A 57,082-nucleotide genomic window follows, 5' to 3' on the forward strand; every position below is an offset into this window, starting at 1 on the left:
TCCCTCAGCTCTTCAGCTCAAGGCGAGCGCTCTACCACTTGAGCTACAGCGCCACTTCCGGTTTTCTGGTGGTGTATTGGAGATAGGAGTCTCACGGTCTCTCCTGCCCGGGCTGGCTTTGAACCACGATCCTCAGATCTCAGCCTCCTGAGTAGCTAGGATTACAGGCGTGAGCCACCAGCGCCCGGCTGCTAATTTTTTTGTTGTTATTATTTTCTAGTTTCAGAGAAGCAAAACTCAAAACAGAAGACAATATGATATGGGTAGCTATACCCTGCCAATTTCATTTGTAAGGGAGGCTGCCTGGATCAGACAGCCCAAAGGGCAACTTCTCAGCCTGGGCTTTAGGGGCGCTGATACTCAGGCCTGTTTCTAGGGCAGCCAGGAGCCCAAATAGGGATGGTGGCTATTGTGTGGATCACTTAGATTCTGTCTTAGAGAGTATGAGCTGGTAAGTATGCCAAGAAGGAAACACTAAATAATGGAGCAGAAGTTAAAAGCCATGAGGGTTCCAAGAAGAAAGGCATATAAAGGACTAGGGAAAAGGTTCCAAGGTACTAAGAGGCATGGACATAAGGAGCCAAGGGGGTGTGGGACTGAGGGAGAGGGCGTTGAGGTCCTGAGCACAGGATAGACGACGAGGGGTCTGGGGAGGACCGCGGGAGGAACTGAGGCTTGGGGCTTTGAAGCAGCCTATGTGGGGTAGACAGAATCCAGCTGTAGCCTTCTGCTCAAAGGGCAGCTGCATAACCTTACCTGCCCAGGCCAGAAAGCCTGCTATACTCGGATCTCCTTCATGCATCAACGGGCTCTGTCCTAAGAGTAATTACAGAAGTGTTTGACCCTTTTACTGCTTGGGCCACCATCATCTCTCAGTGGACACTGACCAGAGTCTGGCCTGGCTGGCTGCGGTCTGTTCTTGCACAGGAAGTCAGATCACTCTGCATGGTCCAGAGCACGGCACGACTACCTGGTGCTCCTAGAATAGAAACCTAGATTCCTTAACATAGTTTCGCCCACCGTGCAGCCCTCCCTGCACCTCACCCCACCCCCATGTTCTGTTCTGTTCTGCAGCTACCCTGGCCTTGGCCCTCAGGAAGCCTCCACACCAACCCTAGCACTGTGTGCAGCAGCATGCTGCCCTCCTCTGCTTCTCTATCACCCCACGCGCTGGAACCAACTAAAGTTAAAAACATGTCAAGATACTTGTGACATACAATACAAAGAGTTAGTGATAGGTTACCAACAGGAAAAGGAGCAAAGGACACAAACAGGCAATTCATAGAGAAAAAGAACTGCTTTAAACTAGGTCTTCTGCTCCCTCTGCAGCAGATGACCATTCTGCACCTGCAGGGTTCAGGAGTTCAGTGTGGCGGGTCTGGCCTCAGGGATCAGGCATCTGCAGTATCTGCCGGAGCTGGAGCACTGACTCACAGTCTGGCCTTCCACGTCTGCTCTGGAGAAGGGCTCTCACTCCCCTTGACAGTAGATGGAGAATGGGTGTTGCCCAGCCCTGTACAGTTCTGGGAATCAGAGCTGACACCTACACAGAAATGTGGATTGGCCCTCAGGTCTGTCTTTGTGCCAATACCAAGATGGTTTTTGTCACTATAGCTCTGTAGTAAAGTTTGAAATCTGGTACTTCCAGCTTTGCTTTTTTTTTTTTTTTTTTGCCCAGAATTGCTTTGCCTATTCGGGGCCTTTTGTTACCTCTGTGATTGAATGGCTACACATTGTGTATGTGTATGAAATGATCACATCATAACCCATTTGAAGGAAGGGATAGAACTGACCTTACCTTGAATGGGGGTTTAGCCCTAAGGATTTCTGGCTCCTAAAACCTGCTTTCTGCTTTTAGCTTGTGACCTCATACCATCCTCCAGTGACTGGAAGCTTAATCATTCTCTTGGGAAGTGTTCTGTTTCCTCAGTGTGAGTGGACCAGGGGTCTTAAGTGCTTCTGTTCTAAGCAGAGGCAGAGAGGGAAATCCCAGCAGCCTCAGGGTTGCTTGGGTGAGTGTGAGGGGGTCAGAGCCACCTGGAGCTCCTTTGACTCCCTGTGGGCGGCTCCTTGGAGGAGGCTGTTGGCATGCTGGACGGTGCTTGAGCTTGACTTCAGGAACTGGGTGGTGGCGGGGACTGCCAGTGAGGGTGACGCTTCTCAGGACTGCAGGCTGATTGGCCAGGGTGTGGTTGGCCATTCAGGAAGTAGTGCTGGCTGTCTGAGTTGTCCTAGTTAGCTAAGCTCTCCTTCCTCGGGCACAGCACAGCAGGCCTTTCCTGCCCCCTGGAAGGCAGCAAGATGGTCCTGAACGAAGAGAAGGATGGTGAGTCCCACCCCAGGCCAGAAGAGGACAAACTGGGATGTTTAGAGTGGAGGCCAAGGGTGTCTTGATCCACTTGTGAACTCTTGAGAGAACAGCCCATTTGGGAATAGTAAGGGCCAACCGAGACTGGTTTTACCTTGCTCCTTTAAAGGAAAAGACTGCAGAGCCTGAGTGAGGAGATGACTTTCATTTTGTGTGTGTGTGTGTGTGTGTGTGTGTGTGTGTGTGTCTGTCTGTCTGTGTTTGAGGGGTAGAGACCAAAGAATGAGGAGATTCTATGTGTGTGTAAACCAAGGTCTCCTCCCTCCTTTGCCTTCCCAGATGTTACTTGGTAGTGGAACACCTCCTGCTTGGTAATCACCTTTCTTCCTGTATCTGGGGGCATCTAGTCAGAGCTCTGAAACCTCCTCACATCCAGAGTGATCCTGAGCTAAAAAATAAAGACATTGGGTTGAAAGCACCAGAGAGATTTGGGATGAGTACCGCTCACTTTCTGAAGGAAGAATAGCCGAGGGAGAAGACAGGTCATCCCTTTCGGTGTGAGGTGAAGACTGAGGGTAGGATTCCGCACCACCCCACACCCCCAGTGAGAACAGTAGCCCTGTGAGTCAGGAGAAGACAGCCTGCGACTACTAAAGCCGTCTCAAGGCTCCTGCCCGGGCCCCTGCCTCTGCGCGCCTGCCGCACATGGTAGCGCATAGAGCTGAAGACAAGACAGCAATAAGACATGAAGATTGGCTCCTCTGGGGCTGGGAAGGCGGTTGAGTGGTAGAGCGCTTGCCTCGCATGCATGAGGCCCTGGGTTCGATTCCTCAGCACCACATAAACAGAAAAAAACGGAAGTGGTGGTGTGGCTCAAGCGGTAGAGCGCTAGCCTTGAACTGAAGAGCTGAGGGACAGCGCCCAGGCCCAGAGTTCAGGCCCCATGACCAACTAAAAAAAAATGAAAAGGAAGGAAGGGAGGGAGAGAGGGAACAAGTGGAGTGTTCCCCAGCAGAGCCCCAAGAGCCTGAGGAGAAGAGAAAACAAGCATGGGTATCATACTGCTCACGGAGGCTTCCACCAGATCCCCGCCCCAGAGCACAACCTACAGAGGGTGAGGGTTGATGAAAATGTCCTAGAGAAGTCAGCGCTCCCCGGGCTGCCTCCTGCCTCCATGCTTACCTGGCACTGGCACTGTTCGTTCACTCCAGCCCTGTCTGCATGTGTGTTTGCGTCAGTGGGAATGAACCAGTGTGGTTGAGCCATGAGTTAACTGTCATTCGTTGGATTGTTAGTTAATCTTTGTAATGTTTAGCCTCCCTTCAGGAACCCTCCCTTCAGGACCAAATCCACACTCTCTGGTGTGGGCCCCAAGGCATTTTACTCTCAGAGCTAATCTCTTTCCCATCCAGCTGGTCCGCTGTTCCCTGTGCCTTGACCCACTTGTAACCACTGTCCCCAGTTTGTATGCGTTGCTTGGCATTTGCCATCCCACTGCTTCTCCATTTGGAAATCCAGTTGTGCTTGGAGTCCCAGCTCAGACTCTGACGGACCCTCTGCAGCCTCTCCTTGTGTCCTAGTGTTTTCTGCTTCTTGATATGCATGGCCACTGCCCTCAGGCTTCTGTACCTCTGCTTGCTTTCTGGGCAGAGACTGTGGCTATTTAATTCTCAGCTCCAAACACAGGCAGAGCCTGTGGCAGATGCTGAGGAAATGTTGGCTGAGTGTAGATTGCAGGAGGAATAAAGATCTGAGGCCCAGCCGGGAACCAGCAGTGAGAACCACTTTGGTGATTACCGACACTCAAGCAGGCATGGGCTTTATCTAGGAGCATTGTAGGAACTCTGCAGTCCATAGCTGAGCTTTAGTGTCAGGGTTGGAAAAATGGATGTGGACAAACACTTGGAGCCATGTGCTAATGCTGCGTGGGTGGCAGGGGAGTAGGGACCCTGGGGCCCTCGGACCATATTACCATGGCCCTCAGCTCAGCTGCCTGTACTGATAATTTTGTACAGCCTATAATTAATACAGATAGATATCCAAATGATCCTTGGCAGAAGAAAGATTCCCCAGCTCTGGGAAATAATGCTATTTTAGGAAAATATGTCCCTCCAATATGACATTGGGCTTCCAGTTGCATTTAAAATGCTCACTTAGCCCATTGCACAATTCTCTCTCAGTTCCTGGTGGCCCTGAATGTGGTTTCAGACAAGCTGCTTGTCTTGGGTCTATCAGGAAGACCTAAGGTGCTACAGGTATAGTGAACATCCTACAGATATTTCTCCTTCCTTCCTTATGGATTGGGTTTGCATTTGGAGGATCAAAAGTGGTTGCATTTTATTTTTAAGCAGGAACATGGCTGGCTTTGTACAAAGCACATATCAGAGCAAGAAACCTGTATCGCCATCTGCTGTGACAGTTTTGAGGGGCCTCGCTCTGGTTTGAATTTTATAGGCTTCCCCATTGAGCTTATCAGCAGCCAATATGTATGATGCTATATGGAGGACTGGAGATGCCTTTCTTCTCCATGAAGAAGAACCAAACAGCTGGGTGCCACTGGCTCACACTTGTAATCCTAGCTACTCAGGAGGCTGAGATCTGAGGATCATGGTTCAAAGCCAGCCCAGGCAGGAAAGTCCTGAGACTCCTATCTCTAGTAAACCACCAGAAAACCGGAAGTGGTACTGTGGCTCAAGTGGTAGAGTGCTAGCCTTGAGTTGAAGAGCTGAGGGACAGCGCCCAGGCCCAGAGTTCAAGCCCCATGACCCGCTTCCCCCCCCCCAAAAAAAAGCAGCAAACAGAAACAGGGCATCGATTTGTGCCTGTGAAAACAGTTGACCTTTGTCCATTGCCTTTCAAGTTTGTTCTTTCATTATAGAACATAAAAGCACATCAGGTGGTCAGGTCCCCCAGTTCCCTTGGACCCAGAGGCTGATGGGAGGCAGCAGGTAGGATTTCCTAAGAGGGAGATACAGGTGGAAAGAAAAGCAGGTGGTGTCCTGTTTTATAGGCTGAGGTCTGGGTGTGGAGAGCCCTCCTTTGGCCTGAAGAGTAGTCAGCTGAGGTGAGGACAAACTCAAACTGCAGGCTCAGGTGGGGTCAGGGAGCGGTGGCCTGGGAGCAGGCCGCTCCAGTTTTTAGGCCACTCTGCTGTAGCTCAGAAAGGTTTGTTGGGATGTGTATGTTGCTGGGGCTGGCAGAACTTGCATGCAGTTTGCTGCCGACTGTGTCAGGATGATAGGGCTAGGCTTTCTGAAAAGCTCCATTTCATTTTCCCTGTGGACTGTGGACTCTGACAATTCTCCCGAAGTAACATCACTGAATATACCCTCTTCTCATGTCTGTCTTCCACTCAGTTGAGATTTCCTTGTCGAAAGCATGACCACATCACTGAGGTGTACAGGAGGTCTCCTGTGTCCACCCCGCTGGAGTGTGGGGAAGGGAGCTGTGTCTGTCTAACTGGGGCATGGAGTGGACCTCTTGTGTCCACAACACTGGGGAACTGGGGCTTACCCGTGTCTATATCGTGAGTGTGAGGTGGTGCCATGTCCACACCTCCACAAATGGGGGCCTTTTCATGTCTGCATTGTGGAGTTCAGGGACGGCCAGGGCACCCGCACTTGGCACTCAACAATGCTTGTGTGACCAGACATTTGATTTCTGCTAGACTCACAGGAAATCATATGCTGTCCATGCTTCATTTTGCACACTTGAATATTTAGTGAATCTGATCATGTGTTCATGTTTGTACACTTGGGTTTCTTCCTGTAATCTGCATGTGTGTATGTGTGTACGTGCACATGTGCATGCATGCGTGGGTATGCTTATAGTGAGACTTGAACTCAGGGCCCACACTTCTTCTACTCATAGCTAGTACACTACCACTTGAGCCATGCTTCCAGTCTGGCATTTTTAATAGTTAATTGGAGATAAGAGTCTCTCAGATTTGTCTGCCGGGGCTAACTTTGGACCACAATAATCAGATCTTAGCCTCCTTAATATCTAGGGCTCTAGGATGTTAGGATCCAGAAATGCCTGACTGCAGCTGGTCTTTTGCAATCATACGTTGGATCACAAAGGCACAAGGCTTTGCCGCCCTCTACCTCTTCCTCATTGGTCCTTTTGGGCCTCCCCAATATAATAGGGCTCTTGCTCAATGGTGTCCCATCTGCATAGGACAGGAAATAGGACAGCTCAAGAGCAGCGTCACACTGGCACTTGGGATAGCACCCTGAGTGCCACCTGCAGGAGGCTAAGACTTCATACTTGTTCTAGCACTGGGTTGCTGTTGAGTGGCTGTGGCTGTAGTGGGCCAGCGGCCTAAGCCCACCCAGGTGTCGGGCTGGGACTCCACTCAGTGCCTCCAGAATCTCCTTCTCTCTCAAATTTGAACACTGTACCTAGGCCCATGGCAGCCATGCTAATGGTTGATGTCCTGCTCTGGGTGCTGGTTGCTTCTGCTTTGGGGTAAGGATGCGGACAGCTTCCCTCTTGAGACCTTCAGGCCCTTCTTGGGCCAATTGGTTGTTTTATTAAAAACAAAAACTCTGTTATGCCTCTACATTTACCACGAAATAATTTTAAGTAGAAGGAAGAGAGCAGAATGCCAATACCTCAGTGAAGGGAGACGGAGAATCTCAGCTGGCCCCAAACTCTGTAATCCGTGCTGGGGCCTTGGCCCAGTTAAGTGAACCCAGTGCCTCACACCTCCTGCATAGAGACAGCCCTGTGGGCTTCGTGCGACTGTGGACAAGGAGAAAGTTATCCCTGCCTGTCCACCTTCCTCCTCAGAAGTACTGAAGAAATTAGGTGACCAGTACACATCCACTTGCACAAGTGTCACAGGCCACCACCTGTTCCAGCCAGCCTTGTTCAGAGAATGTTGAGAAGGTGAGAGTGGGCGTTAGTGTTCGGGAAGGATGTGGTAGAAGCCGAAGCCCTAGAAGGGGACGAAACACTTTTTCTTCATTAACACCTCAGAAGTTTTGATCACATGTGGCAAATCCCTGCACCCTGGTCCTGCACCCTGCACCTTTGCATCCTGGCCCTTTTCTCTCTGGATGCCTCCTGCTGCTGTCTGTTCTCCTAGAGTTCTTTCTGTCTCACCCCAGCTCAGCAGCTACACAGCCAACAGTTGGTGTCAAATTCAAAGGCACCAGCCCAACTCCAACTTGTCTGCCAGACTGCCCACGTGACCTGCCCTTCACCTCTGCTGTCTCCCAGCCTGGATGCCCTCTCCTTCCTGGTGTACCCTGAGGCTGAGCGCCATTCTCAGTAAACTAATGTGGGCCATGCTCATCTCTGTCCCCTGATGCGTGTCACCTTGTGGCACTTAGGAGTTGGCTGAGCCTTCTTCTTACAAGTGGAACAGTGACATTTCCTCAAGACGAAACCATGGATGGTCAGGCTTGTGACTTTCCGGGTACCTCCTTTATATGTGCGGCTAACTTCTTTTTTTTTTTGATCCGATCATGGGGTCTGAACTCTGGGCCTGGGCGCTGTCCCTCAGCTCTTCAGCTCAAGGCTAGCGCTGTACCACGTGAGCCACAGTGCCACGTCCGGCTTTTTTCTTTTTGCTTATGTGGTGCTGAGGAATCGAACCCAGGACCTCATGCATGCAAGGCAAGCGCTCTACCACTGAGCCACCTTCCCAGCCCCATAAATTTTTGGTTAACTTCTTTAGAAAATGGTTGAACTTTTAAGTCTGAGAAAGTAATGTTTAGCTTTGATGTTCTGTGTTGGAATTTGTGTTCTGGGAAGAGTTTTTCTTTGATTTTTTTTGTAAACATGGTCATTTCATACACTTAATTGTGCAGTAATTTATTTTGGCATCTCTCTCCTTTAGAAATGAAGGAGGGCCACATTGCAAACCTTCTGCTAGCAGCTGTTTCCTCTACCTTGTCTCTTGCTCCCTTGTATCATACCGTTAGTGCCGATAATTAGGCCAGGCAGGCTTTTGCCTAAGTTCACTGCCCAGGTTCATGTGCTGTGAGTAAACCCTGGCTGTGGACCTATTCTGTGTAGATCTATACTAGAGCATAGGGCAAGCTTCACTTATTATGGCTGAATTGTGAGTAGGAAGGGATAAGCTGATGTTTACTGCTAGGGCCTTCCAGCCTCTGGAGTGTGTTGTGTTTGTTTTGGTATAAAAGTTAGTGACGTCAACTCAAAAGAAGGGACATATGGCCAAGCACTGGTGGCTTGCACCCGTAATACTGGACACTGAGGAAGATGAGTCCTGGAGGATTGCAGTTTGAAGCCAGTCTGGGCAGGAAAGCCTAGAAGACTGTATCCCTAGTTAACCAGCAAAAAAAAAAAAAAAAGAAGATGTGGCTCAGGTGACAGAGTGAAAGGCATAGGCAGCACACAAGTCCAGGCACTGATTTCAAACCCAGTATTAGCCAGATAGACCCTGGGACTGTGTGAAGTGCTACGAGAAGATTCATAGTATAAGATGTCACTGAAATGCAAGAACTTAATTTCATGTACATATGTGATCCCTGGGGAGCAGAGTGGTATGTAACCAGATGGTCAGGCTTGGTAGAAACAAATCCTGACAAGGTGGTGTGAATAGAGATGCTCTTTGGGTGATAGTTATCCATGTGAGCTCAGCAGGCAGAGGCGCGAAGGAATGTGAAGGAAAATGCTGGCCCTTTGTGAGAGCTAGCCTCCACACGGGAAAGGAGAGACTATGTTCTGCCTTGGTGCGAGGAGATGTGGTATTGCTCTCTAGAGAGAGGGAAGAACGGGGCTGGGAAGGTGGCTCAGTGGTAGAGCGCTTGCCTTGCATTCATGAGGCCCTGGGTTCGATTCCTCAGCACCACAGAAGCAGAAAAAAACAGAAGTGGCGCTGTAGGGCTCAAGTGGTAGAGCACTAGCCTTGAGCTGAAGAGCTGAGGGACAGCGCCCAGGCCCAGAGTTCAAGCGCCATGACTGACAAAGGGGAGCGGGAGGGGAGGAAAAGTCAGGGGCTCCTTGATGTGTGCAGGTAGAACTCTGAGCCCACATTTCTATTGAAAACTTGAAGTCTTTTGTAGCTTTATGGCAAAAAAAATCCATAAGTAGTTTGTTTTTTTTATAGACTTAGAAGTATTTTTTAAGCAAGTGCTACTGTTTAGACACTAAATTATTCATGTTAGGGCTGCCTCCTAAAAAGCATGGATTGGGTTGGACGCCAGTGGCTCACGTCTGTAATCCTAACTACTCAGGAAGCTGAGGTCTGAAGATTTCAGTTCAGAGCCAGCTGGGGTAGAAAAGTTCATGAGATTCTTATCTCCAGTTAACCACCAAAAAGCCAGAAGTAGAGTTGTAGCTCAAGTGGTAGAGTGCTATCCTTGAGCACAAAAGCTCAGGGACAGCACCCAGTCCCTGAGTTCAAGCCCCAGGACCAGCACCCAAAAAAAAAAAATTGGAATGCAGACCAGAGAGTATATAGGTCAGGTCTGTTGACACTACCATGGTGATAGAGCATCTGTCCACATTCTCCAGCTGAGCTGAGCTGAGCCCCAGAGAGATCATGGAAGGCAGGAGATCCTTTAGGATTAGGTTGCCCTTACTGAGTAGCAATTTGTAACCAAAGCAGGATTGGCCTCAGGGGACATTCAGCAATGTCTAGAAGCCTTTGCAATAGTCACACCTGGAGAGGTGCTGCTGGTTCTAGTCATTGGGCCACATGTGCAACTAGGCATCCTATAGTATGAAGGAATCCCCCCCCCCCCCCAAGTGGCCTTCCTGATAGAAGACCCTTAGTGAAGCTCACTGTTTGTTCTTTGTTTCCTCTCCTTGCTGTTTGGTGTCTCTTCCTTTCTTAGTCTCAGATAGCACCTCTGTGTGTGTGCAGTCACCAGCATCCCCTTTATCTTGGGCTGGGCCTATGGATTGTGTGTCTTGGAGCTGGGGGCTCCAGTCCATGTGTTTGACAGGTACCCTTGCTGACTCTCAAACCCTCTGAAGTCCAGGAGCTACTGCATCACCCTCTTTCTTGTCACTAGCCATCTTACATCGCCATATCAAGATCAACTTGCCAGAGTTTCTAACCTGGGGTGCCTAGCACTGAGCGCTGGCCCTCTGTTGAAGGAGGGGCATAGTTGCCAGCACGCACCACTACCCTGTAGATAAAGGGCCGAAGGACCCAAGTGGAGCAGAGGGCTTGGGCCCATGGAGAACCGCAAGGGGATAGTCTGGTCGGTGCTGTTCTGCCTGCTTGCCAATAGCTGTCCTCGTATATGTCCCTGTCAGTGACGGCGTCTTAAGGAAGGGTTAACATCCTCCCTGAGAGCAGCTCAGGCTTTGCTTGGGCAGGGGAGAAGAAAGCTAGCGCAGCCTATGAGCAAAGGCTGGCGGTGCCTCCCCTCCCCCAGGAGGCCGGGAAGAGGGTAGTAGGAGGGGCCTGGCTGTGTGATTGCATTCATGGAAATGAGCCTGGAGGAGCACCCCGGCGCACACTGAGTGTCAGCAAGGCTGCAGCTCCAGCTCCCATCCCAGGCCTGCGCCAGCCTGCCACCAGGCTCTGCTCACCCCCGCGCACGCACGCCAGCCTGCCTGCCTGCCTGCCTGCCTGCCTGCCTGCCTGCCTGCCTGACTGCCTGACTGCCTGACTGCCTGACTGCGTGGCTTGGCCACTCGGCTTTTGTCTCCTCTGGACCCTCCTCCCCTGCCCTTGTGTGCTGGCACACACGTGCTGTCCTTGCTCCAGCTTTCCCTGCACCCAGGGCTGGGAGAGCTCCGGGGAACCTAGGCCTGTGGGATCGCTGTACAGAGCCACCATGGCCTCTGAGGTGGAGAGCTGCGAGCGGCAGAGGCTTTGATGTTGCTGCCCAGGGCTGGCCAGGACACTGGGGCTGCAGGACAGGGGACTCACCGCTGGTAAGCGTGGATGGCACATGGAGTGGGTCTGCTGCTCCCATGTTAGGTGTTGCTGTGGCCTCTCCCTACCGCTGCACGCAGCCAGAGCTGACGTGTGCAGCCGACTGCTTGTCTGTCCTTGGGCTCCATCCTCCGTCCTCCCCTCCTAGGGATTTTCCACAGTGCTTTTGACAGATGCCCAAGCATTCCATGCAGTTTCTCCTTGGCCTGAGAGTTAAGAACAAGTCAGCAACCGATTCCTGGGGCCCAGATTTGGTGAGGTTAGAAATAGGGTGGATAGGAAGCAGAAGAACAAACTCAGGGTGTCTCTCCCCTCCAGGCCTGCCCATCGCCCAGGGTTTCTGTTCACCCATTGAGTGCTGTGGAGCCTGTTCTGGGCGCGAGCGCACAGATAGGAGTGGAGTTGTCCACCTGATTTGGTCCTAGAAATCCACCCAGTTGTGAGACAAAGGTATCGTTTAAATGTATAGAAAATCCAGGGTTGTATAAAGGGCCAACACACAAACAGATTTTAGGATGGGGGGGGAGAGAGAGAGAGAGAGAAATGACCTCTGTTTGGGATGCAGAATGGCGGTAGCTCAGCTGCGCCGTGTGACTGAGGAGCTGGCAGGTACTGGACAGTGCTTCACCCAGACACAGAGCCTCTCCCCAGAGGAGGGAGCAGGGGGAGCAACCAGGTACCCAAAGAGCTAAGGACCAAATGCTGTCTCCTCAGGCTGGTACAGGAAATCCCCCCTCCCTGCCCAGCTTATCCCAACACTTTGCCCAGTCGTGGACCACCCCCCCCCCGCAGGCTTGAAGTCTAGTATTAGAGAGATGCTGGGGACCCATGTTCCTGCAAGCTGTCAGGAAAGGGGGGAAATCTAGACTATCTCCTGGCTTTTAATGGTTAACTAAAAACAGACGATAAATGTTGTTTTCATAAGTCACACTTTTAGGAAAAAATTCAATGACTTAGTTCATTACTACCTTGAAATTTGACCTCATTTCTCCTGGATTAGATGATTAAATCAAACATGTAAATTCAATCTTGAGTTCTAGGATTTATTAGATAAATTATGTTATTCTCTTCTCTAGAAAAAATACATTCCTTTTATAAACCATTTATGGAACTTTAAAAATACTTTCTTTTTTTTTTTTGTTGGTTGTAGGGCTTGAAGGAACTTAAAAATATGTATTCTTTCCTTAAGAAGGGCTGGGATGGTAGCTTCCTGTTCTATGGGAAGAAACTGGAAAGGGCAGAGATCATGTTTTACCCAAGGTCATGGAGGTCACTGTGACCCTGAATTGGTACCTGGTCTCTCACTCCCTCCTAACTGGGCATTGTTAGCGGATGGGTCTCGGAACTGTCTTCCTTAAAAGTGCAGAATGTCATAGTAAATTATCTACTAGACACACTTCTATGCTGGAGACCGGGTCGGTATTGCCTAGAAAGACTTTAAGTGAGAATTGTCTATCTGTGCTGACAATGGGCTGGAAGGCACCTCTTCATGTTGAATATCATTTATGTTAGCTGCATAAGTTAACTCTTTTTGGTTCTTGTTGCATTTGTAAATCCTTTTTTAAAAACAAAACAAAAAAAAACCCTCTTAGGCTACAAGTTGGTGGTGAGACAGTGCTCTTCATAAAAGTCATCATCATAGTTTCTTAGAAAAGGTTATAATGAGCAGGATTTTGAAGTTCAAATATTGCTATTAAATTGTTGCCTATTGTCACACATTACTTACAATAAAAGGGATCATTTATAAAAAAAATAAATTGTTGCCTATTTTTAGCTGTGGTAATATCCATATAACATAAAATAGGCTATCCTGACTTTTTTTTGTGTGCGCCAGTCCTGGGGTTTGAACTCAGGGCCTAGGTGCTGTCTCTTTTTGCTCCTTTTACTCGAGGCTAGCACTCTACCACTTGAGCCACATCTCCACTTACGGCTTTTTAAAATTATTTTAGGAGTTTATTGGAGATAAGAGTCTCATGGACTTTCCTGCCTGGGCTGGCTTTGAAAAGCAATTCTCAGATCTCAGCCTGTTGAGTAGCTGAGATTACAGGCTTAAACCACTGGCACCTAGCTTCATCCTGACTCTTGTAAGTGTTCAGTTCCCTGCCAAATACATTTACAGGGTTGTGCATCCACCCCCAGAATCGTTTAACCCTACAACTCTGCCCCTCATCAAACAGCTCTCTTACCACTTCAGTTCCTTGCAACTCTTCATTCTGTCTCAGTGAGTATAACTACTCTGTGAACACAACTGGGCCAAAACAGACTTCTACATGTAGCATTTGTCATTTTGTAACAGGCTTTTCCACTGAAGTTCACCCAGGCTGTAGCATGTCAGAATTTCCTCCCTCCTCTCTTTCTCCCGTTTCTTTCTTTTTTGAGACAAGGTCTCACTACATAGCTTAGGCTGGCCTTGAGCCTGTTACATTACCAGGGCCTTCTGTCCCAGCCTCTGGAGGACCGGTGTGCAACCCCACGTCCTCCTCCTTCCTTTTTCAAGGACCGGATGATGTGGTGTTAGACTTTGAAAGAGTCGCTAAGGTTTTAACACAGTAGGAAGGAAGCACAAGCAGTGCTCCGCAGCTGACAGAGGTGTGCTGCGGACTCTATGCCAGCACCTGCCCGCAGTGAGCCGTGGCTTTTATCACGCTGTCCTGGGTCCCCATCTCCTCATCCTCCCATCTTGAGGACTCTAAGTGAGGCTTTCCACAAAATCCTGAACTGTCACTGCTTTGTGGTTCACCTCTCTCTTGTGTTGCCTTTTAACTGGCAGTGCTGGGAGTTTGGGTTGCTTCCTTCCCCATCTTAAAGCTGTGACCCAGAGCATTTGCAATGCCAGCATGGGAAGTTGGAAACCACTGTTCTCCATGAGGGAAAAAGAACAGTGGCCCCTGAGAACTTGGTCATCCCTTCAAGGTGTCTCTCACCTGCTGTTCCCAGGGGGCCTTGTGGCACTGGCCCTTTATTCTCTAGTTTCTGGGTCACCAGATGTCTTGTCACATTGCTCATAGTTGTTGGTGTATGTAAAAGCCACACAAAGGCCGTGCCTTCAAGGAAGCGGCCTGTTATCCTCCTGTTCACTGAGAGGCCTGCAGAGGTTGCTCAGCCGGTCAGTCAGTTGTGCACAGGTAGCTTGGCAGCACCCAGCCAGTCCCATAGGTTGGTGTAGCCCTAATCACCACACACTGCTGAAACTGCCCATGTGCTTATAGACATTGCCTGGCCCTGCCACTCCTGCAGGAGGGGACAGGGCTGCTGTCCAGTGGTGAGGCAGCCGTAAAAGTAGGTCGTGTGAGCAGCAGGGGCCTAGCGGGGAGCAGTGAGAGGAGGGCAAAGTTGATTGCTGACCAAAGAGACTGTCTCTTGCTGAGTCTCTTCTTGTGCCAGCTCCGTGTTTTTCCTTGGCTTGCATTTGGCCATCACACCTGCACCAGCAGTGAACAGAAGTGGTTTCATTTACAGATGGGCCAGACAGGCTCACAGGGAGGAGGAGCTATTGAGCAGTGGTCTGGCTTCAAAGCCCCAGTTCTTTCCAGCACTTCAAAGTTTTCCAAATGGCAGATCAAGGAAATTTCAGGAGATGAGGTGACTCAGGTCCAGGCTTCTGCTGTTGGGGTCATGCTGGCAGGGTACATAGGAGTGGGTATGCAGAGGCCAATGGAGGGGACTGCCGGCCTTGGGGTTCCTCACTCAGGCCCTAGGGTGGTACATCCTAGGAGGCAGGAGACCCCCCACACACACACACCTTTCTTCTTTGATACTTACCTGTATCTGCCTCTTGGATATAGTTGTGAACAGCCTCTTGTCCCCTCAGCATGGAACCAGTATTCTGTGGAGGGTGTAAGAAGCTAGAGCTTTATTTCTCCACCATTGCCTATGTTTTAGGCAACTTTAGTTTGGGTTTCTAAGGGTGCATATACGTGTGTATGTGTGTATATGTGTATGAGTGTTTAAGGAACTCCAGGTCTGTGAAAGGAAAGAAAAGCGTTTCTGGAGGGCTCTGTGACGGCAGGCTGTCAGAGGACTCCTCAGCCCCAGTGGTGGGCCCGCTGCTTAATTCTCTCCTAAACATTCCTGTGCTATGCTGGTTCAAGTCTGGACCCATTGTAGCAACTGAGAGCGGGACTATCAGATGCTGGTTAATACAATGATGGAAAAAATAAGGCAAGTGGTGTATGCTCGAACCAGGCAGAGGGATGACCTCAAGAAGGAAGCTCTCGGTCCCAAAGCAAGCCTGGGACCCCGGGCTTTTGCAGCACCCCTGGATGGGCTCAGGGTAGCGCCCCCCCCCCCCCACGTGAGCAGAGGCTACCAGCTCTACTGAGCACCTCCTGCTGTCAGTCACGGGAATGGTGCCTGCAGTGGAATCTCATTTGGTACTGCTGGGCAGCTGCGGTGAGCAGGGATTGCAGGTTTTAGACCAGTGCCTTCCTGGTGCTCATCTTTCCTCTCTTGGCTTAGAAAGGGAGTACCGTCCCTTTAAGACAGTCCTCCTTTGTATGCGTTGGCTGGAGCCTGGCTATGCTCTGGGTTTCTGCCGACAGTTAAAATCTGCGCAGCAACATTTAAATAAATAAACAAATGAAAGCTTCCCTTGTGTGGCATTTCTATTCACCGCCTGGCACAATAACTGCTTGTTGTTTGGTCACTTTGATCCCCTTCATTAAATCAGAACCTTGGGAGGGAATGGTAGGGGCCAGGCTGCACATGCTGAACCATGGCCCTGCCTGCCAGCCAGCCAGACACTTTGCAGATTAACCTTGGGACTGGGTGAGGGGCTTCCTCTTTGACCTCCTCTGTTGTGATGTAGAGACAACCTGCTGCCATTCTTTTAGAGAAAAGGGCTTAGCCTCCTCCCTGGCACAGAAGCGTGGTTGCAGCACGTGGAGTTGGGGGAGGGAGGAGTTGTTTGTCGCCTGCCATCTGGCCTATCCCAGCTAGCTAGCACTCTTGTGCAGTTTAACCCTCCTGGTCTGCAGGGCACGGCATGGAGAGCTTTCCAGGTGTGTGGCCCCAGAATGCCTGCTTACCTCCCCCCTCCCATCTCTAACACACTAGCATGGGACCTGAGAGCCCAGAGGCCCACAGCAACCCCAGCAGTAGTGCTGGTTCTTTAACGGAACATTTTCTCCTTTGTTTGTTTTGCATAAAAAGAAGGCTTAAATTCAAGATTTCATGTTATAGTGATACATTTATGCATGCAAAGGGAAGTACTTGTTAGGCTTTACCTCATCTCAGAAAAATTCCACTACAGAAGGAACTTGGCTTTTTTTCCTTTAAGTTCAGATTAGTTGTTGAAGCAGGAGGGAAGCGGTGTTGTGACTGAAGTTTACTAAGTATTAGAGTAACGTGAGAAAGTATGCACGCTTACTGTCAGGAGACTGGATCAAAATAAGTGAGAGTAAATGTCTTGTTTATTCTACCTGCTCACTGGCTTCAAGGACAGCAAGACCTGTATTTCTAGCGTGCCTGGGTTGATGTCTTTTCACTTCAAGCTGCCACAGTGCCTGACGTGTGTATTTATTTATTTTATTTTGTCGGTTGTGGGGCCTGAACTCTGGGCCTGGGCACTGTCCCTCAGCTCTTCCACTCAAAGCGAGTGCTCTACCACTTGAGCCACAGCACCACTTCCGTCTTTTTCTGTTTATGTGGCACTGAGGAATCAAACCCAGGGCCTCATTCATGCAAGACAAGCACTCTACCACTGAGCCACCTTCCCACCCCGCGTGTGTATTTATTTTATAACAAGTGTTCAGAGGCTCAGATGCCCCATCATTTCATTCCCAGGCTTGTTCTGCTTCCCAAAACAGCCCAGAAAACAAACGTTTTCTAGTTCCAGATCTTCTGCTTCATGAGGCAGATGATTTTGTCAAAGTATCTCCTGATTTCCTTCTGTAATGGATGAGGACACAGCTCATGTCATTGTTTCACATTCACGTTCAGTGGTTTGTCTCAGTGTGGTAATTTGTCTCTCCTTGGAAACTTCCATGTACACATTTGTACCTGCACCTCCCACTCCGTTGTCTTCGCCAGGCTTCCGCCGCCCGTCTGTGCCCTGCTTAGTAAGAGGGAGCTATGGGGACCCTGTGGGGACCCTGCTTCCTCCCAGAGCCTTCTGTTATCGTCAACCTTGGTGACAGTTTTTGCTCTTTAACCAGGTTGATTCTGACAGCACCCAGCAAACAACACTGTGATGACAATGCCTCCAAACATGCCACAGGCGTTTGCATTCGGAGCTGTCCCTCGCAGGCCTGCTCCATGCCCCTGCCTCATCCCTCCAGGATTCCCTTTGCTTTGTTCGTCTTGTTTCCAAATACTTTTCATTTTGTTAAGAGAATACTAATTGACTCTCACTCACTTTGCCAATATTTCCTAGCTGCTTTCTTGTTTGTTCATTGTGACAATCTTTGTGCTGCCCTTGGGTTTCTCTTGTGGTCTGGTCTGGTCTTTCTTGTTTGTTCATTGTGACGATCTTTGTGCAGCCCTTGGATTTCTCGTCTGGTCTGGTGTCTCTGGCTGTCTTAGATGAGCAATTTGGTACTCTCCCTCTTACCATAGTTTCATCCTGGTGAAAAAAGGGGCACAGGCCCTGGGTTTCTTGCTGTCTGAAATGGCTTCTTTTTGCCCTTCTCCTTGATGGAGAACCTAAGGGTGAGATCGTTTCCATTTAGAATTCTGAAGGCCACCACCCTCCCATCTTCATGGTCCTATGTCATTGCCCTGTCAGCTTGGTCCTTTGTGGGTGCTCTGATGAACCATTTTTCCAACTCCCTTTGAGATTTAAGCCCTTTGCTCTTGCACTGCCCAGTTTTTAAATGTGAATATTTCTCTGTGCCACTTTGAGGTATGTGTGCGTGTGTACCTGTGTGCATACAAGTGTGTGTATGTGTGTGTGTGTGTGTGTGTGTGTGTATATCTATCTCCTAGGGCTTGAACTCAGACTGGGCATGTATTTGTGAGCTTTTTTTTTTTTTTTTTCTATAGTGGGGCTTGAACTCTGGGCCTGGGCGCCATCCCTCAGCTCTTCAGCTCAAGGCTAGTGCTCTACCACTTGAGCCACAGTGCCACTTCCGGTTTTCTGAGTGGTTTATTGGAGATAAAGAGTCTCTCAGACTTTCCTACCCAGGCTGGCCTTGAACTGATCCTCAGATCTTTCCTTTTGAGTAGCTAGGATTATAGGCGTGAGCCACTGGCACAGGCTATGTGACCTTTTTTGCTCGAGGCCATTACTCTACCACTTGAGCCTTAGCTCCACTTCTGACTTTTTGGTGGTTAATTGGAGATACACAGATCCCAGCCCCCTGATTAGCTAGAATTACAAGCATGAGGCACCAGCACCCAGGTTGGTACTATGTTTTTTTAAGGGGTTTTCTCTCCAGCTAGAGCTAACTTGCAGTTAGCTAGCTTCCCTTTGAAGTAATCATGGAGGTAAATTGCCCTTGACTTCCCCAGGTTGCAGCTGGGTTTGGGTGGTCTGCAGAACTGAGGCAGAGGAACCTTTCCAAACCACAGTGCTCAGTGCTGTCACATGGTGAGGTGTGCCTTGCATGTGTATGCTGAGATGAAGCCATGGTAGAGCATGCATTCCTCGGGTAGATCTTGGTTGAGAAGAGAAGGGTGGGAGCACTGGGTAAAAAGGAAACGGCTGTGCCTGTGAAGCTGCTTCCCTAGGCTTTACTATCTCTTTACTTCTCCCTTCTGTTGTCCTAAGTGATCTTCAGGGGATATCCGGGGAGGACTTGCTATCCCAACATGGCAAAGGATGCCTGTGCCCAGATAGAGTATGAGTCCAGCCATGTTCCTGAAGGGAGACACCATCCCAACTCTGTGCTGTGCCGCAGAGATGTACGCCAGCACAAATGCAGTTTTCCATGCAGTAATAGCCGCCAACACTTGATTACTCACTAAGCCCAGACAGGGCCCAAGGCACTTTATACTGTCCTGCGTGCCCCTTGTCTGCCGCTTCAGTTCCCCAGTCATGTTCAGCCCCAAGTATTAAATGAAAAGTTTATAAACCTTCAGTGTGCCGTTCTGAGCGTCATGATCCTTTGCCCTCTGCTCCATTCCACCTATCTTTGACTCTTCTGTGATATTGTAGAGAAAGAGAAAGGAAGCTCATGCTGGTTTTGCTGCCATACTTCCAAATGCAAAAATGTGTGTCCACAGGGTGCAGTAGTGCTCTGTGTGTGTTTGTGTGTGTGTGTGTGAGAGAGACAGAGAGAGAGAGACAGAGAGAGAAAGAGAGAGAACGAGAACACACTTAGCACATAAGGGATTTAGTGCTATCTGGCTCAGGCATCTGTCACAGGTTGTGGAGCCTTCCCCCTATGGGTAAAGGACATTTCTGTGCTGTGTTTATTTTATCCTGACTCGATCCTGTGACATGAGTGCTGGAATGTCCACCTTACTTATTCATTCATTCATTTGGTTGGTTGGTTGTGGGGCCTGAACTCTGGGCCTGGGTCCTGTCCTTTAGCTCTTCAGCTCAAGGCGAGCGCTCTACCAATTGAGCCACAGCACCACTTCCTGCTTTTTCTGCTGATGTGATGTTGAGGAATTGAACCCAGGGCCTCATGCATGTAAGGCAAGCACTGAGCCACCTTCCCAGCCCCTGAAATGTCCACTTTATGAGTGATAAAACATGGCCTACATAGATAAGTGACTTGTCCAAAGTGATGGGGGTCACGGCTTGGTTCTGATGCTTGCTCCTCCACGTGGCCACCTGGCTTGCAAGCACACCCAAAGGCTCACTTTGGGGGTGCCTCTCACAGCACCTCTGTGTGTGGGCCAAGACTGCAGAAGTACTACACAGTGAGCACTGTAGCGCTGGAACTAAATACCTGCTCTGGATGGGAGCAGTGTCACTCAGGCTGTGCTGAGCAGACAGGTATGGAGCAGGAAGAGAAAGTCCCATAGTCCCAGAGTTGAGTGTTATTTTCAGTTTGCTGGATGGCTCTCTAGATCTCTCCCTGTGTAACACAGGACTCTTCACACACCCTTCCCCCACGCAGCACAAAGCCATTTATGTTGCTTTGCAGCTGGCCTCCTGCTTCCACTCAGGGGAAGAGAGAGCTTTGCAGTTCCGTTCTTGACCATAGAGGAGCTGAGGCCCAGACAGACTGACAGCATCCTGGGGTCTCCTGCAGGAGGGGCAAGAATGGCCAGGCCCCTGGTTTACACACCATGCCCAACTTCATGGTCCATAGCCAGCCTGATTTACACTGCTCTTCCTGCCATGCAGACCTTCCTTGCATGCTAAACCTGCCAGGAACTGGAGTCAGAATGAAATCCTAGAAGTCGATTGTCTCTTAAACTTGCCTCTGGCATTTTTCAGTGTGTTTGTGGATTTTTCATCATTTTGAGTGAGATGCATGTCTTTCCTTTTCGCAGTTCCCAGTGACCTGACCGCAGAGGAGCGGCAAGAACTGGAGAACATCCGACGGAGGAAGCGGGAGCTGCTAGCCGACATTCAGGTAGGGACCAGCAGGGATGCACTGTGCCGTGTGCATCCTGGACACAGCATCCTGGGCACGCTGGCCTAACGTGCAGTGTAGGGATGGTGATCGCCTTTGTCTCCCACTTCTCTACAGTCGTGTGTTGGCACGACCCCAGGGCAGAGTCTTGCTGCCCCTTTTCCCAGCTTTGCAGAGAGGGGGAGGCTGGGGAGCGGAACTCAGGTCCACGTGCAGGCCCTGGCTCTGCCACACGCACTGAGACACTTTACAAAAGCCTTGATTTCTTCCTCAGTCATAGGAAGAAAAAGAAAACACCTTCGCAAGTTGTAAGCATTGAATAGCGGATGCTAGTTTCTGGTCCCTAGAGGTCCGTGGTTGGTGAAAGCACTTCTACTGTTTTCCAAGTTCCTTGTTATAACTGCCAGGCTTTGTCGGTAACAAGCTGTAGAAGCCACAAAGTGCATTGTTTAAGCCTCAAACAGTTGAAGTTATCCTTCTAGAATTCTTTGTAAAAAATCAGCGGTGGGAAGAAGGAGAACCCCAGGAGTAAGAGGCAACTCAGTCCGAGTGGGCTGGGAGTGGTCTGTTAGTCTGTCCAGGTTCTGTAGTAGATGCCAAGAAAACAGACCGCCGACCCTGCCTCTGTCCCGACCAGGCTTGATGGAAGGGGAGCCAGTGGGTGTGCTGAGGCTTCGTTCAGGAGGAGAAAGGACAGAACATGTAGTCAACCACGGGTCAGTGTGAACCCAGCTCCACCTCTGCCGGCCCAGCCGCCAGGCATGTGGGTCCCTGTGTGTTGGTACCAGTCACACTAGTGCTTGGGGAGCTGCAGACTTGTTCTAGAAGATTGTGCTGAGGTGGCCATCTGTCAGTGAACCTACGTTTTTGACACAAAATAACATATTTAAGAACTTCTTTCCCAACCCATGGATTCCAAGGCCAAGAGTTGCCCTTGGGCTTCTATAGCCCTAGAGCCCAGTGAGTATTTGTTGAGTAAGTGAGCTATCCTAGTTCCTTGTTTGGGATTTCTTTTTTTATGGCGTTGGAGTGGAAGGAGTTACCAAAGGCTTTGGAAGTGACACTGCTGTGCGTCTCCCCTCCTGGTGACTCCCTGTCCCTTTGCAGAGGCTGAAGGACGAGATAGCAGAGGTCGCTAATGAAATTGAAAGCCTGGGATCCACAGAGGAGAGGTGAGTCTTCTGGCCTCGTCCCTGGGGGCCTTGGGAAGGAAAGCATTTCTCAGTGTTCCCAGACTCAGCCCTCACTCCAGAGATCTCAGTATAGGAGTTTTTTATGTTTGTAAGACTAAACTTAGAAAGCTATCATCTGCTCTTTTTTGTATGTATGTATGTATGTATGTATCTTCCTTCTATTCTCTGCTGTGTTTTGGGTGTTTTAAAATTTCTACTTTTTGCTAATACAATTTCAAAACCTGATATGCCCAATTGTATTTTTATATTTTCAAGCTTATTGGCACAGCCTTAGTGCTTAAAGTATGAGAATATAGAAATGAAATTGCAGTGTAAGATGATAAGGATGGTTTGGTTGTTTTTTTTTTTCTTTTAATGACATGAAATGCTCATGACTTTTGAGAATTTAATTTTGAATAGAGTTTCCAGACCATTTTCTAACTGCTTAATGAAATAAACAGGCTGTTTCCAGCTCACTCCACCTCTGTATTTTTCTAAGCCCAAACCTAAGCCTGCCTGTCTGGTTTCCTAAGGCCAGCTGATTTGTTATTTTAATTCCATGTGGGTGAGGCCCTTAGACATGGGTGGGGCTGAAGGTGCCACAGAAAGCAGCCAGCTCATCACTTTCAGCCTCTGGCTTGTCTCTCTGCTTTGGTGTGTGTACCTTTCTATTATCCATTTAAAAATGGAGCTCAAGCCGGGTGCCTAGCTACTTAGGAGGCTAAGATATGTTTAAATACAGCCTGGGCAGGAAAGTTCTTGAAACCCTTACCTCTGATAAACTATCAAAAAAGCTAGAAGCGGCACTGTGGCTCAAGTGGTAGAATGCTAACCTTGTGCAAAAGAAGCTTAGGGACAGCACCCAGACTCTGAGTTCAAGCTCTGTAAGACCAGCACAAAAACAAAACAAAAAACAAATGTGAGCCAGGCATCAGTGGCTCACACCTGTAATCCTAGTTACTCAGGAGGCTGAGGAAGTGGCGCTGTGGCTCAAGTGGTAGAGTGCTCACATTGAGCTGAAGAGCGCAGGGACAGTGCCCAAGCCCAGAGTTCAAGCCCCACGACTGACCAAAAAAAAAAAAAAAAAAAAGGATCTCATAGACTCAGGAGGCTGAGATCTGAGGATCACAGTTCAAAGCCAGCCCTGGCAGGAAAGTCCATGAGACTCTGATCTCCAATGAACCACCAGAAAACCAGAAGTGGTTCTGTGGCTCAAGTGGTAGAACATTCACCTTGAGCTGAAGAGCATAGGGACAGAGCCCAAACCCAGAGTTCAAGCCCCATGTCTGATACACAAACAAACAAAAAACCCCAAATGTGCCATTTTAACCACTAGTAAGGATCTCGAGAGAAGTCACTAAGTACCCTCACACTTCTGCAGCATCCGTCTCCAGGAGCTGACACCTTCCCAAGCAGAAACTCCATCCCTGCACACACTAACTCCCATCTTGTCCTCTCCCAGCCCCTTGCATCCCCCATTTTACTTTCTGTCCATTCTAGGGATCTCCTCGAAATGAATGCTATAGTATTTGTATCCAAACAGGTACGTCAGAATGCATACCATTTAGTAAGGAAAAGACAGCCCATAGACAAGGTGGACAGAAAGTATATGGTAATGGACACATGAAAATGCTGACGCCATTGGTCCTGAGCGTTTGAAGCGCAGGGCTCCTGTGAGGGGCAGCTTCATGCCCACCCAGAGAGCTGAAGTTGAAAGGACAGCTGGTAGCTGGAACTGGCCAGTGTTGGGAAGCAGCTTGTCAGTTTCTTATGAGCACACACCCAAGCTAAGACCCAGAAACTTACTACCAGGTGTTTACAAAGAGACCTGGAAAGGATATTCATTAAATTCTTATTTAAAATATCCCCAAAGCCTACCAACAGGTGACTGGATAAACAGCACAGATGAACCTGGGGTTACGGTATAGCTCAGCAGTAGAGTGTTTACCTGGTACACAGATGGTTCAGTTCCTGGCACTGCAAAAAGAAAACATCATGCTAAGTGAGAGAAGCCAGACACACCAGTCCAGACGTTATGGTTCTCTTCATATGAAATGTCCGGCATAGGCAAATCTGTGGAGACAAATTAGACTGATAGCTGCATGGAGACCCCAGTAGGAATAAAGATTAACTGGAAATGGGTGTGAGGAATTTTGTTGGGTCCATAAAATGTTCTAAGCTGGATCACAATAATGGATGCAGAATGTAGTAAGCTTGCTTGAAACCACTCATGCATACATTTAAAATGAGTTTTATGATAAGTAAATTATGCCTTGGTAAAGTTCTAAAGTAGATCAGAGAAGAATATTATAGATCTGGGGTAGAAGGAGCAGATGCACGTGGGGCCTGGGCCCGCTTCTTAGTTCTGACTTTTCCTGTCACTTGCTTTCCCATGGCAGTCTTTGAGAAACCCCTGCATGTCGGTGGCTGCATGCGGGACAGCCTCAGCCTCCCAGAACTCCCATGGCCAGGGCACTAATGGCTGTGGTTGTTGTCTTTCAGGAAAAACATGCAGAGGAACAAACAGGTAGCTATGGGCAGGAAGAAATTTAACATGGACCCTAAAAAGGTGAGTGAAAAGGGACAGCTGAAGCCCATTACCTTTAAGATGTCTGTAAGATGGGCGTTTTCTGAGTGACTCTACATGAGTAGAGTCTACTCATGTAGAGTCACTCAGAACACTCCTAAGTTGCAGCACCCCAGCACTCCATGGCAGCACCTGTTGCTGCCTCTGAGCCCTTTCCAGCCATTCCAGACCACGTCACTGCTCGTTGTGGTCTCTCTCCAGGGGATCCAGTTCTTAATAGAGAACGACCTACTCAAGAACACGTGTGAAGACATCGCCCAGTTCTTGTACAAAGGGGAGGGCCTCAACAAAACAGCCATAGGGGACTACCTGGGAGAGAGGTAAGACCCAAGGACAAATGTCTGCTAGCAGGTGGCTGGAATGAGCTTCCAAACGCCCTAGGTTCCCAGAGATGGTGACCCCGAGTACGCGACCGCTGCTGTGGAGCAGAAGTGCTCCAGGGGATAGCAACGGTCAGAGCTGGCAGCAGAGTCTCATTTTGCTTCCTCCTTGTCTCGTCTGTTTTTGACAGAGATGAGTTTAACATCCAGGTCCTGCATGCATTTGTGGAGCTACATGAGTTCACTGATCTGAACCTTGTCCAGGCCTTGAGGTGAGTATTCACAACGGTGAGGTTGGCTTCTGATCCTGTGTCCAACCTGTGTGCTATCTGACGGGGGTTGTGTCTGTGGGGGTTGTCAGCACGTCTCAGGCTGTGAGCAGGAGAAGCAGCCTGCCGCCTCTGACTGGTCAGGGAGTCATGTGGTAATGGCCCCTGAACAGACACAGCAGAGCTCTTCCTCAGCTAGAGGAGCTGATGAGTACTCATGGTTGAACTCTTTACTACTCTACACTTTAGAAAACCTGTAGTTTATTTTCTTGCCTTAGAATAGTTGCACATTTTATTTCCTGTTAGAAGGGCGGGGGGAGGTAAACTTTAGTATTTACCATATTGTTTTGTGTTTTTGAGAATTGTCCTGTATTTTGACAGCTGTAGGTATAAATAATAGATCATCTTTTATGATATCATTTAGGTAGAAGAAAGAATGCAAATTAGACCTGCTGGCTGCAGGTCTCTATGACATAAAGGGATATTGAATGCTTTGACCTGTCACCCTTCTTGGAGTGAGTTAACAGCTCACAGGCACATGCACTATATCCACAAGTTCTGAACCTGCGCCTGTCTTCTCCTCAGGCAGTTCCTGTGGAGCTTCCGGCTCCCTGGAGAGGCCCAGAAGATAGACCGGATGATGGAGGCCTTTGCTCAGCGGTACTGTCAGTGCAACAATGGGGTGTTCCAGTCCACAGGTGAGTGAGGAGGCACCCCACACACACCGTGGTTCTGGATGATTTCCAAAATGAGTGCTGAGATTTATGCCTACATTTTTTTTTTTTTTGGTTGGTCGTAGGGCTTGAACTCAAGGCCTGCGCACTGTCCCTGAACTCTATCACTCAAGGCTAGCGCTCTACCACTTTAAATCACAGCTTCACTTCCAGTTTTCTGGTGGTTACTTGGAGATAAGAGTCTCACAGGGACTTTTCAGCCCAGGCTGGCTTCAAAATGTGATCCTCAGCTGTCAGCCTCTTGATAGCTAGGATTACAGGTGTGAGTCACCTGCACCTGGCTTTGCCTACATTTATTTAATACTTTTCATCATAGTAAAAGGTTGAAAGTAATCCAGAAATCCAACATTAAGGCACTAGGAAGGATTGGGAAAGTAGCTCAGTGACAGAGCACTTGCCTAGCAAGGCCCTGAGTCCCATCCCCAGCACAATTGAAAATCAAATTCGTTCTAGGAATATAAATTACTGTACCTCTAAACTGTGACATATGTAACTATTAAAAATCATTTTCTGGGCTTGAGCATAGCCCAAGTTTGGCTAGCAAGCCAGAGGCCCTAGGTTCATCCCTAGTACCTTATTAAAAAATGTCTTAGAAGTTGGGCACAGTGGCCTGTGTCTCTGATTCCAGTTATTATTGAGGAGGGAAGGCTGAAAGAGGAGAATCTCAAGTTCAAGGCCAGCCTGAGCTACATAGGAGACTCTTTGTCTCAAATAAAACAAAACAGAAACAACCACAAAAAACAGACTGTTGACTCTCTGTACCCCTTTTAAGATAAAAAGGGACCAAAGTCATTTAGCGGGAAATTGATACAAGAGGGAAGACAGGGGAATTAAAGTTAATAATTATTGAAAGGGTCAGACTCAGACATTAAAATTAGGAAATAAAAACTGAAAAAATAAGCAGCTAACTTCCTCCCACCACACCTACTTTTAGACGAATAACAGACTTAAAAGGACTGTCTACATCTGCCTTCTCCTTGAGATATTACAAAGCTATAAGCTCTTCACTGTAGGACAGAGAGACAGAACTGGAAGATGTGTTTCACCAAGGCAAGCTCTAAAATCACCCTTTGTCTCTGTGTTTTGAGTGGACCTAGACTAGGAGCCCATCCAGAAGCACTGTGTAGGGATTAGGGCGCATCCCCCAGCTCACAAAGTGCAAGGAGTCCTTCCTCGCCTTTCTGCATGAGGGACACAAAACGTTTCTCCCTTATTTCTCTCCATTTCTCCCTGTTTCATCCTGTTATACTAAAATAAATTGTTGCTAAAACTTGAAAAAATCAGGTTTTTGATAAGGGAAAATAATAAGGTTAGAAAAAAACATGCTTGGAAAGCATATTGTCTGTGAGATGCATTTGTGATGTAGTACCAGTCGGCATATTTGTGCAGAAGAAATAAAGCAAAATTCATTATTGCTCATAGTAAGGTTGTAGGTACTTTGTATCTTTTTTTTTTAATCTTTTGTGTTGTTTTTCAGATTTTCCTTTAACCTATATGTTCTCAATCTAAACATACAGAGACCTTGAGTACTTGTGTGCTTTGTATGCCTTCCCCTTTGGGATGGGGAGCATGTAAGAGCGTGTCCAGTGTCAGGTCATCCTGCTCTTCTGGGGAACATAACGTCTGTCCGTTCCTGGTTTCAACGAGCGTGTGCATCCTGCCCTGCTGGTGGGCTGTTTCTCATCAACCCTCTGCTTTTCTCTTTTCTAGACACTTGCTACGTCCTCTCCTTTGCCATTATAATGTTGAACACCAGCCTGCATAACCCCAATGTCAAAGACAAGCCTACTGTGGAGAGGTTCATCGCTATGAATCGTGGCATCAATGATGGAGGAGACCTGCCCGAGGAGCTGCTGCGGGTGAGCGGGGCTGGAGGGGCTCCATTTCTGTGGAGAAAGGGTTCCCGTGGAACAGGATCATTTTTGTGGAAGAGAAAGAGAACTTACCAATTGCTGGCTCTATTAATTCATTTAATTATGCAAGTTGTGCTAAGAAGTTGGTAATGAGACCCAGCTAAGTCCGGAAGGGAAACATGGTTTGTACCTCTGAAACCCAAGGCTGGAGTTGGAAGTCAAGCTGCTTACTTTTCTCCTTGATTACCCACAAGGCATCTCACCTGTTTTGTTCCTGTGAGCTGCTGAAGTACAGAGACGGCCATGTCTTCCTCTAGTCTCTGCTCCATGCTGGCACATGGTGGATGCTTCTGGAATGAGTGGGAGAGAAAGGGTGGAAGAAAAGATTACTGTAGAGTCAGACATGCAATGTCATCTTTTATCCCAGAATCTATATGAGAGCATAAAAAATGAGCCCTTTAAGATCCCAGAAGATGATGGAAATGACCTCACCCACACTTTCTTCAATCCAGACCGAGAGGGCTGGCTGCTGAAGCTTGGTAAGTCACACCCTGGGCTGGGGCTCCTGCAGCAGAGACTCGGGTAGGGTAGAAAGGCTTTGTGTGTGTGTGTGTGTGTGTGAGAGAGAGAGAGAGAGAGAGAGAGATCAGGCTCGTGGTGTGGGAAAGTGGAAGGTTACAGTTGCCCTGGAGAAACTCCTCATGGGTTCTGTACTGATGGAGGTCCACATCCAGAAAGGAAGCAACTCACACACCAGTGCCCCACAAGGACTCCTGGGGACAGACTTTGCCCTTACAGACATATGTCCACATGTGTCTGGACCTGATGTGTCCACTCTTAAATCAGTGGCCAGGTTCTCTTAGGGATCCCCCTAAGACCTCTGCCCCCTTTCCCTGGGGAGCGAGACCAGCCATGTCCATCTTTCTACTTCCCATCCCAGATTTGTCCCTGGCACTCCGCCCCAGTGCATCATCACCTCCTCTGCATCTGGCTCCCACGGGCAGTGTGCATGGCAACCCTAGAGCCTTTGGCTGCAGCGCGACCCACAGCACTCTCACTCATCCTTGGCACCAGCCCCACCCTTTGCAACCCCAATCAGCCACATTTATGGCTTTGTCATTCAGAAGAGCTAAACATGCATCCTCTTCCCTCTGCCAAAAGTGAGCTTACATTGCTGAGATTTACAGCCATGCCTCACCGTGCAGGCGATGGAGCAATCAAACGGGAAAAAATAGTGGGATTTCCGTGCACATTCATGTCCACATACGACTATTTTACTGATAGGTCCTGTACATCGAATGGTCCCTAGACTGGTTGTAATGATGTTCATTTTGGGGAGCCAAAATGAATGTTTTCCTCTGCTTTGACCTCTGATGAGTTAGGTTCCCACCTTAGCAGGGGCTGCCGTTACAGCCCCCCTCTCTAATCTTGGTAACGTGCCCCACCAATTGGCAGTCTTTGCTTTCCTGGCAAGTTCTGGCACATTCAAGAACTGTCATCTTTTATTGCTGACTGTTGCAGATGACATAGGGTTTATTATATTTCCTATAGAAAATCCAGGTCCTTGGATTTATTCATCAATGACTTATGACTTAATTCATAATTTCCCTTAAAGCATTACTTTGTGGATTTGAGCCTTATCTCTTGAATTGGCCATCATTTTACAGATCTTTAAACCAATAGAATCTTTGAAGTTAGAATTCTAAAATTATTGGCCTCACAGGCTGATATAGTTAAAAGGAATGTACTGGAAATTTTAAAAGGGTATCCAAGTTTCGATTTACTTCCCCCTCCAGGGAAATTTGTTTAAATGAGAATGCGAAGTGTTAGCTTTGACAGCTCAGATACTAAAATTAGAACAAAGATTATCTTGGTTCTCGCACCAGGATGACATGCAAATTCATGAAGTATCCTGTATTTTTAAAAACAAAAAAATTTAAACCAGGCACAGGGTTTGCTCCTGTGGTCCCAGCTACTCAGGAGGCTGAGGCAGGAGGATCCCTTAGCCCCGAAGCCTCAGGCCAGCCTGGGTGACACAGTGAGACTCCCCCCCTTCAGGATATTTGTAAACTAAAGATGAGACTCATTTTTGGCCATCGCATTACTTTTCCTAAGCCTCAGCAAGCGCTTCCGAACCCTTAGATTATTCTCACCCTGGTGCACTCCTGCCTGTGCACAGCCGAAGACAGGACTTCCAGCTGTCTGTGGTTGTATGTATATGTTCCTGTATGCATAGTCACGAGTGTGTATTCCTGTGCACACACACATTACATGTATAGTCATGGTGTACATGTATGCTTTTTTTGCACATACTTTAAAAGTGACAGCCTTCTAAAAGAAACATTTAATTTTCCCTGAAGTCCTTTTGATAAGCTAATTAACACTGGCCATCAGAGAACAGATCTGTGGCATCACTGGGGTGAGGTTTAGGAGGTATCTCCAGTCTTGCCTCTGCCAGGTGGGCTAAGATGGCCCCGCCGCAGAGCAGTGGGATGTAGCTTGCTTTCAGGCTCAGCGCCCTCCCCAGACAGACATGAATGTGACTGATACATGCACTTTAAGATGAAAGGAATCGGGTTTAATTTCTTTGTTTTAATTTTCTTTTCTCCCTCATTTGTATGTTTCCATGATTTTGGCTCTCCTTTTCCTTACCCCAAACTCCAGGAGGTATGTAACCCCGCACCCTGCTCGCTCACCCTGCCTAGGCCACTGTCATTGCTGCAGTGTTTTCTTATTTTGTTATTATTATTTTGGTTTTTAAAAAATTGCTGGTGGTAGTGTTAATGCTGCTTCTAACTTACTGTACAGTCCCTAGGGAACTGGCTAGGATCGGGGGTTTGGGACAGCGTTGGTATTTTCCGTTGGTAGAGAAGACTAGTACAGCAGACAGCAAGGTACAATGATGCAGAATAACTGGACCAAGACAGGACCAAGTGCAGTGGTGCAGAAGCTTACCCAGGGTACACTGTAAATGCAGAGAAGCATTTGGCTGCATGCTCCAGTGGTGGCTGGCCAGACACATGCACTGTTTGTTTAATTCCCCTTGACACCCATGAATCAGCCTTCATGAATCAACGTCCGTGAACTCTGAGTATTGATAGCAGTTTCTAGTGAGGAAGAGGAGACCTCAGTGTCAACTCCCTAAGCCATGTGCCCAACACCAGGACTGACAGAGAATAAATTAGATGACTTTGCATGGTAAAGGGAACAGCAACCCCAAGCCATGCTGAGGGGAGTGGTGCTGAGTGGAGGGGACCCCCCTCCCCCACAAAGCCCAAAACACCACCTGCAGGCTTTGGCTTCCATTTCCTGGGCTTCGGGGAAGGAAGGACTGTGCAGCCCCATGTTTTGTTTGTTTGGGATTTGTTTTTAAGCTTTTCACCCTCCCCTTTTTCATAGAGTCACCTGAAAACCCAAATTCGGCCTCTCAGTTATGTGGCTGGTGCCTCCTCTCCATTTCCAACCTAGGGGAGACATTGAGGACAGTCAGAGAACTCGCCCCGTGTTCACCTGAGCAGGACCGGAGCAGAGCTACACTGGAAGAACCACACTTGTTGCCCCCACTTTAGGGACCAGTTAGGCTGCTGGACCGGTTAGGAAGGCAACACCTGGCCCTGGGCGGGGTGGAAGGGGCACAGGAGGGCGTGAGGAGCTTCAGGGAGAGCGTCCTGTGAGTTCCACAGGGACTGTCCTAGGCGCACATCAATCTGTCTGCTTGCTCCATGTCTGCTTTTCTTTCCACGTGGAAGTGTTCCCCGTGGGTCCGCAGCCATGCTGGTGCTTCATGGGATTGGGCTGGTGACTCAGCTAATTGTGCAGGGGAGACAATCAAGCCTTCCTAATCAGGCAGAAAGCTTTCTCTAGCTTTGCTTTTTTTCTCCTTGATTTCCTGCCATCTTGTTCCTTTTGGCATCTGACATGCGTTGTTCATCATACCCTACACTTCCATGTCAGCCAGGGTGGTGTCCTGTGACAGCGTGCATGGGAGGTCTGCATGGGCTGCTCATCCTCGGGAGCCCAGCCCTGGTGAGGAAGTGCCCACCGGAGAGGCTGGAAGACCTGAGCTTTAACTCTGAAATGGGGTTGGGGCTCCAATTACGATGGTTTCCTTGTCTTCTTTTCTCCTCCTCCTTTGCTTTAATTCTTTCCTGCTTTTTTGTTGTCCATATGCATGTCATGTTATCCATTTATGGGTTTTCTTATTCATGCCACGGTACCCTTTGGAGCGCCTGCAGAAACTTACAAGTCATGGCAAGGAGAGAACCTCATAAGGAGCTTGTGGCACCCTCCCACAAGGGTCTGTGTCCTTTGGAATCTTACAGTTAATGGTTGTTACTTAAACTCCATTGCTGGACTTCAGGCACCCAACCAGAGTGACAAAGAGGTCCTAAGAGCCAGGTCTTTAGACTCCTCTCTGGCCTTCCCTCCCTCCCTCCCTCCCTCCACCCACAGCTCTGCTTAGGTTTCTCTGGTGACTCTGCAGGCAGGCCCAGGCAGTGGGAAATAGTCCCTGATCACCTGTAGTGAGGAGGACAAGACAGCAGACATGTCAGGGCCCCCCTCCCTTACCTTCCCGGCCTGCCCTCCACGGAGTCTGGAGAAGCCATGCTCTCTGTAGGCTGGGTCTAGCAAGTGCTAAGGAGCAGGACTCGGGGTGTGTTTGTGGAATGCCATGCACATCTCAACATGGGAAGGCCGAGGGCTCCTTGTGGATGGTTCACATCAAGAGTCTTTCTCTTGACCCGAGGTAAGTGAGGGGAAACGGGATCAGGCCGTGGTGGGAGGGAGGGTTGTAGCTCCACTGAGGTTGAGCACCGTTAAAACACATCTTTCCTTAGTATCTGACTCAGTATAAGTTCACAGCCTGTACATTTGGCTTAGTAAACCATAAAAATATTAAATAGGGCTAAGGGAGGCCATCCCCAGCTCTTACTGGACACTACCATCGGCGCTCTTATATCTGCTGCCTTAACTCCCTTCACGGGAAGTGTCAGCGCGAGTCTGGAAACAGACTCCTGAGCTGACTTCCCAGACGAAAAGTTCTGCTTTGACTCATATCGAGCCAGAAATTCAGAGATTTTTATTTCCAGGATACTAGCTCAGAGGACCGAAGTCAGTGTAGAAATTCCCCTGCAGTCAGGAGGGTGGGGTAGAGATAAAAGTGCAGGAATCCGCTCCCAAGTTCCCGAGGAAGTGGGTTTGGATGGGAAGGGACCAATGCCTTCTCCCGAGTCCTCCCTCCTGGCACCTCCCTGCAACTTTCTGAGGCTCCTGGCTGACTGTCAGCAGCTGCACAGCCTGCACCTCCCACCCTACACCCGGCTGCTGCCTCCACCCCTTCTCCTCTCCTTGCCTGTCTCCACCACATAGACTTCGGCTGGCTTCTCTGTCCTGAAGCTCCTTGCATCGCGTGTCACCATGGCCCCGGGATTTCCTCCCCACCCATGCTCTCATCTTGCGTCAGATTTCATCTCGGGTCACCTGGACACGCTCGCTCTGCTCATACTGCAGACCTTTCACTGTGAAAGATGCTTCTGTCTCGGCTGTGTCTTGTCACTGATGTAAATTTTGCCATGGTCTGAGTGTTCTTCCTGAGGAGAGAGCTCTGTGCACTGGGCCGGCTCTGGCCCAGTGGCTCTGTCCAAGTGCATCTCCTTTTGCTCTGCAGGTGGCAGGGTGAAGACCTGGAAGAGACGCTGGTTCATCCTGACCGACAACTGCCTGTACTACTTTGAATACACCACGGTGAGCACCTGCTGCTCGGCCTTCTGGCTGGACAGGACAGTTGGTCTTGTTTCTAAGCCACCAACCAACCAATTTGGAGGAGTCCTGGGGAGACAGTCAGATTTGTCCATCTCTTTTCTGGGGGATTGGGAAAGTAAAGCCAAATGGAGGAACTAAGGTGGATTTCAGAAAGAGCAGCCCTAACCAGGGCTGGGGCGCCTTGCCTAAACCCTGCCTCCAACCCGCACAGACAGAGGTGAAAGGCCAGGGAAAAGCAAGAGACAACTTCACACGCAATGTTCTGGAGCAAGTTTGAAGCTGGGCTTAGATCAGTTGCCAAGAAAGAGTTGCGGCCCTGTTGACGGTAACAAGAAATGAGGAGATTTAGAGAATCGGGGTTTTTTGGGGTGATAGAACCGCAGAAGGATTTGACTCAGAAGAAGCAGACCAGGGGTGATATATAAAATGGAGGGAAAGGAAGATCGGGGAGAAAGTGAACTGGAGATTGTCCAGAGCGTAAGAAACAGGTGTCCTTAACTCAGGGCTGTCCCTCAGTTTGTTCTTATTCAGTGAGAGGGGATTTAAGAAAACATGTCCCTGTGGTAACAGTAGTTGGTGAGAGTAGACTTAGCACAACTCTGCAGAGCCCCTGGGGCAGGCACCCGGAGAGCAGGTGGGTAGGGTGGTGCTCAGACCAGGGCTCACCATGCAGCTGACTTGGAATGCTCTCGCTTTTCCACACGTGTTCTGCTGTACTAGATTACCAAGTCTCTCGCTGGGTGTCCACTGATAAACCTCACACTACAATAAATGCGGATCAGAACAGTGCTGTGCTTAGCCCACTGTCCTGCCCCGGCAGTCTGCTGCCCACCAGAGCGCAGGCGGCCTCTGTGTTGCACTTGGTGCTGTTCTTGTCCCTGTGGATGTGACACCAATGTGGCCGTCACGTAGGCGTGATAGGCCACATGTCACAGTCGCTTGTCCTGAGGGAGGCTCTTTTCGTGGGTGGAAACCACTCCCAAGGTCCCTGAGCAGGTTTCCGTGCAGCAGGGCACCCTCACCCACGCAAGTGCTGCACCTGCCTGGCCTTACGTATTGAAAACCTTTTCCAGGCTGGGAAGGTGGCTTAGTGATAGAGTGCTTGCCTAGCATGCATGAAGCCCTGGGTTCGATTCCTCAGTACCAAATACACAGAAAAAGCTGTGGCTCAAGTGGTAGAGTGCTAGCCTTGAGCAAAAGAAGCTCAGGGACAGTGCCCAGCCCCTGAGTTCAAGCCCCATGACTGGCAAAACAAAAAACAAAACAACCTTTTCCATGGTAGAGTGATAGAGAAAGAAAGTAGTAACAAGGAAGCCTCTCTGTTTCACCCAAAGTGCCACTACCAGCAAACAACTCAAGAATGGCTCTTCATTCTGTCCATCCTCTCAAATCTTCCTATTATTATATGTCAGTTAAAAGTAAGTTTTCTCTAAAAATCTGGATTTGAGCTGGTTGTGCAGTGGAGGAGAGTTTGAGGACCTTGAGCTGCCCCGCAGTCCTTGCCCTCCTGCCTTTTGTGCCAGAGTGCACACCGTGATAGCTTGTGTGAACCAACTTGTTTTTCCAAAAATTATGATCAGATATGAGTTGCACAAAGGAGTGTCATCATGATCATTACAACAAGCTCATCCTGTGTGTCCCTCACGCCAACCCCATCTATAGCATCTTGTTGTTGTTGTTGTTGTTAGTCATTGGGCTTGAACTCTGGGCCTGGGCACTGTCCCTCAGCTCTTCAGCTCAAGGTTAGCGCTCTACCACTTGACCCACAGCACCACTTCTGGTTTTCTGGTGGTTAATTGAAGATAAGAGCCTCAAACTCTTTGCTGCCTGGGCTGGCTTTGAATCTCGATCCTCCGATCTCAGCCTCCTGAGTAGCTAGGATTACAGGAGTGAGCCACCGGCACCCAGCTATAGCATCTTGATCCTCCTTTCTCCCCTCTATTTTTAACGATGGTGAATTTTTTTTAAATGCCTTACCTCCATATTGTACATTTATTCTTGAAGATATCTACACTAGTGACAGCTTTTTTCCCCCCACTGTTCTCTGGGAGGAAATGAAACACAGGCATCTAAGCCATGCCCAGCGAAGTTCTGGGTACCCTAGTACTCCTGTGGGACTCCGGGACTGACAGTCCTTCATGACACAGCCTGTGGTGGTCACCTTAATTCAGACCAGCGTGATCAGCTCAGCACAGGGCAGCATGTACCCAGCCATGGGGCTGCAGAGAAGAGTCAAGGACCAGCAGAGCTAAGATGGCAGATCAGGACTTCACAAACTACCTGACAAAGACAAAAACCTAATAGAAATAGCAAGTGAGCTACACTAGTAAAGAGTAGAAGACTAATGTCTACTGAAGACGCAGCACTGTCCTACGGGGACAGACGGAGCCAGCTCCAGAGATGGCGTGTAAAAAGAACAGTTCATAAAACAGATCAGAGAAGAGTTCAGGTGGGAGACAGTGGAGGAGGGCTTGGTACTGGGCCTGGGGTGCAGACTGCTGAATGTGGAGCCCAGTCTGGGTCCTGGCCTGCCCCCTGGGGAGAGCACATTAGCTCCATGGCTCTCATGCCCAAGGTTTTAGTAGAGAAAAGAACAAGCCAGGAGCCTTTGTCCAGCTCCACTGCCATATAAGCAGTAAGAGGAAGGTGTGTACCCTGAACATTTCTCCACAACCACTGTCTAGTGTTAAAAACCAATCAGAGTGATCACCCCAGGCACCAGTGGCTAATGCCTGTAATCCTGAGTACTCAGGAGGCCAACAATCGAGGTTCAAAGACAGCCCGGGCAGACAAATCTTTAAGACTCATTTCCAATTAACTAGTAAAAAGCTAGAGATGAAGGCATGGCTCAATTGGTGGAGAGCCCAGCCTTGAGCAAAAAAAAAAAAAAAAAAAATCCAAGTGAGAGCATGCGGCCCTGAATTCAAATCCCAGTACTAACATTTTTAAGAAAAAGACCTTGAATAATCAGAAGAAAAGCCCTATCCCGGATGAGGTGAGGCGCACCTGTGATCCCAGCATTCAGGAGGCCTCTGAGGCAGCTGGGTAATGTAGCATGGGTAATGTAATGGGGCCCTGTCAACAGAAAGAAAAGAAAGGCCCCGGGAAGTAGAAGACTAGGAGTGCGCATTGAATTCATTTAGTTCAGTCTATAACTCTTACCACAGTGTGCCAGATGGTGTGTGGCTGGAATGTACTGAAATGAAAAACTAGTACCACATACATTGATACAGAAACCCAACACCAAACAGTCTTGAACGGATGCTAAAACATTGAGATACAGAACTTTACCGAAATACACTCAGAGGTAGAACTAAAACACATGCCTAAATGTAGATCCGGTACTTCAGATTCAGCAGGTACCAGGGAATGGAATGGAGTCAAACACACAACAGAGGCGAAGAAACTGGGAATTGTGGCTTATGGAAGACTGGGTGTTACAAACCTGGACAGTGCAAAGTTCACACCAATGAAAATCAAGAAGTAGGAAGAAGCGTGTGCAGGACCTTGAGGATGTTCCTTATCTTTCAAAACAAGGAATTAGCAGTACTGTTCAAATCGGAACACACTTAGAAAATGGCTAGAAGCTAAGATTATTTTAGGAATTATTACTGGGCAAAGAAACTTTGAAGTTCAGTACTTTTGGTTTCTTCAAGTTTTTTTTCTTCTATCAAATTCTGTATAATTAAAATAGGATTTTTTAAAAAATGAAGATACCATACAAAATAGCGCATTTCCACCAAACCAGTTTATCTCCCCCTCTGTACACACACCTGTCAGCAGTGGTAATTTATTAGTGGTTGGACTGACAATGCTGTCAAGCATTTCTACTTTGTTATTTTCTACAATATTTTAAGTGCTTTACATTGAGCAAATGTTATTTTTACAAAAACAGAGTCATTGCTCTAAGAAAAATCAGATACGCTGGGCACTGGTGGCTCATTCCTGTAATTCTAGCTACTCAGGAGGCAGAGATCTGAGGATCACAGTTCAAAGCCAGCCTGGGCAGGAAAGTCCTTGAGACTCTTATCTCCAATAAACACCATGAAACCAGAAGTGATTCTGTGGCTCAAGTGGTAGAATGCTAGCCTTGAGCTGAAGAGCTTAGAGACAGTGTCCAGGTCCAGAGTTCAGGCCCCATGATGTGAGAGAGAGAGAGAGGAAAAGGAGGAAAGAAGGAGAGAAAGAGAAAGACCAGATAAGCCAAGGATGTTAGCACTGGTTAATTTTGTCCTCGTGAGGACATGGGCAGTTCCTGGGCACATGTGAGCCATCGTGAGGAGTGCCATGCTCTGTTCCACCACTTGGCATATGACTGTTGACTTTTTTTTTCTTCAAGGCTAGCGCTCTACCACTTGAGCCACAGCACCACTTCTGGCTATTTCTGCTTATGTGGTGCTGAGGAATGGAACCCAGGGCCTCATGCATGCCCACTGACCACCCCAATTTCTGGCAATCCAGATAAACTTACAGAGGAGACCCCTTCAATATGTAGGACTTTACATTTTTGTCCAGGAGCCTAACAGTCACTTTGGCTCAGGGAGTCTCTGTCTCCCCTCCTGCTCCCGCAGGGTGGGGAAGAGAAAGTTAACACAGCTCTCCGGGCAGCTAGAAGGGTCTCCTGTGAGCCGGTCCCTTCTCCAGGTCAGAAGACCACTTGGAAACTCCTAGTTTACAGCCATCTTATGTCCAGGACATGCATCATACACCACAGGAATGTAGCCTGATGTTTCAGGTCCCAACAGTCAACTGTAGATGAAGTCACATCCGTAGTAGGGCGCTCGGCCCGCCCGCCTCTCACCTGCTGATGATTCAACACAGCTGAACAGCAGATTTCACCAATTCTGGTGAGAGCGGAGAAGGTGTGGCTAGGGAACCAGCTAGACACTTGAGGCGGCAGTGCCACTGTCTCTTCTGCCAAATCTGGGCGTACCTCCCACCCCCTCTCAGTCTGAGGGCTCGTTCTTGGGAGAGGGTAACACCACTGCCCATGACCGAGAGACACTTAGTACTGCTGAGGGTGTGGACATTAGTGCACATAAGAGGACCGGGCAAGCTCGGGTGTGTGCGTGCACACATGCACAGCCTGGTCTCCAGCTGAAATAAAATAGTGCCTCCCACAAAACCATCAATTTCGGTTTGAAGGTGAAAAGCTTTTCGGTGAGGTGCAGGTGGGGCCTCAGCGAGGCCCGTGCTGCCGAGCGGGGCGGTGCCTGAGTACCCGGTGCCGTGCAGTGGAGGCAGGTGTGGCTTTTCCAGATCTGAGCTCAGGCTCCCAGTGGATCCAGGGGGAGCTGATAGGAGGTGGGGTCTCCCTGTGGTGAGCAGGCAGGGCAGTGATGAGTGCTCGTTTGTGTAGAGAGAGCTCCCAGCACCGGTGCAGGGCAGGGGTGTCAGGGTGTCCAGGCCACCGGAGTGGCCAAGGCTGAGAGGAGAGGAGAGCAACGCCTTTGCCAGAGAAAGGTGCTGGCACTGCCCCCGCTAGGGACTCGTGTGTGACTTGCTGGGTGTGCTTTGATAGCACCTGCTGCATCTCCCAGCCTTCTTGCGAAGTGTGAAATACTCCCAGTTACGGTGGATAGAAGCTGATATTGGGCTTTATGCTTAGGAGAAGGTGGAGAGGTGGGAAGGGTAGGGAGGGTCTTAGCGGAATATGTCCTCAACTGAGTGTGCCCCTGTCCCCAGGACAAGGAGCCCCGTGGGATCATCCCCCTGGAGAACCTGAGCATCCGGGAGGTAGAGGACTCCAAGAAGCCAGTGAGTATTTCCGGCAGGATACTTTGGGGGAAGGAAGAGAGTAAGCAAAATAGTGCTTTTAAAAAGGAATGAAGCCAGGTGCCGCCTGTCATACTAGCTACTCAGGAGGCTGAGATCTGAGGATCCAGGTTCAAAGCCAGCCCAGGCAAGGAAAGTCTGTGAGACTCTTATCTCCAATGAATCACCAGAAAACCGGAAGTGGCGCTGTGGCTCAAATATTAGAACACTAGCCTTGAGCTGAAGAGCTGAGGGGCAGCGCCCAGGCTCAGAGTTCAAGCCCCATGACTGACCGAAAAGGGAGGAAGTGGTACTGTGGCTCAAGCAGTAGAGTGCTCACCTTGAGCTGAAGAGCATATGGACAGCGCCCAAGCCTAGGGTTCAAGCTCCACGACCCCCCCCCACACACACACACAACAAAAAAGGGAATGAGACCTCAAAAGTCTCAGGACTGCATAAAACCTCACCAAGTCCTGTCGTGCCTTAATTTAGCCTTACATTATTATAGCCCATGCCAAGCTGAGACACCAGAGACCTTAACCCCATCTCGCTGGCAATCACTGTCCCTCCAGGTCCAGAAGTAGTCCCTCCTCACATGGCAACAGCTAGTAACAGGACTGGCTGCTTATCCTGTCACCTTGTCCCCTCTTCTTTGTTCTGGAATGATCTAAGGTCACTGGGTTGGCTTCAGGAAGGCTTGGTCACCTGCCCCTGTGCATGGAATAGAGCTAGCATACAGCAGCCAGCATCTGTGCCAAGAGACCTCTGTGTGCACAGCTGATAGCCTTAGCTTTTATATACTTCCATTCTTCTAAACTTTTTCCATAGGAAAACATACTGACCTGTATCCTTGGAGAGTCAGCATAAACAGCCTTTTAGGAAATGAATTCAGATGTTCCTTGGTGAGCAGCTTTTTGAGGTCTTTCTCTCTCTTCATTTTAATCTCAGAACTGCTTTGAGCTTTATATCCCTGACAATAAAGACCAAGTCATTAAAGCCTGTAAGACGGAGGCCGACGGGCGAGTGGTGGAAGGGAACCACACTGTGTACCGGATTTCGGCTCCCACCCCCGAGGAGAAGGAGGAATGGATCAAGTGCATCAAGTAAGTGCTCATACCTGCAGGAGAGCTGGGTTCTGATGATGGTGTGTTCTTCTCCAGGGCTGGGCTGGGCTGGGCTGGGCTGGGCTGGGCTGGGCTGGGCTTTCCCGGGCTCCTCACAGGCCTTGAGGGAGCGTCCCCAGACCCAGAGCAGGAAGGAGAAGCCAGGCACAGGCATGGCTGGCCAGGCTTTTCCTGTCAGGGGCTCCTCGCATGCTGGTGCCCGCAGTGCAGTAGAGAGCACTCATGCACTGTAGTCTTTCATCCAGACATCCAGATGAGGAAACGGAGGCCCCTGTAGGACACAGCAACAACGCAAGGTCAGGAAGCAGAGCCAATACCATTCATTGCTGGGCTGTAGAAGGGCTGAGGCCCGGGCTCTGCCTTTAGGTTCCCAGTTCTGCTCCACCAGCAGCCACCACGTGCAGTTCATGACATGACGGAGGTCCGATGTGGCACGCACGAGACATGCGGCCTTCCTTCCAGCGCTGTCAGCCTCTCTTCCTTAGCACCCTCCCTGGACCCTTACAGAGCCTGCTCTCAATACCGCCTGCCCTCAGGGACTGGCACTGGGCATCCTGACTCCCCCTCAGCAGTCCTCTTTTCCAAGAGTGTGCCCTTGATCTTCCCCTGGTCCTGCGGCCCTCTGGGGCCCGCATAGGTGTTGTCCTTGGAAAGCTTTTCCTGTTATCTGGACCTTGGTGACTTTCCCAGGAAAACGGGGAGCATGCACCTGCCAGGCGACCCGAGCCCCGGTGTCCTCCAGCGCACTGGCTGCCTCCCACCCAGCACAGCCTTCAAAGGACCTGAGCAGTCTCTGCCCTGTGTTGCTTTGTCAGGGGGCATTTCTGCTCACATCAGTACAGTGTTCTGGCCAGGGTTAAATACTGAGGGAGCAGCTGGTGATGTGGTGAGGGGGAGAGGCCATGGTTTATTCCTACAATGGTGATCTTTGAAAACCCCTGCACTACCAAGACAGGAAGCCGACAGCGAGACAGCGGGTGGGGTCAGATCACCCAGAGTGGAGTCCCCTCTGTCTCTGGTCACAGGGCCTACCCCTTCTCCATGAGATGATTCCCAAGACCTTGAGGAGCCCTGCCAGCACACTCCAGGCCATGTGACCTGCTCTCTGCTGAGCAGCCCCGTTGGCTGGAGGAGGCCATGTGCTCTGCACAGCAGCCCAGGGCCAGAGGATAGATGCCACTGCAGACCCTATACCCTCTCGCCATGGGTTCTAGAAACAGCTCCCTAGTTCCTGGTTAGCAAGTGGACTTAACCTCGAGGTGGTGACTCTGTGGTCTCCTCAGTGAGCAGCTGAGTGTCGTGACACTGCATCTGTCCCCCACTGATTCCACCCCACATGCTCTCCCCCGTCTGCACCACGTGCCTGTGGCGACCCCTGTGGGTTCCTGTCAGCACACTGCTTGTGCGGTGCTTTGGCCGAGACTGCGTCAGTACACTTCCGAAATGCCTGCCCCGTTTTCGTACATTTTTGCCTTTCCTAGAAGCTTTTGCCTCTGTAGCCAGAAACACAAAGCATGCATTAAAGTCCCCCTCGGTTCTCAGCCTTCCAAGTGGATGTGGAACTACCTGGCAGAGCTCCGAGCTCTGGGCCCTCGCACCTGCTGTCGCCAAGCAGGACATGCAGACCCTGGGCCCTGCGCGCTGCCGCCCCCCGCGAAGCCGGCACAGAGCCTCATTTCCCTCATGTCTCACAGGGAACACTGCTCTTCAACCCTGTATGTGACCCGGACCTCATGCTATACGCAGTCAATCTAGATGCTTCTCCCAGAACACCTGGGAGACAACCAGAGCGTGGCTCTGACTTGCAAACACTTCCACACAGCATTGCAGGAAGGTCCGTGGAGGACTGCTATCCTTGCCACAGAAGCCCAAGGGCCTGGCGGCCCAGCGCCAGGAGCACCGCAGACTGGTGCAGGCAGTGCCGCTCTAGCTCCAGTGCTGTCTATGGCCACCCTTGAGAGTCTGGCTCCCCCAGACTTGGTGAGGCTCAGGCTGTGACTCCAGGAACCCAGCAGGGCAGGCTGAGGAAGAGGCATGAGGCAGGGTCTGGAGGGAGCCCCAGGACTGAGTCTCATGCCAGTCCGGTGCCCATCACCACCCCCGAGCCGCAGGCCCATCTGTGTAGGCACACACAGCCAAGGTAGAGTCACCAGACTCCCTAAAAATGAAAGGGCTGGAACTCAGGGACTGGGCACAAGGCTAGTGCTCTGCCATTTGAGCCACAGCACCAATTCAGGTTTTGAGTGGTTCATTGGCGATAAGAGTCTCACGGGGACTTTGCCCAGGCTGGCTTCAAGCGCAATCCTCAGATCTCAGCCTCCTGAGTCGCTAGGATTACAGATAGAGCCACCGGCAGCCAGCTGAAAGGGTATTTCTGTTGTTTTGAGACAGGGTCATATTGTGTGGCCTGGGCTAGCCCCAAGTAGCTCAGGCTGGCCTCACACCCATCCTCCTGCCTCGGCTTCCCTAGCATTGAGATCCACTGGTGTGCCACCACGCCCGCCAAAGCGTGTGGTGACTCTTGTCCAGATTCCTTCTTGCGGCCACTGTGCGTGGGGAGTCCTGGCAGGGCTGAGGCTCCTCCCGGTCGTGGTCCTGATGCCCCCGAAGGACGGTGGAAATGGCCAGCTCTGGTGCCTGGCTCCCGCCCCCTCCCAGTATTAGTGCAACTGGTGAACAGAGTCGGAACTAATAAGGAAGACACCACTGCTCTGTGAAGCAAGCTCGAGCGCTGCGGGCCTGCCCTCCAGGCCGCCGCCTTGCTTCCCTGGGCAGGCTTGGCTGACCCTGGCCGCCATTCATAATCTGCCCTAGCAAGGCCCCTTGCAGCGCCAAGCTGTGGGTAGCAGATGTATGCAGGCCCTGGGAAGTCCACTGTGCAGACCCCGACGGCCTCTGGGACACCACCCGTGTCAGTTCCACGCGGCACACCGAACGCATGGCACCCACCACATCACCGTGGGGGCCGAAGCCCACACGTTTCCTCTCTCTCGGGTTGGAATCCAGCTGCGAGCACGTGCAGTGGTGCTGCTCCTCTGTGGCAGTCACGTGGTTAGAGCAGGAGCAAGTGGCCTCCTCACCTGTCCTTGTGTGTCTCTTCCCGAATGTGTCACTTTGGCCGCCATGACCGAGGGAGGGGCGGCCACACGGACAGGGGAGCCGCACAGGCTCCTGGGGTCTCCCACCCCCGTCTCTGCTGACCCCACCCCTCACGTCTCTGTTCTTTCCCTTTTCTGTGCTCCAGAGCAGCCATCAGCAGGGATCCTTTCTACGAAATGCTTGCAGCACGGAAAAAGAAGGTCTCCTCCACCAAGAGGCACTGAGGCGTGCCAGGACCTCTGCCAGCCCCACCCATGCCTAGAGACTGGCTTCTGCTTTGGTGGTTTGGCCGGCAGAGAAAGGGGCCGTGCTGTCTGGGGCAGGGACTGAAGCCTGCCCGACGGGCTCCCACCCCTCTCACTGAGAGAGCTGCGGGCAGCAGAGCGGCCGCGCGCTTCTGCCCCGCGGCTCCACAGCACGGTGGAGAAGCCCGCTCTATCTCGTGCTGGCCGGGAGGAGCTGTCGCTCTACACCCTACACACTGTGTGGACACCATAGAGCACGAGGTGGAAGGAAGAGAAGCCACGTACCATAAAGATTTATTTTTGTTTTCTAAAGAGAAAAAGAACCCAGTGCTACCCTTCGCCCTGCCCGTGGGGCCTCCCTCTCCCCTCCTGGGCAGCTGGGCACCCCTGGCAGGGCCGCTGGGAGCCTCTGCGGTGGCCTGGCAAGGCGGCAGGCGGGGGCCCAGCAGACACAGGGAGTCCTCAGTGGCCAGCAGGCCCCAGGACCTGTGAGGTCCTCAGGCCTGGTCCCAGGAGGGGAGCGAGCAGGCCGGACATCTCCCTCGTTTGGCCTCAGCACAGAGGCCGCTGGGCTTTAACATAGAAAGTCAGTATCTTCCTTGAGCTAAGTACCTAATAACCAAACTGTGAGGAGGCTATCCCACAGGTCCTGGGATAGCCTGCCATTTCACACCAGTTTCCTTTCCTTCCCCGCAGCTCCACTCCTCGTTCTAGAGGATGGAGCAGGGTTTACCCGACCCCCTGGGGCAGCAGCCTCTCCTGCCTCCAAAGCAGCCCCAACTGGACACTGGTGCCTCTGTGGGGGCCTCCAGGGGGCAGGGGCCTTTGCTCAGCAGGTGCCATGCGTGGGAGTGTTGCCCTGCGTCTCCTTCCCCCAGGCACGGGCGTGCGGCAGCTCTGCCCGCCCAGCGCCCACCCGGTGGTGCGAAGGGAGCCACGAAGCTCGGCGTTCTCCCGCCTTCTCTCAGGGACTCTCAGGGCAGCTCCTCCACTCAGCCCGGGCCAGCAGGTCGGGCCAGGCAGAGCAGGAGGGGGCCGTGCGCCTGCCCACCGCCCCCTCCCCCTCGCCTAGGCCGGGGTGGCAGGCGCTGCCTCAGGCAGGCGGAGGAGCCGTGGGGCTCCATAGGGCTACGAGGCCTCGGCTTTGGCTCCTCTGACCCCACGAGGTAGATGAGCATCTCTAGAAATAGTGTGTGGAGGGGCAGGGCTCCTTCTGCAGGTCCCGCCTGGAGTGGCTTCAGGCATTTGGGGGGGGGGGCTTGTGAGGGCGACAGTGATGGAGGAGTCCCCGCTGGAAACGGAGCTTCTTGGCAACAGAAGCAGGCCGTGTGGGTCCAAGTGCCAGCAGTGTGGCTGGCACCAGAGCCCCAGCAGGCCCGCGCTTCACCCGGGTCTCACAAGGATTCCTGGACACACAAGCCCCTGGGTCAGTATTAGTTTATTTATCAGAGGTGTAAATAATCCATGTATAGCTTTTCTCCTTTTAGATTATTTTGTATTTGTTTAAAAAAAAGGATTTGTCAAAATACAAAATATAAAGAAATGACTGAAAGTTGTTGACAGGGTTTTTAAAAAAAGATGATAATTATTATTCCAGTTGTTTTGTTCGGTTGGTTTTGCCTTGTAAACTAGCGCCAAGGAACTGCAGCAAATAAACTCCAAACCTGCCAGAACCCCCTTGGCTGTCTGTGGCGCGTCTGGTGCGGTGCGGGCACGGGCGGAGGAGCCAGCTGTCCAGGGGAGACGCGGCCGCGCCGCCCGCACTGGGTGCAGTGCGGCTCCAGCCACCAGCCGGGAAGGCGCGGCCCTCTGTCAGAAGAACAGAGCACGGAGAGAATGGGTCATCCTCCTTTCTTACCTTTGGCAGTAGTAGGGCTGGAACTGCGGGCCTCATGCTTGCTAGGCAGGGGCTCCGCCCCGTGAGCCACACTCTGTCGATGTTTTCTAACGTGTTTAGGGTGTAGTTATGAAGTGCCCCCCCAAAGGGCTCACATGTTGGGGGGCATGGTCCTTTCCAGCCGGTGGTTCTAGAGACTTGGGGAGGTGGGGTGTAGCTAACGGAAGTTGGTCACACTGGGGGTGGGTCCTTGGGATAAGTTCCAGGTGCTTCTCTTTTTCCTGTCACCATGAGGAGAGGGTGTGGCCTCTGCCTTATCACCTACTCTGAAGCCACGAGCGAGAACTCCTTCCCTTCTCAGCTGTTTCTGCAGGTGTTTGGTCCCACCTGGTTAACTGCTCAGCTCCGGGCCCACTGACTGCGAGGAGAGCAGGGAGACCTCCAGTCTTATTAATGCAAAGAGGGTTGTGTGCACCGGGTATGAGAACACACACGTGTCCTGATAGAACAGAAGCAGGCATAGACAGCCAGAGTTCCAGCCGCGACTAGTGCTGCCTCCCTTAATCCAGGCCTCTCCACGTCCCACTTGGTGACATTTCATGGAATTTGCTTATTTCCTCTGGTTTTGATCTTATGCATATTCAGTCCGCACCGTCTACTGATATTTCCCACAGGTACCTTGGGCTCACAGTTCCATTTACCGTTTTTTTTTTTTAAGGATTGCTGTCACGTGATGACAGTGCCTTCTTTCATGATCTAAAGCAAACCCTACTTTATTGAGATCCTGAGTTCCAGGTCTTCATTTCCTCTCAATAGCCCATTGGACTGGGCTGGTCCCTCGTGATGGAGTTAGAAGCCAGGGTGAGGCCTGACGTGTGTGTTAGGAGACTCAGGCCATGTCTAACTTCAAGGAAAGTTACATTGTCTTCCCCTAACAGACTTGGGAACAGCCCGTGTGGCCACTCTGCCAACTTGCTCTCCTGTGCCCTTTGCAGTCCCACATGCCCAGAGGATGCAGCTGCTCCTAAACCCACGTGGCGCTGCCCTTCTCTGGTCCGCCAGTGTTTCCCAGATATTTGCACAGCCTGGCGTCTTCCTCGCAGTGGAAGCTGCCCGGGACCTCGCTATCCCTTGGGCAACTCTAGAGACTTTGAACGTTGTGACCCACTCTGCCTCAACTCAGCCCCTCCACCAACCCCATTAGATGACACATCCTTCAGAACCAAAAAGTCCCTTTGAAGGCTGGCTTCCTTCACACGCTGGTTGTACACAGACCAGCAGCATGGGTACACTTGGGAGCAAAGTGTGAGCAGTTGACAGTCTCCTGAGGACAGGGACAGGGGCTGTGTGTCACCTCTGGTCATCCTTCCTTGTTTGGAAGATATGCCCTGGTGGACTTACCCATTTGATGACATGACGTTACCCCACAACCTGTGTGTCCAACCCACAGCCCCAGGACTTTCTGCCTATGTCTTGTTCTGCATAGAAAATGGAAAGGGCAAGAGGTGCCTGCCAGGCAAGCAGTTGGTCCTGAGTTCAAATTCCAGTATGAGTGAGAGAGACAGACAGAGACAGACAGACTAGAAACACAAGATCCACTTCCATCCATTCTCATTCATCATCCTAACGGCCTGGCAACCCTAGACCTAAAAGCTGAGTCAGAGGAGGAGAGCTCAAGAGGTAATAAGAAGGTAGCGAACCCAGCACACATTAATGACAGAATTTCCCTCATTCTTCCTGTCCCAGCCCTCTCCCTCCCTTCCACCCCCTGCCTCCATTCCCTCCCCAAATCCATTCACACATTTACACTTGCATTGTTTACTTACTGTTTTATTTTTTGAGATTTCAAAACTGTAATAAAGTTGCATTAAATACACATAGTGAACACCTATGTGCCAAATTTACCAGTTCATCTTTCTCGCTGCTTATGTTCTCTTTCCCTCTGAATCTCTTGGAGAGCTACTTACAGACACCAAAACTTAGGCTAGAGTCATGGCTCAATAGTAGAGTGCCTCCCGAGGATAAAGCTCTGAGTTCAAGGCCCCCCAAAGCAGCATGCCCTAAGTCATAAACACTTCAGTGCATATTTCCCAGGAGCAGCGTCTTCTCTTGTAACTGTCATTTAGAATCTGGAAATAAATTTCACATGGTATAATGTGATTGTTCATGCTTTTTTGTTTTTTTTTGGGGGGGGTTATTGTTGTTGTCTGTTATGGGGCTTGAAATCTGGGCCTGGGTGCTGTCCTTCAGCTCAAGGCAAGTGCCCTACTAGTTGACCCACAGTGCCACTTCCAGTTTTTTGGTGGTTCATTGAAGATAAGATTCTCACGGACTTTTCCTTGCCCAGGCTGGCTTTGAACCATGATCCTCAGATCTCAGCCTCCTGAGTGCTAGGATTATAGGTGTGGGCCACCGGTGCCCAGCTACTTTTCAAATTCAACATTTCTCAGTTGACCCAATGACTCCTGTTATGATCTGGATATTGAAACATATCTTGTGTTATAAGAATCACCTGAGAAAACCTGATGTGTATTTATGGAACTGCAAATCAAACATACTTCTAAAGACTGCTATTTTCTGTCTCTCATTTGTCGGATGAGGAGCTCAGTCCCCGGAAGCCCCTCTCCAAGTTCACCAGCAGTCAGTGGGGAGCCCATTCTCCCCCCCTGCAATTTGGGGGTTAGAAGGGAGAGGTTTACACATGTAAGGATCTGTGTGGTGTATTAGAAATGCATGATGTCAGTGTTTTACCAACTTAATTCATGCAGACATAAGCGGGATGGTTCTGTGGCTAGACGCCTTACTTTAACAATAAATATGTCATGCCAGTCCGGTGACTCATGCGGTTTCTTTCTACAGTGGCTTACTTACAGCTTGGATCAGTGGCAGATACACACTGGAGGATCCTTCCACCTGTGTGTGTGTGTGTGTGTGTGTGTGTGTGTACCTGTCCTTTGGCTTGAACTTGGCCTGAACACTGTCTCTGAGCTTCTTTTGCTCTACCACTTGAGCCACAGCACCACTTCCATCTTTTTCTGAGTAGTTTATTGGAGATAAGAATCTCATGGACTTTACTGCCCAGGCTGGCTTTGAACCTCCATCCTCAGATCTCAGCCTTCTGAGTCACTAGGATGACAGGCGTGAGCCACCGGCGCCCAGCGAATCATTCTTATTTTTAGTTGTGTAGGAAAGTTTCTTGAAGGAACATGTCTCAGTCTGATCCTGCTGACATAGCACAGAGTCCTTGGCCAGGTGATTGATGAGCAACAGAAATGTGTCACTCATGGTTCTGGAGTCTGTGAGGTACAAGATCCAAGCAGCAGAGGAAGTGTCTGGGGAGAGCTCTTTGGTGCCTGTGGCTGTGTCCTCACATGTGGAAGGGCTGAACGCCCCTCCCATGCACACCTCTTAGAAGAGCACTGAGCTCACAGAGGAGATCCACCCTCATGACCTCAGAAGACACCAGCGTTCCATGTGTAAAATGGCTGGAGACATAGACACATCACTGGACTCGGTAATTTGTCACATTTGCCTCGTGTGTGCAGGAAGACATCACAGAGGACTCAGAAACAGCCAGGAGTGAATTATTAGGAAGGACTGAACCTCTCCCCCTACCGCTGCCAGATGGCCCTGTCCTGTGGGCACACAGGAGCTGGGACCTGCCGGAGGGGCCAGATCTGGTGGGCTGAGGAGCCTCACAAGCCAGTTTTCATATTCCCCAAGTCTCGGGAGATCTCAGGATAGAATTTCCACTTGGAGCACTCAGGGCAGTGCGACTTGTCCTTCAAATGAATCTTGGAGGAGAAAGGGCTGTCTTTAAAGAAGAACTTGACTGGACAGAATTGGAGATCGGGGGCTGGGAAGGTGGCTCAGTGGTAGAGCACTTGCCTCGCATGTGTGAGGCCCTGGGTTCAATTCCTCAGCACCACCTAAACAGAAAAAGCTATAAGTGGCGCTGTGGCTCAAGTGGTTGAGCGCTGGCCTTGAGCCGAAGAGCTGAGGAACAGTGCCCAGACCCAGATTCAAGCCCCATGACCTACCAAAAAAAAAAAATTGGAAATAGGTTTTTATCCTTTTCTATTGAGGCCTGGCTTCATATTTGGTTTCCTGGGCTTCTCAACAGAGGAGACAGCCAGGCTTCTGGCCACTGTGGATAATCAAGTCATTGCTTTGGCTCTAAAAACATGACAGTCAAACTATATGGAAATGAAGATTGAAACTAAGGCTGCCCAAGCTCTTAATGCTCCCTGACCTGGAACTGGCCTGTCCAAGCCCTTCTTGGCTTTAAGTTTATTTTTCAGATCTGTTTTTTTTTTTTTTTTTTTGGTCGGTTGTGGGGCTTGACCTCTGGGCCTGGGCGCTGTCCCTCAGCTCTTCAGCTCAAGGCTAGCACTCTACCACTTGAGCTACAGTGCCACTTCCGGTTTTCTGGTGGTTTATTGGAGATAGGAGTCTCACGGTCTTTCCTGCCCAGGCTGGCTTTGAACCTCGATCCTCAGATCTCAGCCTCATGAGTAGCTAGGATTACAGGCGTGAGCCACCAGCGCCCGGCTCTGTTTAAGTTTTTACCTGGGGCCAACCTGACCAAGACTGTCCCACCAACCACTTCCAGATACAGTAGCTGGGATCACAGGCACATACCATACACTGCTTGTTGCTTGTTGGTTGAGATGGGGGTTTCAATAGCTCTGCCCAGGGGCTGGGAAGGTGGCTCAGTGGTAGAGCGCTTGCTTTGAATGTCTGAGGCCCTGGGTTCGATTCCTCAGCAGCACATAAGCAAAAAGAAAAAAGCCGGAAGAGGTGCTGTGGCTCAAGTGGTAGAAAGCTAGCCTTGAGCTAGAGCTGAGGGACAGCGCCCAGACCCAGAGTTCAGGCCTCATGACTGGACACCCCCCCCCCATCTCAAAAATCAAACAAAAAAAAACAACTTTTTTTTTTCCTGTGGTCATGGGGCTTGAACTCAGGGCCTAGGTGCTGTCCTTAGCTCTTTCACCCAAGACCAGTGTTCTACCACTTGGAGCCACACCTCCACTTTTGGTTTTCTGGTGGTTAATTGTAGATAGAAATCTCACGAACTTTTCTGCCCGGGCTGGCTCTGAACAGGGATCCTGAGATCTTAGCCTTCTGAGTAGCTAGGATTACAGGCGTGAGCCACTGGTGCCAGTCAGATCTCAAAATTTTAATCTTATTTGTGAATAAATCTACCTTCTCGTTGCTAATATGTATATTTGTGGCTTCTTTTTTGGAGACGTTTGCTTGGGTCTTGGTTTTGGTTTTTGTCTAGCTGTGCAACTTTAAGCTAGCTTGGAAATCTCGATCTTCCAGCTACAGCCTCCCAAGTGCTGAGCTTAGAGGTGTATGCCATCACACCCTGTTTGTTGATCAGTTCTGTCAATCATTTTGTTTGACTTGCAAGTCAGGGTTGTGTTTTCCCTTGGGGTCATGAGGGCTGCTTCCGGTTTTTCCCCTTTCCTTCACTCCGGTTCCTTTTTCTGTTTGCGGGGGAGGGGTGGCTGTCATTTTTGCAACCTTTAAGCCTAGCTCAGGTGCTGTTCACTCGTGTGAGGGTAGGTGTGAGTCCACCATTATCAATCAGCTGTGTGCCGGAGTGAAATTCTATTTTTGTAATAACTCAAAACGTTCCTTTGACAGCATCTCCTTCCTGCTTGGTAACAAGAGAAGTAAATTTAACTTAATTTCACCGGTAAACAGTGCTGGCAGGTGTTTTTCTCTTAACGCCATCTGGTGTGAGCGTGTTCAAGTCAGAGGTCCACGGCCCGGGGCCCTCCACAAGCCCAGGTCGTCCTGCGGAGAAGAAGAATCCGGCCACCTGTGGGTCCCCAGACCCAGGGCCCCGTTCCTACCAGCTGCTGAGGACACAGGAGGTGAGTGTCACGCAAGGGTCCACAGCCCTGCCAGCTCCAGGTTGGGGAGTTAGTGAGGGTGGCCAGTGGCACACCATTTTCCAGTAGCCCCCGGTGCTGGGGTAGCAGAGAAACTTGCTGCTCACCACCCTCCGTGTTCCCAGTAGCCATTCCCCGAAGACAGGCCTGTGCTACCTCTGTACCCAAAGGAACCTGAGGCACTGCAGCCCGTCCACCGGCTGGCAAGGCCCGGCCCTGCCCTGCCCTGGGAGACTGGATGCTGCTTCCTAGGCCAGGGCCCCCCTCAGACATCGGGAAAAGGAGCAGGCAGCTGACTTGCGGGGAGGGGGGACTTGTTGCAAGACAAAATGACAACTAGTGTCATAGGCCTGTTGTGGCTTTTCTCTGTAGTTCTGTTACTGGGCCTACTTGGGAACCAGGACAGGCTCAGAGGGGCCCAGTCTGCTCACAGGAAATGGAAGTGAGGAGTGGGAAAGAGAGCGAGGAGGAGAGCGCTAGCTTGCCACGTGCCTGACTCGGACAGTTTGAACGCTGAAGGCCCGGCCGGCGTCCGCTGAGCCTTGGCTCCTTGGAGCAGACAGAGGTGAGGCGGCAGCTGGGGTCCGAGGGCTGTGGAGGGCTTAGGGGCTACAAGGCTTGCCTCTGCCCTTGGCCAGGTGCTTCCAGGAAATGGAAGGAAAGCAAGGTGAAAGCAATTCTTTTTGTTGTTGTTGTTTTTCTTTGTCAGTCCTGGGGCTTGAACTCTGGGCCTGGGCGCTCTTCCTCAGCTCTTCAGCTCAACGCTAGCACCCTACCACTTGAACCACAGCACCAGTTCTGGCTTTTTCTGCTTAGGTGGTGCTGAGGAATAGAACCCAGGGCCTCACACATGCAAGGCAAGCAAGCGCTCTACCACTGAGCCACCTTCCCAGCCCAAGGTGAAATCAATTCTGGGTTCCGGTGTGGGGTGGGTAAATTTAATTGGTTCTACTTTACACTGGCCCCTCCTCCCACAGCTGCCCTGTGGCCTCGACCAGTTACCAAGGCCAGGGAACAGAGGCAGGGCTCTTTCTTGCTTCCGTCTTTTCTCTCTTTCCCTTTCTGGCCCATGGTTACGAGCCTCTGTCACCTTGCTGCAAACCACCCCGGCAACTTAGTGAGTGGCCCGCATTCTGTGTGGCACAGCTGGCTGTTTCTTCTTTTCTGGTCTTTTCTGGCACACCTCTGGGTGTGTCCACCTGCCTACTCCGGACATTTTCCATGGTTTCTGGTTTCTGCCATTCCTCAGTTCTAGAAGGAGGTCTTAAACTGCTGACACTGCTTCTGGGCGCTGTGGGGTTCACACACCCCCCAATCGCACACCCCGGGCAATGCTGAAATATGGACGTCAGGAGGCGAAGGACACAGTGGAAGGGAGACAGCTAGGCTCTAGCTCTGCTCTGAGCTGAAAGGCCAGGAAGAAGGTAATGACACAGAATCTCCCAGAACTTACTTAGCTGAATGGATGCAGAAGTCCTCCATTTGTACTGACGCTACAGGCACACGGAAAAGACAACTTAGAAACCTCAGGCGAGGAGGATGGAGAAACCATGTGACAGCATTGCTGTTTGGGACGCCAGGGCGGCGTGTGGCGCAGCTGGAGAAGCCTCTTTTCTCATGACACAGTAGGAGAGGTATTTGCATGTCGTCAGAACAGACGCTGAGACAGCCAAGTGGAGTCCCAAGACCACGAAGAGTGTGTCTGACACAAGCAACTCTTCCCAGCTCAGGAAGGAAAACTGCTGGCACAGTGCCCTCTCCCCTGATCCCCCAGCCCAGATGAGCCTTGAGTTTTGGGTGCGGTGTGGCTTGACTACCTTAACAATCACCCCAACTATGCAGTGTTGGAACACAGGTCCAGCAGAGCTGTTTAATGGGGACCCACTGTGGATTGAACACGCCCTCCTGCCCAGCTGCACGTGTGCCAGGGTGAGCACGCACACACATACGCAGGCACACGTGCATGCAGCCACACAGGCATTCTTATTGTTATTGGATGGCTTTCCCCATTTATAACAGGATAAATACAATATTTGTCTAAATATATAATGTCAATAATATAGAGGAAGGTACTAGTTTTGTACACTTACCTGGGTTCAGCCTCTTTTTAAAATTTATTTCCTTATTTATTTCCATGCCAGTACTGGCCCTTGAACTGAGAGTTTGCACACTATGGCTTAGCATTTTTGCTCAAGGCTGGCACTCTATTGTTTGAGCTACAACTCTATTTCCAGCTTTTTGGTGCTTACTCGAAGGTAAGAGTCTCCCAGACTTTTCTGCCTGGGTTGGCTTTGAACTGAAATTCTCAGCTCTCAGCCTCTTGAACAGCTAGGATTCCAGCTCTGAGCTGCCAGTGCCGGGCTCCATCCCTTTATTCTAAGTAATTCCATTCGCAGAATCTGATGACCTTTCCAGATATTTCCACCAGGTGCAATGCCACTCACATTTTTCTAATGTCTCCCCTTAGTGCAGGTTGGAGGGGAGCGCTGTCTGGCTAGAGACCCAGAGGAACCTGGCTGTGGCAGCGATGGCCAGACCCGCTTTGAGGCCTCCCAGCACCATTTCCTCTGCATCCTGTCATCCAAGCGAATCCCAGGGCTGGGCCCCTTCAGGGCAGGGGTCGGGCATAGACTCTGCCTCCGAACGGAACAAACAGCAGAACCACTTTACTGAGGGACCTGAATCTTAATTATACCTCTTCACTTCCTGCTTCCTGCTCCCTGATTAGAAATGGTCCCTTACTTCTGATCCTCAAACTCGATAAAGTTCAGAGCCCTTGACCTTGATACCCAGGCCTGCCTCTTCCTGTTCTTCCTCCCAACCCCCTTGCTTCCTCCCCAACACCAGCAGCCACCGGCGTTGGTCCAAGCCTGGCTCTCTGAGGATGCCTATGGCGTTGCCCACCCCCTGACAAATCTTGGTCGCTTGTCTTCCTCCCCGCCCCCCATCACAGCCCCCCCCATTTTCCAGTGGACGCCAGCTGTCATCCCCCCCTTCCCTTTGGCACTTGATCCTCTGCTATTTACACTAGCCTGCAATCTGATTCTTGTTGGGATTGAAACTAAGCCAGGCTTCCTGGGAGATCCTTTGCCAACCCCTCCCCTGCCCCCACAGAGCCTATTGAGATGGATGGCCCGCTGCTGGGCAGAGGACAATTAACACATGAAGATGGAGCTGTGGCCATCAGGATCGCACCACACACAGCCTTGGCTTGGAATGCAGCTGGGTCACGTGGGTGTGGCACCTTGATGAATGAAGGTCCCAGTCAGGATGTACCATGCTATTCTCCCTGTGGTGTAACAGAGGAAAAAGCTTTAGATAGTCATCAGCCAAGATGTGTGGTCCATTGCAGCAGAAGGGAACACAGCCAGACTCCACCCACTCTGAAAACTGCCACCTAGAGGTGACACTCCATCATAGGCCACTGGTCACATGATATAGGCTTGGGAAGGAGACCCCTACTGGCTTCGGGCCTTCCCCTGGGGCAGACATTCAGGGACCCCACATTTCCGGGGGGGGGGGCGGCCAAGACCCAAAATTCCCTTTGCTGAAACACCATTGGAGTGACGGCATTAGGAGCTGGGTCATGAGGACAGAGCCCTCCAGTACTGGATGGAAGGGCCGGAGGGAGTGGGTTCCTCCTCTGCCCTGCCAAGGGTGCCCCCAGCAGACACCCAACCTCTCACCCCTGCCTCCGGAAATGGGAGGAATCCGTCTCTATGGCTTACATCCTGTCCATGGTATTGCAGCAAATGAACTGAGGCACAGAGACGAAGACAGGCGGAGGGCCAGATCTCAAGCCTGCAAAACCAAAAACCACTAGGAGCAGGCCTGGACAGGGCCATGGCTCCTTAGCGTAGAGGACCTCCAGCTTGTCCCCCAGTGCTGGGACGTGATCCTGCCTTGTCTAGAGGCTGCAGGAAGGAGGGCGTGCATCTGCTGCCCAGAGGCCCTGGAAGCCAATGTTGTGTTATTCCACAGGAAACATGGCAGCAGAAATAAGACTTGCAAATTAGCAGTGTGAGGGTCAGGGCTGGGGTTGGTGTCCTGAGGGTTACACCACAGGAGGCTTCAGGCGGGAGGGCCTCTGAGGCCTCCAGTCATCTGATTTACCGATGAGGAAACAGGCTCTCAGCGATGGTGCACTGGCGGCCCAGCTGCGGGGCTGGCCTGAGAGCTGAGCCACCGGCTCCAGCTAGGCTGGGATTGGCCCAATCTTGTCACCCAATTTCAGCTCTAATCTCTTCAGCATTTCAACGATAAGAAGGCATTTGTTTTGTGAGAAAGATGGGTCCTGGTCTTGCCACTTGGCTCACATCTTGGTGTCTCTTCCCTGCGCGGCAAGATATGGCACACTTCTACTCCAGGGTCTCCAGCCACATTGCATCCTAACATGGCTCCCGCTGGGCCCTGGGCCTGTCTCCATCACCAGCTGTGTGGACCAGCACAGGTGTCCTGGAAACAGTTCTAAGACTGTGCTGAGCTGCCAGGGGCTGAGCAAATAGAGAACCCAGCTACCTCCCCGCCGTGCACATCTGCAAGCAGCGATCTTCAAGCCAACGGGAGTTTGAGGCTCTGATGGTTTCCTGATATTCTGAGCAGGCCAGCTAATACAGTTCCCATCTGCCAGGGTTTCACCGGGAAGCCGAAGCAGCCGCTGATAACAGGATCTACGTGCAGATGGGTCTCGAGCACCGAGGACCAAACTTCCATGATAGGGCAGGCTGGACGTGAGAAAGCAGCTGGATGCTCTTGTGCTCCATCTCTAGCCAGCAAAAATAACAGGGTATCCCACATTTCCCCAGGCAGGCGACACCGGAGTGGACAAGTCACAGGTGGCTCCCATGCCCCTGTCCCCCTTGTTTCTGCCCCAGGGGCTCTGGTGATGCCCCCCCTTCTCCCCCCCCCACACAGCTGCATCCTGCAGACAGATGTCTCTTGACTTAGAAATACCCTTTTCCTGTGCCCCTGACTTCTGTTCTCTCAGTCTATCAATAGTAAGCACCTTGTTTGTTTTCCATTTTAAGTCTACCATGGAACCGGTGCTTTTTAAAATTACGGTTTAGTTATATGGGGGTGATTTCTTGTGACATTTCCACACAAGGGTACAGGTAACCCTGTCGTCCTCACCATCTCCCCCCACCCCCGCCCCGCCCCTGACCTCTGTCACTCTTCCTTCTCTTCTTGTGAAAACAATCCCAACAGGTTTTGTCGTTCTATCTCCATACACGCCAGAAATCCACTTCAGCCATATCTGTCCCTATTCTCCCTCGTGGCCAGCCCCTTCTCTCCAGACCCACCCCCAGCGCCTGTTCCTCCCTCCCTCCCTGCCCTGCCCCTCCCCTGGAGCCAGAACATTTGTAGACTAGGGCAAAGAACTACCAGGGAAGGACTGGGCACCGAGAGGCAGGCCAGGTCAGGTTGCTCTGAGTTTAGCTGTTTGTTCTTGGCTAAGAGCACCCAGCGAGGTCACTTCTCTGAGTTCAGGGTCATGAAATGATTAATCAATTCCTGACTGCTCCCAACCGCTGTGTGCCAGACACTCTTGGCTTATGCAACTCTTAATGGGGGTAACAGACAATAGATAAATATAAGAAATAAGCAACCTTGTGTAAGGTGCTGTATATCCTGAAAAGTGAAGTGGAGAAGAGGGTAAAGCAGCCAATAGGGTCTTTCTTTGCCTCTTAGGTATGGGGTCGCATCTTTCAAAAGAGCATCTAAGAGCAAGACAGGAAATAAGTCTGTCCATAGGAAAGCTTGCATGGCCTTCCTCCTCCT

At 50.5% G+C, this 57,082-nt stretch overlaps 1 protein-coding gene across 1 annotated transcript; it reads left to right on the forward strand.

Annotated features, from left to right (window-relative positions):
- The first annotated feature begins 2,254 nt into the window (after positions 1 to 2,254).
- Cyth1 (cytohesin 1) lies at positions 2,255 to 45,237 on the forward strand. Its single transcript, XM_013038005.1, has 13 exons — positions 2,255 to 2,326; positions 20,562 to 20,644; positions 21,752 to 21,816; positions 24,319 to 24,385; positions 24,605 to 24,723; positions 24,915 to 24,995; positions 25,578 to 25,690; positions 27,437 to 27,585; positions 28,007 to 28,119; positions 33,246 to 33,324; positions 39,028 to 39,099; positions 40,045 to 40,199; positions 43,465 to 45,237. Exons 1-13 carry the CDS (start codon positions 2,302 to 2,304, stop codon positions 43,541 to 43,543), a joined length of 1,200 nt encoding a protein of 399 aa, XP_012893459.1. The 5' UTR covers positions 2,255 to 2,301; the 3' UTR covers positions 43,544 to 45,237.
- Positions 45,238 to 57,082: the final 11,845 nt, after the last annotated feature.

The sequence above is a fragment of the Dipodomys ordii genome, unplaced genomic scaffold (assembly GCF_000151885.1).
Source record: "Dipodomys ordii isolate 6190 unplaced genomic scaffold, Dord_2.0 Scaffold7, whole genome shotgun sequence".
Taxonomy (NCBI): Eukaryota; Metazoa; Chordata; class Mammalia; order Rodentia; family Heteromyidae; genus Dipodomys; species Dipodomys ordii.

Coding starts and splice junctions, on each gene's coding strand:
- Cyth1 (XM_013038005.1), top strand. CDS start 2,302: ATGGTCCTGAACGAAGAGAAGGATG. Junction 20,645..21,751: donor AGCTGCTAGCCGACATTCAG/GTAGGGACCAGC, acceptor GTCCCTTTGCAG/AGGCTGAAGGACGAGATAGC. Junction 24,386..24,604: donor TTAACATGGACCCTAAAAAG/GTGAGTGAAAAG, acceptor GTCTCTCTCCAG/GGGATCCAGTTCTTAATAGA.